Genomic DNA, 72089 nt, shown 5'->3' with positions numbered 1-72089 from the left:
AGCATATTCAGATCCTGTACACATTAGTACACGTATATAAAATAAATAAATAAATATTCTGTTTATACTCCGGGACGACCAAACGGTCAGAGGAGTTCACAAGATAGACAGAATACAAGAAACAGCACCGTATTCAGTAGTCACGGGCTTGAACCCCGGTCACTCAAGGCACGTGTACTTATGCACCCGCGCGCCTGACCACTAGGCTACGGCGGCCTCTATATCAAGACCTAACCATAGAAGGGAATTGGGGAAAAGACTATAGAATAATCTTTAGAAATGGCTGTTTCTGTGGCAGAGCATATTTTAATGCAAATAAAATATATTCTAATGCAATCTTAATGCTGACAGGAGAACAGACTTTGCCTTCACAAAGAGTTGCACTGGTATTGCATTACTTTCAAACAAATTAGGTTTGTCTGTCTGAGGTTAGTCTGTCATTTTTTTAAACGTTGAGACAATCCCCATTAAATCTTTTTCTGGAAAACAGTTGTTTTTTTTTTTCTTTCCCAAGCTTTCAAACCATCTGAAATGTGTGTACTCTGAGACCTTTGCAGTATAACACTTGAAAAAAGATTGAGACGTGTATAAGTGTGGGGAGGGGAGTGTATAGCATACTTCCTTGGGCTATCCGAATAGCGATCCAAATGTTGCCACACACACGCGCATATTGAGCCGATTGTCTTCGATTTTAACATACTGTACTTCCAATGGCATTTAGCTGTTTTACTCGTGGCTGTGAATGGTGTTCCATTCAAGTTAGATGTGTCACTAGAGATACGTAGAGAACAAACTGAAAAGCAACAATATGTCAGATATGTACTGTGTGCCTTTTGGACACCCTAAACCCTTAACTTTGCTTTCTTGCATCATGTTGCCAGTTGCGTCTTGTATTTTCCGCAAATATTTTCTCCGTAAGGCAATTTTGTCGTAAAAGATAAAATAACTGGTTGGCAGTTTGGTTTCATTTCTCCATTGACGAAGTTCTCGCAGTACCCTCATCTTATATTGTATAAATCTTAGCCCTCATAATGGTCTATACAGTGACGAGTAGACGTGGTGGTCTTAAAATAATGGATGATAACAACTACGTATATCGACTTGATAGAAAATACGATGATAAAACTTACTGGAAGTGTGAAATAAGTGAGTGTGAAGCCAGATTGCATACTATACTAGAAAATGATAACAAAACAGCTTGCAAATCCTTCGGTGAGCACAGTCATCCCTCCCACCCATCAAAACCAAAACTTTACCGTAGCCGAGTGGTCAGGGGTGGGAATGCAGTAGCACACGCTCTTTGAGTAGACCGGGGTTCAAGCCCCTGACTGCTAAATACGGCGATCTGTCAACTCGCACTGGACCAGCGTGGCAGATTATGGTCCATTTCCCTCAGCATGAATCGTTGAGGAGGCTTCCATCTTGCAGTGGGTTGATAATGGCTGCAGTTTACCTTTTTTTTTTTTTTTTCAGTGGAGAATGTGATCGTGATGTAGGCAGAAGTTTGGTTTTTTGGCACAGAATCTGGCTTAGATGATTTGGTGAAATAATATAAGGAATGGGCATGTGATGGAACATTTAAATGTAGTCCAGATGTTTACTACCAGTTATATATGTTACATATAATGATAAGAAATAGCAGCACCCCTCGTCTGTTCGTTTTACTTCCAGGGAAATCTGAAGAGACTTACAGCAGATTTTTTTATATCGTAAAGAACTTACGTCCGACTTTAAATCCTGAATCTTTAATGATTGACTTTGAGAAAGGAAGTATCGTCGCTTTCTCTGATATATACCCGAATACAACTATAACCGGCTGTTTGTTTCATATGGCAAAAAACATTTACCGCAAAATCATTGATATCGGACAAAAGATGCGCTATCAAACAAGATGCGCAAAAATTAAATGCAATTACAGCGTTAGTATTTCTTCCAGTTAGCGACGCTATTGATGGCTTTATAGAGCTGACAGATAACGATGATTTGCCCCAAGAGTTGGTTCCTTATTTTGAAACACACTACATTGGAGGAGAAAGAGGCCGAGGGCCTCGAAGGCGCAGAGTTGAACCCACATTTCCCATAGAACTTTGGAACGTCTATCAACGGACATGTGACAATATGGCAAGAACGAACAACAGTGTTAGAAGGCTTTCACAATGCAATACAAGGCTCAGTTACAAACATGCATTCTAGTATTTGGAAACTGATACCCCTCTTAATGAAGGAAGAAATTTTAGCGAAAAAGAAAAAGTGCGATGCCGAACGAGGAGACGAATCAACAAGCAAAAAAAAAATGTATAATACTGTGAACGAAAGACTTCGAAGGCAAGTGCTTAGGTACGATCCACAAAATAAAATCAGTTATTTGCGCAGTATTGCCAGGAATCTACACACATTTTAAATGTATTCAAGTATTATGTCTTTTCATTTTTCGCAATAAAGTCTTTTTAATTTTGTTATTAATTTTTCATGTTTCGTTATGTACTTTTTAAATGTCCCTTTTTTATTTTTCGTTATTTTATCTTTTACGGCAAAATTGCCTTACGGCGAAAATACCTAGAATCTTTGCCAATATTAATACTAACTTATTTTTGTCCTAAGATTGTATATAATTAATGATGCTCACGTATGCCTATTGTAATGTTAGGGATTAAATTTTAAATATCACGTTTAATTTACATGTATCTTTAGAGGAACGTGAGAAATGTGAATTAAGAAGGGTTAAAACCGGTGTAATTAATTAAACGACAGTGGTTTATAACTTTTAATATACCTACCTGTATGTTTATATTTTTAAGTTACTGGACAAGGTTAAATAAATGAAAATTAGCAAGAGCAAGTTTTCCTTGCTCTTATTCAAAATATTTGAAAATTATGTTTAATATTCAAATATTCGACTCAGAAGCCTATGGCAGATATAAGCTAGTCTGTAATCAGGTCACAAAGGAGGTTAGGCAGGCGAAGGCAGATTACGAGAAATCGTTGGCAAAAGATGCTAAGAAAAACAGCAAGGATTTCTTTACTTATATGAACTCTAAAAGGAAGGGGATGAATCTGATTGGTCCACTTGATATCGATGGTTCGACTGTTGATGATCCTGCTCAGATAGCAAACAAATTGAATGAGTATTTTGCATCTACATTCACACATGAGGAGTTATTAAGGTTTGAAAATGGCAGGAGGTTATCAAATTGTAGCAGGGTGCTTAATGATTTTGTAATAACTGAGAGCAAAGTGGAGAAGAAATTGTTGAAGTTAAACATAAGAAAGGCACCTGTGGTGATCTATCCAGTTATATTAAACCTTAGCCATAATTATGAGAGCATCCTTGGACTCAGGGGAGGTCCCCACGGACTGGAGATGTGCAAATGTATCCCCAATTCACAAAGGGGATCGAAGGGTAGTAATTACAGACCAGTTAGTTTAACTTCTGTTCCGGGTAAAATAATGGAGTCATTGGTTAAAGGTGCATTGCAGGATCATCTAGACAAGACTGCAGCAATCATTCAGACACAGCATGGGTTTGTTAAGGGAAAGTCTTGTCTGACAAATTTGATAGGATATTATGATGTGGTTACAAAGGAACTGGATGCAATAAATAATTTTGATATCATATATTTGGATTTCAGGAAAGCTTTTGACACTGTTGCGCATGGAAGACTATTGTACAAATTGGAGCAGAATGGTATTAAGGGTAAGTTGCTAAAATGGATAAAAGGATGGTTAAGTGCGAGAAGACAGAGGGTGGTAATCAATGGGTGCTGCTCTTCGTGGACTAATGTTATTAGTGGAGTCCCACAGGGTTCGGTGTTGGGTCCACTGTTGTTTTGTATATTTATCAATGATATTGATGAAGGTATATCAGGCTTAGTGTCGAAGTTTGCAGATGATACAAAGGTTGGCAGGGTTGTTAATGATAGTAATGGCAGTGTGCTACTGCAACAGGATCTAGATAATTTGGGCAGATGGGCTAAGAAGTGGCAACTGAAGTTTAACCTTGAAAAATGTAAAGTACTGCATATGGGTAGAAGTAACCCCAGAGAAACGTACCAACTGTGTGGTACTACACTTAAGGTGGTAGAAAATGAAAAAGACCTGGGAGTAATTGTGCAGTCAGATATGAAGTTTTCTGAGCAATGCAGACAGGCTTGCCAGGGCAGGTCATGGGGTTTTGTCAATGATATATAGGAATTTTTCTAGCAGGGAAAAGGAGGTGATTGTCCCTCTGTATAAGGCAATGGTCAGGCCACGCCTTGAGTACTGCGTATAGGTCTGCAGGCCTCATTTTAGGAAGGATGTAGATTTGCTTGAGCGTGTACAGAGAAGGGCAACAAGATTGGTGAGGGGAACGAAGGGATCCTTTTACCAAGAGAGGCTTAAGTTCTGCAAATTGCAGAGGCTGGAGACTAACACCTGCGCGGTGATCTGATTGAGGAGTATAAGGCCTTGAATGGGTTGAGCAGGCTGAATTCTGATGGGATCCTTCCACTTGTTCAGATTACGAACCTAAGGGGGCATAAATTCAAATTCAGAAAAGACAGATGTAGAACAGATGTGCGGAAATTTGTCTTTAGCCAGCGGGTGGTTAATTGCTGGAACAAACTTCCATTTGTCGCTGTGGAAGTTGATAGGTTAAATAAATTTAAGGAGGAACTGGACAGGCGTTTGGAGGGAATGGTGTGTTTTTTTGTTTTTTTTTTTTGGCTGATGCTGCATAAGCTCATACACTTGCTTTCTTGCATCACATGCCACTATTACTACTATTAATATTTTTCAGAATCAAAGGTACTGAAAACTAAATCGGCTGTTTAGAGAAACGTGTTTCCCCTTATCTTCACTAAACTGCTGTCGCAGTCCAGTATGTCAGGAATATCAATTAATTAGGATCAAATTATTTACAATAATTGACTTCTTAAAGCATTGCAATTCATTATGATTAAAAATACTTTCGAGTAAATGGACTATTTATTAATGCTTTTTCCGGGGGGTTAAAACTTATTTCGTACACGAGCACTTACTGTCTTGAGAATTTCTGCTTCATTTTTCGTTTCTCGCGAATGTGATTTATGTGAGGTACGAGCTTACTTGGATTCGTTCTTCGAAGTGCTTGCTTAATATTCATTATTCTGCCTCACTATATGTCGGATATTTGTGTGCACTTCCTGATCGACGTTGTCATGCAGTGGAAAATATCTCTCCTGGGCTGTTAACAGTTGAACTGTTCCGGGTGATTCGCGATAAAAATGTAAAATTTAAAATTCATACTATTCTGCTTTATGGCATTTTGAATGGCATAAATAAAACGAATTCCTTTGCGAGCAGAGCAAAGGCCCAAATTCGCTTGGTAGTTTTAGGAACAGAAGGCTAACTTTCGATACCAAGAAGGCTGCATAAAGTATTAGTCGACGATTTTAGTACGTTTGACCTGTCGTTTGTCTTATACGCAGAGTGGGAATCGAATCACGAATGTCAGCGCTTAAATTTATAAGGTGTTTCCAACCCAGCAGACTTTGAGACAATAAACTATGTGTAATATTTTAATGAAGTTTAGCCGTGCTTCTTTTAGGAAATTTAGTCTGTTAGTATCACAAGCGCCTACTCCTGCGTAGAAATAAGCCCTTATTTCTACGCAGGAGTAGCTGCATGGCGAGCTCGGGGATAAAACGTGCATACGGTTGAATGACCATGGTTCAAGTTCGCGTGGCCACTAAATACCTTGGTATGAACAGAAAATTTATTTTTCTGGCTAGGGTTAGCAGATGTCCGGAAAAAGGAGGAGAGGTCCTCTCCTTTTTTCCACCATCCTCTCTGTGGCGCCTCCGTAGCCAGGTGGGAAGGAGCAGCAGTGCGTAGCACACGCTTCTTGATTAGACCGGGGTTCGAGCCCGTCACCACCAAATACGGAGGATGCGGAAAGGTCATTCAGGGAATGACCACCGCATATCCCGGAGCAATATGGCCTTAGTTGCTAATGCTCCTAAAAAAAAACCAAACCAAACCATCCTCTCTGTCCGGTAGTTTTTCAAGTAAATTTGATATTGCCTAGCTTTTCATTCTCCAAACGTATAAATTTTCTCTGTAGTACTGTTCTTTCAATAATCGACTCTGTGCATTGGTGTGGTTGTATTGCTGTAGTCAGGACTGGATTATCCATTGGGGAGAGTTCCAAGGGCCTACGAAAACGTTTTAGCCCCTTCCCCAAAAAAAAGTTAGCCAATGATTATGAGAATGCTCGGGGCGTATGAAAATTTAAATTCGGCCATGACTGCAGTTCCCCAAAAGTATAAATATTTACTTTTCGTTATTGTCGCAGTAACTATGAGTACTGTGTGAAAATTGTGATGTTATTCTGATGTTCTCAAGACTGGAGAGAGAGAGAGAGAGAGAGAGAGAGAGAGAGAGAGAGTGAGGCGATGTGACTGGCTCTGGACATCGCTTGAGGAGGTCACAGAGAGTTTAATATACAGTATATATATTTAATAGGCGACATGTACATATATTTTCCCTCAGGCAGGAAAATATCGGCTCAGCGCCTGGTGTTACCATATTTAATATGATTTTATAAAGAAATAACCAATATCTAACTTTTAATATACTGTAATAGTCTTTTATATTTACTAACTATAGATAAAAAAAAAAAAAGTTATTGTTCATCTGAACGACATTAAAAAGGTTGGGGGGGGGGGGAGTTAGACGTCGAGCGAGCTGATTGGCTAACTATTGTTGCCAACAGTTTTTTCATGCGCTTCTTAAATTATGCTGCAACTTTGCAGTCAGATAAATCTAGGTTTATACTCAGTTATAGAACACCTGCCATAACCGAGATCACATAAGTTGTATAAAATACATTAATATAGTACTAAAATGCATTTTATACATCTCGAGTGCCAAAAAAAAAAAAACCCTTTCCCTATATAGACTTAACTTCTATGCTTGCGGATTTGCAGTTTGTGGATATCTAATAATACAAGTAGAATATTATTCTAATTTATCCAGGTTCTTAATTTAGAAAACTGTATAAACTTCTTATTAGAATGAAACTTTATATGCCGTTGTCCAGCTGCAAATGAGGGTGGCTTTATTAGTTGAAGGTTTAGTAAGTTTGTTATGTGTTTACATCGAGGCCTGCAACTCTTGTAGACCACGTGTTTCGCAATTATTATTATTATTATTAGCCATATGGTACAAGAAAGCCTGAGGCTTATGCTGCACCAGGAAAAAAAAAGTTTCCGAGTTACCCTGAGAGAGAGAGAGAGAGAGAGAGAGAGAGAGAGAGAGAGAGAGAGAGAGAGAGAGAGAGAGAGAGAGAGAGAGAGAGTCAAAAGAAGAAGGGAATCACCAAGAAAGAGAAGAATGATGATATCCAGCTCAGGACCCTGGGTGTGTGCCAAGCCCATACTCACCAGATGTGAGCCCCCTGCAGATTCATTTGATTTTAAGTTACACAATATGGTTGGAATTGCCTTTTAAAAGCTGATTTTGAAAACTACTTTACATGCAAAGGCTTCAGCAGAAAGCCATTTCTGCATTATGTTCAATAAATAAATGGAAAAAAGAAAACAACTAAATTCTGTTTTTTTGCTTAATAAAATGTTTTATGCACTCGAAAAGGTAACTGCTCTTAAAATCTTTTAATATAAAATCAGCGTTATTTAAAATTTATAATGCTGGGTTTTTATAAAAATGCAGTTTAAGAGCATTTATTTTCATGCAGATATTGTTAGAGTAAAAATCCTGACTTGGTGCAGTGAAACGTGGATACCAATTGAATTTTCTTGCAGGTAGTTGGTATAAATGTATTTTTACAAAGGGTGGGCACTGAAAGTGCCAAATCGCTACCATTGTGAATAATGTAAAGTACCGTATAGTCGACCTTTTGAAAATTTACTAAAAAAATTAAAATTCATTTATTAAAAAATTAATTAAAATTAATTAATTAAAAATAATTAATTAAAATTACTAAAAAATAAATTAAGGCCGACTTCTACTCTGAATATAAAATCCTACGCTTGAATTAAAGGTACGTGCTTAATATTAGACAAGAATTAATAACAGTGTATTTACAATTTATTGCATGTATCTTTTTACACAAATGTACATTGAGATCGCTTTGCGTTAGCAACACCCACCACCTCGTGGGGCGGAGCCACCTTTCGCCCATAGTACAGTCCGTACGCGTTTCGGTATGGACTGACTGCCGACCGGGCTACCCGGGTGGGTAAAGTGCCTGCCTGGCAACCCAAAGGTCGCGGGTTCGAATCCCGCCTCGGGCTTGGATCAGAGTACAAAATGTAAAAACTTTGGGAGGTGCAATATGGCCACAGAAGCCGATGCGCCAACAACTAACAAAAAAAAAAAAAAAAAAAAAAAAAGGATTCCAGAAGGGGTTGCAGCGTGTCCTGTGGTAGTGCTACCCGTGTGTTGCCACAATGTGTCTAGTAATGCCCGCCCACGCATTGTCAGGTGGATGGCGTATCATCGAATGTTCATTTCCAATAGGTTCCAGACATGCTCAATTGAGTTGAGATCATGACCATGAATTCGCCGTTCTCTCAAAGTGAGGCCATGGGAGGATGGCGACGGTGCATGCATTCCCAAAGATTGGGTCGATGTTCAGATTTATAATAATAATAAAAAAAAAAAAAAAAAAAAAAATTAACAGTTCAGATTTAATAGCTGAGAAAATATATACCCAGATTGGCCAGTTGCGTAATGCTGTGTACACCTTCTATAATGTTTTGGTTCTTAACCATTTATTTTACGTTTGCATCGCCCGAAGTCAAATTATCCAGCAATTATGAAATTTATTGGAGAACAAAGACATAAAGGCGTTTGATTTCGCACGAAATGAAAGCAATGCTTTGTCGATAAAAGTCTTGTTTTCATAAATAAACAAAAGTCAGTTCTAGGAGGGTGGCGCACCTAGGATTTTTCTTTGGGAGGTGCTTGTGATCAGAGAAAGATTCCGCGTCTCTTTGGGAGGGACTAAACCCTAGCAGCTACCCCTCCTTGGGTGCGCCTTTGATTTTAAGGAAGTCATCCTGAACTTTGCCTGCGCCCCCCGTCTATATTAAAATGCAGTCGAAAATGCTGTGATACACCTCTTCCCAAAGGGTTGTACCGAACTTTTCTCGAAATTAGAGCTTTAGGCTTCTGAAAAAAAAAAAAAAAAAAAAACTGGGACTAATCATATTCTATGTATATGGGGATTTTATTGATCAAACTCCAAGTACCATTGTGCTCAATAATACAAAAAATTAAATGCCGTTGTAGTTGAAACAGAAGCCTATCAATCTCATTACGAACTCATTACGAATGCTACAAAAAGACGGGTTCCGTCTTTTTGTAGCATTTTTAATTGCCATATTTTTCTAAATATAGTGAATATATATTTCTGATGTAAGGAGGGGTGCGATCGGATACAGGAATGAAAGGGGGGCGTGACCGAATATAGCAGAATAAATTCATTTTGTTAATCCTAAACAAACTCAGCCACCAAGGTAAGCCTTGTTGGAAATTTCCTTTCCAGAGGTGGCAGTCGTTGAAGTTTTTTTTTTTTTTTTTTCCAACATTCATGTAGACTACCATAACGTCAGAAACAAACTCCAAATAGTTCTTTCTGTCCTGTTTGAGGTCGACACATCCCCGATTATTTCCTCCCATATGAATATTATCTTGTTAGAAGACAACATTCTCCCAGCTGTGTTCTGGTTGCTGAATGCGTCATATGAAGTTTCAAGTTAACTTTGTGTAATGTTACACCACTTTGTTTTGTGTGTGATTAATTCGCAGGAGGTTTATCAACTCGAAGGTCTCTTATGTAAAAGGAATGTCACATAAATTCAGCTGTAATTTGTCCTAAGCAAACCTCGATGGCAAAATGAGATTGCGAACACATAATTCAATGCGCAGCTGCTTGACTGAAGAGCGAGTATCCACTTGCTGAGCATTGTCTGTAATCTGCCGTTGCGACCTGTGAAAAGCGCGAAAGCTAACAGCAGGGAAGCGAACTATGCAAAAAGAATTCTTTTGCAGTTCCTTGTGGAGGAATGCCCACTGGCAGACGCCGTCTATACCTGGGATTCCCCCCCCCCTTTCGTTCCATGATCACAAAAGACACAACAGTCCCGAAGCATGTGAGTGAGAACTGAATTCGACCCTTCCTTACAATACGAGAGACTTCCCTTATAATCACACGCAGCCCGAAATCGAAGTACCAGGTGAAAGGGCGGATCAGTCAGACCTTCACTTGTGCCCACTTTCGGTATGACCGTATCGGAGTGACTTGGAAACATGTCATCATAGTCCTATTTGCGGGCGTGCGAGAAACGCTGGTTTCTGTCAGCCTTTCTAATTGTCTATTGATAACATGTAGCGGATCAACGCCATGCTATTTGAGACGTGAAGAAATGGAGAGTGAAAAAGTGAACTGGGCCATTATTAATGTGGTCGTGTTCGTTTTCATGTGCGAGTTAAGATGAGGTTGTTGGGGCGTTGAAAGTGGTGATTTTTGTGTCAGTAGCTTTGCCCCATAATTATATTTCCAGGGCAGATTTATAAATTTGTGGTCATTATACAAATTATCCATACAGGGACCTTTACAGAGGGGATTCTAGGGGACAGTTTTCAAATAATGACGCCCAAAACATTAATTTACGGATCCTATACAAAATACTTATTTTTATATTAACGACACCAGAGCTTTTTGCTCACATCAGTATGCGTAGTTGTCTGTATAAGTGTGTGTGCGCATTGCTGCATGTTGTGCGGTAGCACGGTTGGTATAATCACCTTTCTCCGCACATCAGGTGAAAAAGACCTGAATTTGAATGCCGTCAGTGACGCGAGGAATTTTTATGGGTATTTTTTCACAACGTGGCCGAGTTAGTCGTTCTTAAGTGAGAGTTGCATGGCTTTTTCTACGTAAAAGTTGGGGTTTTCTTCCAACAAACAGGAATTGGACCACAGAACACACGAATCTACAGGCGCTGTATATACGGCGCAATGTGGCCTAAGTTGCTGTTCCTCTAACGGGATAAACCCTCTCCTACCACATGAGATCGGCCAGCTACAGCCTAGAATGAAGAGGACTTTAAAAATTCTTCCCTCATTGACGGTAGTTGAATTTAGACCTCTCCAGACGGGTGGCAAACGAGGATATATCGTGCCGACAAAGCTGCTTTTGAGAAATATGGGTCCTAGACAGTTATCTTATTTGTTTTAGCATAAGCCTGCTCTTTCCCTTCCATAACTACCTTAAGGTTGCTGTAAAAGCGAATCACGTGATCGCCGATTTTTCTAAGTACCTAAAATAGAAGTAAATAAAATGAATGAATATGAAATGTATGATCTCATGAATTCAGATGTACCGCTCTGTGTTACATCTAATTCCGCTACTCTTTATGAACGGTAGAACTTTTTTGTGGGGGGGGGGGAAGTTTCAAACTCGCCGGATTTCTAAAGTCCTTCATGACATTTCCCCGCATACTACACTGGTGTTCAAAGAAAGTGCATCAACCCTTAAAATTGTAATTGTCATTCGAATAACGTAAGTGTATGGCAATATTTCTTACAGATTTCATCAGATAAGATTGACGCGCGTAGGTGATGACGTAATATTGCATCAGCTGTTACTTTCAGCTGTATAAGCACGCTCTGCAAGAGTTGCAGTCATTCCTTGCTTGTGTCAGGATGGTGAGTTACGTACAGCTGACGCCACGAAGAACGAATGCTATTGTTGCTTCACATGAGGAAGGATGTTCTTCCCGTCATATTACTTATAGAGTGTCTTGTAATCAATTGACTGACTAGATTTCTTTCCAAACTCAAGAATACTGGTTCTACTGATAGGGAAAAAGGAACCGGACGCAAACGAGTCTCTACGCCTAAACAGGACCGCGTTTTGGAGTGCTTATGCCTTAAAAACCGTAAACTTCTTCGTCTGAGCTACAAAGAGAATGGGAAGAACACACAGGAGTAGTAGCAAGTGCAGTAACAGTCAGAAGACGCCTCTTCAAAAATGGACTTGTAGCCCGTCGTCCTAAGAAGAAGCCCCTCATCACACAAAATATGAAAAAGGCCCGATTAATTTGGGTTATGGAGCATGTCAAATGGACCCCCGAGCAGTGGAAATCAGTTATTTTCTCGGATGAGAAGAAATTCAACCTGCATGCTCTGATGGGAGACAAACGATTCGCCGTAGACGTGGTGAAGAATACCATCCAGACTGTATGGTGTTTACAGTGAAATTCCCTACCAGCCAAATGAAATCGGGGTGCATTTCGTATCGCTGAGTAGGTCACCTGCAGTTTATAAAAGGTTCCGTAAATGCCAATGGATACCTGGCTATATTGGAAGGCAAATTGCTGTCAACCATTAGAGACCATTTCAACCTGCCAAACGCTTCTTGTTTAGACCGGGGTTCGAGCCCGTCACCACCAAATACGGAGGATGCGGAAAGGTCAAGGAATGACCACCGCATATCCCGGAACAATATGGCCTTAGTTGCTAATGTTCCTAAAAACCAAATAACAAACAACCTGCCAAGTAACTGCATCTTTCAGGACGACTCTGCTCCTTGTCATCTGGCGAAAAGTGTAAGTAGGCACTTATGTAGTTACTTTCGCTTCATTTCTGCGTTAAAGTTCCGACAGTAATGTGTTTACATTTGTTACAGGTAAAAAAAATGGTTGGAAGAACAGTCCATTACAACTGTTAGCTGGCCAGGAAACAGCCCGGACCTGAATCTTATAGAGAACTGTTGGCATCGTGTGGAATTTGCAGTTGCCAGAAAGAAACCAAAGACCCTTCATGAACTTCTGGAAGCCATAATTCGTTTTTGAAGTACGAACGAACTATCAGTTGATTGATTACCTTGAGAAATTGATCTTTTCAATGCCTCGACGGTGTGCTGCTGTCGTCAGGGCCAGAGGTGGTTCAACTAAATATTAATTTGTACCTGGTGAACTTTTCATTTTGTTTTCCATTTAAAATGATAAACTGAAGCAAATTGAGGGCTTCTGATAACATTTCAGCCATAATTATCGTGTTTACCAAATCTGTTATATAAAGGTTGCAAATGCTCATTTTAGAATATTTTGAGAGCACCTGTCAAATATTACTTAGCTTTGCCTTAACTATTAATAAATATCATTTGTTTATATTTCTATTTGTGATGCTAGTCATTAATGTAACATAACATCACGAAAAAGGGTTAGAAATGTGAAATTCCTAGGTGATGCACTTTCTTTGAACACCAGTGTATATGCACACTATGAATCGGAGAATGCTTTCTGTAGATTTGATGGAGTTCCTGCTGACGTTCTCCGCATCTCCTGTAACCTAACTGCTGATATCAAAAACGAGCAGAGAATTTTTAATATCAAAAACGAACAGAGAATTTGAAATGAACTTACCAATGTGTGGTAGTCACGATGAGATATCAGTACCACTGGTCAAGTCGCCTGTTCTTTTGTAACTGTAGGTACCTTCGCTCTCAACAAGAACGTTTGAAAATTGCTTTCTCTTAGCTTAACAACGTCATATATACTTACTGAGCATGGCTCTATTAACTCCAAACTATTTTAGTTTGGCTCGTCTGACACTAATCTCTGCTTGTGGAGATTAGTGTCAGACAAGGATGCACACTATATCGCTGCAACCCATACCACGACGACAGATCTCAACTACAAACCGCTGTTAGCAATTTTTGTGGAGGAAATGAAGTGACTCTGACTGAAAATTCTCTATCGTTCTCAGCTGTACATGCTGTTTTCACCAAAAGAAATCAACTTTTCTCAAGTTTATCATCATCTCAACAACAGCAATATGGAACCAACCCACCTCCTGCCATTGCCTCTAGACACTGACGTTTCCTGTCATCTTATCTTCTACTTTACAGTGTCCTTGATGTTTTAAATCTAAACCATTTCAAAATGGACTTCTATGTTTCATATTGGACTTAATCCGAAGGGATTACATCTGACACGGACCTTCTAGTCACCTGCTTTTTTTAACATTATTTTTATTTTTTATATATAGTGTACTATCCCTTTTTTAATATTTCTCTTTTACATTATTTTTATTTTACTATTTATTTTTTAATTCTTTTTTTTATATATACTATCTTTTTTTTTATTTGCTAGCACCGATTGGCAGACAAAGATTATAGTGACCTACCTTGTTTAAGACTGACAGTGGCTTAATTGTTCAATATAGCTACTGTCAGTGGCGCAAATCCAGAATAATTGAGAAATACTTGCTATTTTCGACGTTACCTAATATTACTTTCCTTATTTTGTCAACAATTAAAGAAATAATTTCATTCTGTAATTTACATGCCAGATAATGTGGCATAGACTTTACGTAAGTTTTTTCCGGTCGGTGCAAACATGAAAAATCGTGGAAACGCATTTTGCGTCCCGTAGGAATAAATGGAGGTATCGTGAAAATATCGTAATGTGAACCCAATAACAAGTTTTTTTTTTTTTGTAATTCGTTCGAAATTTTCAACTTCCAAGTCCTTGGAAGTTGAAAATTTCGCCATATTACTAAGCTATTTATCTCTATAAAAGGTCATATTTATAATGGAAATTGCACTATACTTTCATGGTTATCATATGTTCCTGTTATAAGAATCAATTTTGAACACCTTTGTGATATTTTTCTAAAGCACGTTTCTGGAGGTTACTACCAAAAAACCATAAAAACAATTTGCATTTTCCGGTTTATTGGGCCTTTCTGTTAGTGCATCTAATTTTTAATGGATAGTAAACTCGATCTTATTCCATTTCCGATAATACCAATAACTGCAATTGTATGGGTTTTTACGCTACTGTTTCATGGTGAAATGAGTTCTCCCTTCACTGAAACAAATTTTCAGAAACTTCTCTTCATTCCTATTTGCGTATTACAATGATGAATGGAAAGGCGACCAACGAAAAGTGAAAGTGATGGTAGTGTCAGGAAACGAAACAAAATTGATTTAGAAATGAAGATGAAAATGATTAAGAAGTACGAAGCAGGACAAAGTTTGTCATCATGCAAGGGAATTAGGCCTCGCTGCTTCAAAATTGAATACTATTTTAAAGGACAGTGCGCGTATAAAATAATATGTCAAAGGATCAACGCACTTAAGATCAATTGTGATCACAAAACAGCGTTCAGGTGCTATATCGAAGATGGAACAGTTTTTAATAATATGGATGGAAAATAAAATCAGATTCAGAAGCGAGTACCGCTGAGTCTAATGACCATTCAAGCAAAAGCAAATATTTATAAAGATATTAAGGATAAGTACGGCGACCCCCCCAACCCAAGTTCGTGGCAAACAACGGGTGGGTTAATAGGTTCAAGCTTCGCGCTGGTTTCCACAACGTTAAAGTATGCGGTGAAGTCGCCAGTGCCGATTCTGCAGCTGCATAGAAATTTTGTGTGTGTTGGAAAAAAATATTGATGAAGGCGGATATTCAACGCAGCAAATTTTTAACGTTGACGAGACAGCTCTGTATTGTAAAAAAATGCCGCATCGAAAATACAATGCCAGGTTTCAAGGCGTCAAAAGTTAGGGCCACGCTCTTGCTTGGGGCTAATGCAGCGGGAGATTACAGATTAATACCACTGCTTGTGTACCATTCTGGAAATCCTCGTGCATTTAAGGGCATCAATAAAGCCACCCTACCCGTGCATTTCAGATTGAACCAGAGAGCATGGATAACAATATCTCTCTTTGAGGATTGGTCTAAATGCTGCTTCATTCCCGAGATTGAAAAATATTGTAAAGACAACGTTCCTTTCAAGATTTTGCTTCTATTAGATAATGCTCCTGGACATACTACGCATCTAGATGATTTCAATTCGAACGTGAGAGTCATATTTCTACCGCCAGTCACGACTTCACTCATCCAACCTATGGATCAGGGTGTTATTTCGAATTTAAAAAGCATACTATTTATGCACAACATTTGCTCAGGCATTGTCTGTAGTAGACGTTGAGAAAAATCTTACGTTAAGAGACGTTTAGAAATCTTACATTTACCACGCCATCTTAAACATTAATAAGGCCTAGGCGGAAATTACTAAAAGTTGTTTAAATGGCGCATGGAAGAAAATATGCCCACGACACGTAAAAGGCTTCGAAGGATTTGAAAAAGACGAATCATATGGAGAGGTTACAGATAAGATTGTAAAGGTTGCAGAGCTACTTCAGTTGGAGGTTGATGCCAAAGACGTGGAGGAGTTAGAGGAAGAAGACAAGGAATTATCAAACGAAGAACTTATTGACTTGCAGGCAGCGATAGTGAAAGAAGAAAATGCTGACGAAGCTCAAGATAACCAAATGAGGAGCCGAGACGCTTCATCAACAGAGAGTTGGCAATGGCGAAGTTTGAGAAGATGGATCCTGACAGCGAACGATTCTTAAAAGTTAACAGAGGGGTGGATGATATGCTTGCTTGCTACAAAGAAATCTACGATGAAAAGAAAAAAGCTACCGTCCAGTGATCCATTAATATGTTCTTTCGTAAGGTTGAGTGGCTGACCCCTTCTAAATCTCCACAACCCTCAACCTCCGCAGCGGCGTACTTATCTGTTGAAAACGTCGATTCTGGCAACGATGCTCGTGAGGTAAAACTTACTGACGTTATGCCTGTCTCTTTTTTTTTTTTTTGAAATTTTTTTTAAATTGCACGATTTTGTAATTTTTCCTGCGCATGAGATAAAAAATTTAATAAATACAATAAATAATTCTATTTATATGTTCGTCGATCATTTCTTTTTTTGATTCAATCAATAGGTTCAAGCCTATTGATTGAATCAAAAAGCGGCGCCTCCGTAGCCAGGTGGGAAGGAGCAGCAGTGCGTAGCACACGCTTCTTGATTAGACCGGGGTTCGAGCCCGTCACCACCAAATACGGAGGATGCGGAAAGGTTAGGGAATGACCACCGCATATTCCCGGAGCAATATGGCCATAGTTGCTAATGCTCCTAAAAACCAAACAACGAATCAAAAAGCGAGCACGGTTGTGAGTGCTGCACAAGCATGGGGAAAATTCCGACTTACGTAGCGTTCAGCGGAACGCAACCCTTACGTAAGTCAGGGAGTTCCTGTATATATATTTTAATATTAGAAAGGTGATCCATTATGTACAGATCAAATTTAGTTAACATTTCAATTGTTTTCAAAAAAAGGTCTTATTAAGAACGTACAATTCACTTGAGGAACCGCGATATTGAACAACAGCAAAAATCCGTTTCAAAATTTCAATCCACCGATTTTTCTCTAGTTCATACAATCGACATTGTTCTTTATCAACGGTGATTTGTTATGTTTACATGGACGTCAATTGTAAAGTATTTATTGTAATTAGAACATGAGTAGAAGATATTTCATGTCGTTGCAAATTGATACCGGCATGCTTCTAATCGGAAAAGTTGAATGTAATTGAATATTTGCCATTCCAAATATTTTACATCAAAAACAGTACCTACTATTTGTTGAAAGTGAACATATTAACCAGTCACGATTTACCTTTTCGTTGTTTCCTAATGTCTTTGTATAATATAGACTTGGAAATTGTCCTTTTTCATTTGAAGGAAATGAAACATTATTCATTTGTTTAGGTCCAATTTCCACCAACATGTCTATGACCAGGATCCTAGATAGCTTCTATGGAAATGTTTTCATCCACAGCGTCTGATTTTTGACCTCCTACGGAAGCATAATTTTCTTGCTCCACTATAGGTTTTCGTATTACTTTATCATCAGAAGTTTTCTCCGATTCGTCATCTTTTTCTGTATAATCAATAGTTGTAGTACTTTTGCAATACTTTAATATACTTCCGTATTCTTGTTTTTCTGTTCTTTTTTTTTTATATTCTGCTCCACTTACGTAATTTTTTCTTCGGAAACATCTTACCTGGGTAATTAATCCAATAATTTTTTTAATGATTTTAGAAATTAATATTTAGTGTATTTTTCTCTAAGATATTTGAGTAATTTTAACTGACTTTTTTATTTAATGAATTAAAAACACTTACCTTTATTATTTGCGTTAATTATAAAATTTTACTACTATTAAATTAATAAAAAGGTTAGCGATAGAAACGCTTATCTAAATGATAATATTTTGATAATAAAATGATTCTGTCTTTTCATACGCTGTCTATTCGTCTTTTACTTTAGTCCCAATTGAATTTCTCCTCTTGCACAAACATTGTCTGCAACTTGGCGCCACTATCAGTTAATACAAATTCCGCACAAAGTATACACGTAACAATCGACACAATCACATGAAAAACAATGTAATTAGGGCTCCTATTGATATTAAATGTATTCACTGAGGCTAGTGAATACATTTAATATCAATTGAAAACCTAGTGCAGGTTTTCAATTTTTACGGTATTTGCCGCCTTTGTGTTAATCATGCATTCCCCGCGCTTTTGAGCTGCTCTGGGCAGAGCAGTACCCTATTGTCATTATTAGCTATATGGTGCAAGGAAGCCTGAGGCTTTTGCTGCACCAGCCAAAACAAAAATTCCCAAGTTACCCAGAGAGAGAGAGAGAGAGGGGGGGGGGAGAATCACCAAGAAAGAGAAGAATGATGATATCCAGCTCAGGACCCTGGGTGTGCCAAGCCCATACTCACCAGATGTGAGCCCCTGGGGTTTGAAGAGTTGTGTTACTTATAAATGGCAAGAAGACGGGTCTGAGTACAGTTTCTGCGTAACGTCGACCTGTTAGAGATCGTCTTGAAAATCACTATAAAATTCAGTGAACGGCTGACGTAACAAATGGTACTCCATACCCGTGGCGGATCCAGACAAAAATGACAGGAGGAACACCATTTTGTGCACAAACAAGGCACAAAATAATGCACAGAACAAAACAAATATGACAGTCAAACCTAATGTGACTGGCGGACACAGGCACACATCTAAAGTCTGAATTAAGTAAACATTACGCACGGCACGGCCAAACTGCTTGATGCCTCGAACTAGAATGGCGATGACATCAGCACCAGTGTTGCGAACTGTAGTCAGTTGAAAATAGCTGAGCCACAATGCAAAAATAGATAAAATCGTATGTTAACAATGAAATTTTTTTTTTTTTTTTTTTTTTTTTGCAGCTAAAGGGAATTTAAACGATTAGTGTGTATTCTCCGGAAAATGACAGCAGGGGGACGTGACCCTAGCCTGAATCCATCACTACTCCATACTCTGTCGGTCGTCTGTTAATGTTACTACTTGATATTGTGCATCTCAAACACGAATTAACGTTACTTCTATTCAAAGCTGCAGCTTGCAAGCGAGTTAGCCAGTCCTTGCGCTCTAATGTTTGTTTATTTGGGTGTTCCAGAAACTAGATGACGTCTATGGGTGTATGTGCCGAGGCCGTCTGCTGGTGCCAACATCCACTATCATTCCTACGATCTCGCTCAATAATTTGTCGGGTGGCCCATCTAGCATAACTGTGGCAAATTGAATTTGAATTTTCTGTTTATACTCCGGGACGACCAAACGGTCAGAGGAGTTCACAAGATAGACTGAATACAAGAAACAGCACCATATTCAGCAGTCACGGGCTTGAACCCCGGTCACTCAAGGCACGTGTACTTATGCACCCGCGCGCCTGACCACTAGGCTACGGCGGCCTTCATTTCATGTATAAATTATGTACAACGTAACCTGATCTGCTCTGCCCGTACACGTGTTCTTAAGCATCTCACCAATATTCGGTCTTCTTCTGCGACTAATAACAGCATGAATCGCATTATCCACTACGGTGACTCTGCCTATTTTTTGGTTCTAAGTTAGTCTTGTTGTAGTCGAGAGGTAAACTTGAGACTGCATCAGTACACGCGTTCCAGTTGACCGTGGTTCATGTCCATGTGATTGTTAAGTACGACCATGAGAATATTATTTTCATATACTGTAATTAGCTGTAAACGTCTCTGATTTAAATGATCGTTCCAGAGTATAAACAACGTATCACACACACTGCACTTTACATCGCTTGAATTTTCGCCATCAAACTTATTTTCCAGTACTTTCCCTTCATACTTGTCAATCGAGTCGTTAATTCTCTGTTCAGTTTCCTTGGTCAATACCTGCCATCAGATTGATTATATTCTTGTTTAAGATTATGTTTACCTCATGTTTAAGAGATTACTGTTTTATTAGGCCTGTCAAGTTATTTGGATAAATTTAATTGTATTCTTTCAACGTTCTCACCTGAGATTGAGCCTCCATGCTGAATGGGTAAAACATTACGCGCGCACACATTTAGAAGCTAGAAATTAACATCAGATTGACTGATAAGTCAGTCGTTCTGACTTATCAGTCAATTTATTCCAAATATTCATCTCGGAATAGTGACCCACTTTACTCACCATTAGGATATACGTTTCTGCACATATGACAGAGCAGATCATTTTCATTATATTATATATTCAGAGTTTCATTAGTCTAATTATTAACTATTTCTGTAATTGAGTAAACTGTTAAAGGGCTACTGAGTTGTGAATATCAGTTCCAGTTTTACACAACAGTTTTTTATCTATTAAAATTTTTCAGATAAACTTGAGTGATGCGCCAAAGGTTGCGGACCCCTTGTAATCATTGGCAATCTCGCAGCACCAAATCATCGATTTGATGCTGCGATACTCTTAAAATCACTATGTGATGTGGAGTAACCAATTCACGAATAATTGGACCAATTTTCTTTGAAAACACAATTCTGAAAGTCACTTTCGAATTTCAAAGCCATGTTTTTAACGATAAACTGGATGACAGACTGCTAGGAAGGTTACTTTCAATAAAGGTGCTGTGCCACATCCTTGTCGAAAGAAATTAAAATGCCAAAAGTGATTCAAGTGACAAAACTATTGATGTCATCATTAGCTCTCAGAAAAAGTACATCAGATCTCAAATTTACACATGCAAAGTACTTCTGAAACTCATGCGTCGTTCTGCAGAATCGTAATGTCCTCCGGAACACTAAGGGATGTGGAAACCCCTAGATGGTCCCTATTTTTATCCCCACGCCAATGTCGCAGTGGTTGCGATTGCTTCAATGTTTGAGATAACACGATCTCTTTCAAGATCGGAGGGTTATCTCCAAATTCGCAGGGTTATTCCTGTTGGTCAAGGAACATCTTTGAAAATAGTTCATTGCTGTAAGCAACTTAAAGAGAACATTGCCAACCTTATTGTGAGATTATTTATTTTATTTTAGCTGAGTGAATATGTGTTTACAGTGACCATTTGCGAGATCTACTGCGACTAGGATCGTGCAAAACGCTAGGGGGCCGAAACGTTTTTCAAGTGGTATAGTTATAAAAGGCTTTCGAAAAACAGCCATTCAACAGGGTACCATTGCACGGTCCGGTGAGGATGTTTGTCTTGTGCGGCTTTCGATGCTTCTTCTTTTTTTTTTTTTTTTATCTTACCTTATCTTTAGTTGTTTTAAATTTTACATTTCTTATTCCAATAAAATATTCTACATCTTACTTGTCATAAGCAGTATAAAAAGTTTGCATTCCTGACTTTTGGATCACCTTGTATATTCTATTATTAACCGACCCTGCTGTGTGAGCATACTGTACATCGGAAGTGAGTGTGAGAGTATTCGTGGACGAGATCGCAGAAGACAAAATGTCCATTTCACAGGGCCGTCTGTTCGCACAGTTTCTATTATAGCATAATCGCAAAGAAAATATCTCTCTGGAGATAACATAGCTCCCGCTGAAACCATACAAGTAGCCTTTAAAAGGCGCAGCTGCAAAGTCCTTGACACCTGTGCGGGACACTCCTCCCCCTTTCCCCTCCAGAGTCACGGTGGAAACAAGGGAAGGATGCGTTAAACCTTGAACGCAACATCCACCACGTTCGTCAAACAGGTTTAGGCTTAGCTAGCCCTGACAACAAACACAACGGTACGGCAAATAGAACTAAAACGTAAGGCTTCCACAACCGGAGGGAATAACAAACAGTGACGCGGACAGCCCAGAACACAAGCGAGTCACCAGGGCCTCCAGCATAAATATCTACTTCCTTTCATTTTGTGTGGGTCAGCTCTCAAGAACGATAACACTCAATCACAATCACCTATGTCTCCGTGAAAGCGCCCACAGTCGGTAGTTGCTACAGCGACGTGGGAGCCTCTTGGGATGGCCGCCAGAGGCGCTTCAGGCAACATCAGCAAAAGGCCACGCCAATGGGAGGGGACTCTCTGGAGAAAAGAGTAGTACGCGGTCATTGAAAGTCTGTTAACGGGATTTCTCTGGTGGCGGTGGCCTTCGGAGCGTTTGTTTCCCGTTTGTTTGCCCGTGAACCCTCGAGTACAAAGGGAAAGGCCGAGAGAATGCAAGGTTATCCAAGTGTGAGAGCCCCCGGCCAAGTGCAGTTGTCGTGAACGGCTAACCGTGGCACGACTACGCCTGAAAAAGTCCGGTGCTGGATACACTGTAGTTCGAACCGAACAGCAGGGGTTTGCTGATATTTGAGAAACCTGTAAGGCATGTAGCAGCAACTACGGCCACATTAAACCCCGAGCAGCAATTTGTTGGCGTCGGTTTGGTGTGCCGGATAAGCCTTTTATGGCGTTCCCTGGTAAATAGGCTTAGGGTATAGGACACGGCTGACGTTTCTTATGAGGAAAAGCGCACTGGCCAAAATTATTCCGCTCTTAAATGTGTTTTATCGCCTTCTTTATAATCGTTTAATTTTGTAATAAATAAAGAAATCAAATGAATATTTAGTTTTCATTTGCTTATATATAGCATTATGCTTTGTATAAAGAATGTAGTTGCTTCCTGCAGGTGTGCGTTAAAAATTGGTCTTAATTAAGCATGCCATGTTTGATTTTGGGCTCTGTTGTCATTTCCACGGGTAATAGAATGGTAGAGAAAAAATAAAATTTGTTATTCCAAAGTCGAATATGATATTATTATATGCCGTATTATGTACATTCTTAGAATGCATGTAACTTAGGCAAACTATATAATATTTAATTATACTGTATAGTTCAAAAACATTAAAACTATCGCGCTGATAAACACCCTAAACCGGAAATTAAAAATTTACACAAGTAAATATTTATAAGAAAATAAGTCACTGCAGCAATCCCCTCCATCAACCTCGGTCATCGATTCGAAAAGGTGGCAGCTGTGTGCAATATATACCGTATACAGTGCTGTAGTCGTAAAATTAGCAGAAGATATACTGTATGAACGTTATGTATACAAATTCGTCTATACACACACACACACACACACACACACACAAGTCAAAAACCAGAAGGTATATGCTATTCACCTAAAAAAAAATCCAGACGGTATACCTTCCATTACAGCCCTGTATACGTATAAAATCTACATATTTTTTCATCTTCTTCGTTTATTCATTCAACTGCTGTTTTCTGGAACAACCTTCCTTCGTACGTATTTCCGGAAAATTAGAGTCTACAGAAGTCCAATGGCAACAAATATCTTTAGCATAGGCATATGATGCAAGAAAGCAAGCTTATTCAGCATCAGCCAAAAAAAAAAAAAAAAAACCACCACTCCCATTTCACCCCTCCGTTCGTTCGAAATACCTGTCCAGCTGAGCCTTAAATTTGTTTAGGCTATCAACTTCAACAACAAGTGATGGAAGTCTATTCAACAAACCAACTGCCCGCTGGCTAAAGACAAATTTCCGCACATCTATCCGACATCCGTCCTTCCTCAATTAGAATTTATGCCCTCTCAGGTGATTATTCTGAACAGGAGGAAGAATCCCATCGGCATTCAGCATGCTCAAGCCATTCAAAGCCTTATACACCTCTATCAGATCAACTCGCCGATGCCTAGTCTCCAGACTCTGTAATTTGCAAAACTTAAGCCTTTCTTCGTAAGAGAAACCCTTTGTTCCATTCACTGATCTTGTTGCCCTTCTCTGTACTCGTTCCAGCAGCTCTACATCCTTCTTGAAATGAGGCCTCCAGACCTGTATACAGTACTCAAGGTGTGGCCAGACCAATGCCTTATACAAGGGAATAATCACATCCCTATCCCTGCTAGAAAAATTCCTGTATATCATTGACAAGACACCATGAGCTACTCTTGCAGCTCGTCTGCACTGCTCAGAGAACTTCATATCTGCCTGCACAATTACCCCCAGGTCCTTTTCATTCTCTACCACTGTCAGCGTAGTACCACAGAGTTGATACGTTGATCTGGGGTTACTGTTTCCCATATGTAGTATTTTTTTTACATTTGTCAATGTTAAACTTCATTTGCCACCTCTCAGCCCATCTGCTCAACCTTTCCAGATCCTGTTGCAGCAGCATAGCATCAATAGTGTCCTTAACAACCCTGCCAACCTTTGTATCGTCTGCAAACGTGGACATTAAGCTTGATATACCATCATCAATATCATTTATAAATACAGAAAACAACAATGGACCCAACAGTAAACCCTGAGGAACTCCACTAATAACATTAGTCCACGTTGAGCAGTGTCCATTGATTACCACTCTCTGTCTTCTGCCACTCAACCATCCCTTTATCCATACAGCAATTTGCCTCCAATGCCACACTGCTCCAATTTGTGCAGCAGTCTTCCATGCGCAACAGTATCAAAAGCCTTTCTAAGATCCAAATATATAATATCAAAGTTATTCCCTGCATCCAGATCTATTGTAACTACATCATAGTATCCAATCAAATTGGTCAGACAAGACCTGCCCTTAACAAAACCATGCTGTGTCTGAGCTATAACTGAATTCTTGTGTAGATGATCCTGCAGTGCTTCTTTGACCAGTGCCTCCATTAATTTTCCTGGAACCGAAGTTAAACTAACAGGTCTATAATTACTTGTGTCAGCCTTTGATCCTCCTTTGTGAATTGGGGTTACATTTGCACATGTCCAGACTATGGGTACCTCCCCTGAGTCCAAAGAAGCTCTCATAATTATGGCTAGGGGTTTGCTTACTTCCTTTGCTGCCTCCTTTAATATAACTGGATAGATCCCATCCACCCCGGGTGCCTCTTTTATGTTTATCATAAACAGTTTCTCCTCCACTTTCCTCTCAGTTATTAGAAAATCATCTAGCTCACTGCCATTTTTACTTCACCTACGACATTCCCCTTCCTGAATAACTCCTCATGTGTGAATATAGATGCAAAATACTCGTTTAGATTGTTAGCCACTGAGCAGGATCCTCAACTGTTCAACCATCAACATCCAGTGGACCAATCTGATTCATCCATTTCCTTCTTGAGTTTAAATAGGTAAAGAACTGTTTTCTGTTTTTCTTTGCATCCTTTGCCAAGGATTTCTCATAATCTGCCTTTGCCTGCCTAATCTTCTTTGGGACTTGGTTACAGACCAACATATCTATCATAGGCTTCCATGTCACCCATTAATTTGTATGTATCCCATGCATTTTTCTTCTCTGCCATATGTCTCATTAGTTCATCTGACAACCATTTAGGCCTGAACCTTGAACAATATTTCTTGGTTGGTATGTACAGCCTGGTAGCTTCCAAGATTAGTTCCTTGAATGCTTCCCATTTTGAATTTGCTGTTGGTAACATCATCAGTTGGTCCCACTGTATAGAATTTAAATACTGTCTCAGACCATCATAGTCGTATTTACGAAAGCAAAAACCCTTCCCTTTACCTCTGATGGTAGTTACCTCCTTGAGTAAATCCCACTGCAGCACACTGTGATCACTGCCACCTAGTGGTTCCTTTATCTGCAGATTCTTAATGCATGAAGAATCACTACTGATAATCAGATCAAGAGTATTACTCCCTCTAGTTGCCTCCCGAACATGCTGGTGTAGAAAACAATCATCCAATAAATCCACAAAAGCCTTGCTAGTGTGTGAGTGACCAACCCACAAATTCTAGTCAATATCTGGGAAATTAGAATCCCCCATTATAAGATTCTCTGATTTACTGGCCCACTCTATTTCCCCGTACAGTTTCTTATTATACTCATCAGAGTCATTAGGCCTATAGCACACCCCTGCACTCAATTTTGATCTCCAAATGCTTATGTCACACCAAACTGACTCGACACTGCACTGTCCAGCAATGTCGACTGGCTTCACTTCCTTGGATTTTATGTGTTTCTTAACTAATAGCATAACCCCTCCTCCCTTCCTATCCTTTCTGTAGACGTTGAACTCCCCAAATTCCAGTTCTGCATTCCTTATATCTGTGTGACACCACGTCTCTGATATCCCAAAAATATCTGCCTTTGATGTTTTGAGCAATACCTCAAATTCATCAAATTTATTTACTAAACAGCTAGCATTGGTGTACACGCAAGTATACATGCACCTGTTTCTATTCTTAGCTACCCTAACACAACCCATGTGTTTACTTGTACCGCAATGACTTCCAGCGGTCTCTGAAATATCCTGCATCTTGTTTTTCAGGCTTCTGCTCATTTCAATAGAAGAAGTGCAAGACTCTCTTTCACCTCTGCCAGTGGCTACTGTTAATCTATTAGTCTTTTACCCCCCCAAGCTAGCAGTTTTCCGACCCACCTAACACTGCCTCGATAGCATCAGCAAATATTCTTGCACCGTTTCTGCAAAGTATTTAAGTGTATCCCATCCCTGTAGAAGCAGTCTCTCCTGTTAACAAGTACAGTCCAGGCTGAAAAATATTCTACCCCTTGAGCCTTGCACAACCTTTCCAGGGCCGGTCGAATTGATCGACAAGGCTCTCATCATATACACCCTCCTATCGTGTCTGGGCAGAATTGCAGACACTTTCAAATTCAACCCTACTTCACGGCTTTTTTTCAACAGTGACCTGTACTTGTTAAGTAATTCCGCTGGTCTCCTACTCTTAATATCATTAGTGTCAACGTGTTCAACTATATCACCTTTTGTGCCCTTAAAAGATGATATCCGCTCTACAACGTCATCAACCTTTGCCCCTGGCAGACATACCCAACTTCAACAACAAGTGATGGAAGTCTGTTCCACCAACCAACTACCCGCTGGCTAAAGGCAAATTTCCGCACATCTGTCTTTCCTCAATTTGAATTTATGCTTCTCTCAAGTGATTATTCTGAGCAAGAGGAAGAATCCCATCGGCATTGATCATGCTCAAACCATTCAAGGCCTTATACACCTCTATCCGATCACCTCGCCGGTGCCTAGTCTCCAGACTCTGTAATTTGGAAACCTTAAGCCTTTCTTCGTAAGAGCAACCCTTTGCTCCATTCACTAATCTTGTTGCCCTTCTCTGTACTCGTTCCAGCAGCTCTACATCCTTCTTGAAATGAGGCCTCCAGACCTGTATACAGTACTCAAGGTGTGGCCTGACCATTGCCTTATACAAGGGAATAATCACCTCCCTATCCCTGCTAGAAAAATTCCTGTATATCATTAACAAGACACCATGAGCTACTCTTGCAGCTCGTCTGCACCGCTCAGAGAACTTCATATCTGCTTGCACAATTACCCCCAGGTCCTTTCCATTCTCTACCACTGTCGGTGTAGTACCGCAGAGTTGATACGTTGCTCTAGGGTTGCTGTTTCCCCATATGTATTACTTTACATTTGTCAATGTTGCCACCTCTCAACCTTTCCAGATCTCATTTGCCACCTCTCAACCTTTCCAGATCTCATTTGCCACCTCTCAACCTTTCCAGATCCTGGTGCAGCAGCATAGCATCAGTAGTGTCCTTAACAACCCTGCCAACCTTTGTATCGTCTGCAAACGTGGACATTAAGCTTGATATACCATCATCAATATCATTTATAAATACAGAAAACAACAATGGACCCAAAACTGAACCTTGAGGAACTCCACTAATAACATTAGTCCCCGTTGAGCAGTGTCCATTGATTACCACTCTCTGTCTTCTGCCACTCAACCATCCCAAATACGGAGGATGCGGAAAGGTCAGGGAATGACCACCGCATATCCCAGAGCAATATGGCCTTAGTTGCTAATGCTCCTAAAAACCAAAAACAAAAAAACAAACAAACTCAACCATCACTTTATCCATAGCACAATTTGCCTCCAATGCCACACTGCTCCAACTGGTTCAGCAGTCTTCCATGTGCAACAGTATCAAAAGCCTTTCTAAGATTCAAATATATAATATCAAAGTTATTCCCTGCATCCAGTTCTTTTGTAACTACATCATAGTAGCCAATCAAATTGGTCAGACAAGACCTGCCCTTAACAAAACCATGCTGTGTCTGAGCTATAACTGAATTCTTGTGTAGATGATCCTGCAGTGCTTCTTTAACCAGTGCCTCCATTAATTTTCCTGGAAAAGAAGTTAAACTAACAGGTCTGTAATTACTTGTGTCAGCCTCTGATCCTTCTTTGTGAATTGGGGTGACATTTGCATATCTCTAGTCTATGGGTACTTCCCCTGAGTCCAAAGAAGCTCTCATAATTATGGCTATGGGTTTGCTTACTTCCATTGCTGCCTCCTTTAATATAAATGGATAGATCCCATCCACCCCATGTGCCTTTTTTATGTTTATCCTCAACAATTTCTGCCCCACTTTCCTCTCAGTTATTACAAAATCATCTAGCTCACTGCCAATGTTTACTTCACTTCACCTACGACATTCCCCTTCCTGATTAACTCCTCATGTGTGAATGTAGATTCAAAATGCTCGTTTAGATTGTTAGCCACCTAAGCAGGATCCTCAACTGTTGAACCATCAATATCCACTGGACCAATCTGATTCATCTCTTTCCTTCTTGAGTTTAAATAGGTAAAGAACTCTTTTCTGTTTTTTTTTTTTTTTTTGCATCCTTTTCCAAGGATTTCTCATAATCTGCCTTTGCCTGCCTAATTTCCTTTGTGACTTGGTTACAGACCAACTTATATCTATCATAGGCTTCCATGTCAACCATTAATTTGTATGAATCCCATGCATTTTTCTTCTCTGCCTCATAGGTTCATCTGACGACCATTTAGTCCTAAACCTTGAACAATATTTCTTGGTTGGTATGTAAAGCCTGGTAGCTTCCAAGATTAGTTCCTTGAATGCTTCCCATTTTGAATTTACTGTTGGTAACATCATCAGTTGGTCCCACTGTACAGAATTTAAATACTGTCTCAGACCATCATAGTCGCCTTTACAAAAGCAAAAACCCTTCCCTTTACCTCTGAGGGTAGTTACCACCTTGAGTAAATCCCACTTCAGCACACTGCCACCTAGTGGTTACTTTATCTGCAGATTCTTAATGCATGAAGAATCACTACTGATAATCAGATCAAGAGTATTGTTCCTTCAAGTTGCCTCCCGAACATGCTGGTGTAGAAAACAATCATCCAATAAATCCACAAAAGCCTTGCTAGTGTGTGAATGACCAACCCACAAATTCCAGTCAATATCTGGGAAATTAAAATCCCCCATTATAAGACTCTCTGATTTACTGGCCCACTCTATTTTCCCGTATAGTATCTTATTATATTCATCAGAGTCATTAGGCCTATAGCACACTCCTACTCTCAATTTTGATTTCCCTATGCTTATGTCACACCAAACTGACTCGACACCGCCCCGTCCATCGATGTCGACTGGCTTCACTTCCTTGGATTTTGTGTTTCTTAATTTCGTTATCTCCCACACTGCCTTATAACCTTTCCCCCCTCTCTCAATCGACAAGTTCTGTAGCCGACGTATTCAAAGTCTCTCCTCATGTTGGTGTACCCTTTTTGACAATCTCGCCAGCGAATTGCTCGTCTTTCGATCCTTTCAAAAAGCTGGATATATTTTTAGGTGCGGTCTCCATACTCTGAACGCAGTTTTCCAAGTGTGGTCTTGAAGTTGCCTTATATAGTGGCCCTCCAAATGTCTAAAGCAAATGTTCGATTAATCGTATACAGGCTCACTATGGAGCTCTCCTTTCAAGCTGTCTACATGGAGAACCACACATCTGCCCGAATCATTAACCCTGAGATCCTCATTATTTCTCCACTTTTTTGGATGGGGGGCTTAACATACATGCATAATACGGCCGTTGTCTTCACCATGTCCGTCCACATGTAATAAACTCGCCTTGTAACAGACGAACTTTCATGAAATTTTATATTTTGGCCTATTAGTAAAATTTGTAATGTATTTCCAAGAGTCAATAGCCACAGCCCTCCTTATTGAAAATGCTAAGCTCAAGGCTGCTAATGAGGAACTTTCCTCATTGGAGTACGGTGCTGGCATTGAAGGTGAGCGGACGCGCTTAGTCAGGGCTCCTCAGTTAAGTGGTTTACTTATGGATAGTGCTTTTAAATATTTGATTTATTTAGATATTGTTGGATTATTTTGTTATAGGTTTTCCTGTAACAGTTTGATTTTAATAATATTAAAGATATAATTTTTTAAAGTTAACTTTCATTGATATTTATTTAATTTTATAATGGTAGTTACAAGATCTGCCTTAAACACGTCACAAGATATGGTGACTCACACGGAAATAGCCGATGGTGATTTACGGGTGAGTCATGATTTAATCCGTTGTGGAACCTGTGAAATGTTTTCCAAGGTCGACCTGGTGACTAATCCTAGGTCACCTGGGGATTCTATTCTTTGTGATCGTTATAAGGAGTGCACCGATCTTAAATTACAATTTGGTGCACTGATGGAACAATTTGAGTCCCTGAAAAAACGGGTACTTGCCCTCGAGAATAATGCATCTAGGAGCTCGTCAGGGACTCAAGACCCCAGCAATCTACCAAATGATGCACACCCGATTCGAGCCTCAAAAGAGAAAAATCAAGTGCAAACTACTCTGGTTAAAAAGGACATTGTTTTATTAGGAGACTCCATTGTCAGGGAAACGGGGAATATTTTTTGTAATAAGGATAGGTGGAGTAGAACCAGGGTATGTCTGCTGGGAGCAACTATTGATGATGTCACCAACAGATTGTCAGATTTTAAAGGGGGTAAAGAGAATATTATAATTCATGTGGGGACTAATGATATTAAACGTACACGATCTGACGATTTGTTGGAAAAATATAGGAGCATGCTGAGGAAATGCCACGAGCTAGGCCATAATGTCTATGTGTCTGCAATTCTGCCCAGACACGATAGGAGGAATTATATGTTAAAAGCCTTGTGGATTAACTCAAGTCTTCAAGGACTATATAAGGCTTTAAAGAGGAAATTTCTTTCAGCATGGCCCACACTTGTAGGTAGAAGGAATTTGTTTTTTTGAGATGGGATACACTTAAACAAAGGTGGTGCAAACGTTTTTCCCAGTATTATTGAGGATACCTTAAAGGTTCAGGGAAACTGCTAGCTAGGGGGGATGTGGGTAATACTGATACGCGTTTATCTGATAATATTGGTCAAAGTAACTCTTGCACATACTTTAAGAGTTCTTATCTGCTATCCCAACTGGACGTATTATCTAGATGTTCTGAGGGCAGAAACGTTTCACGTGAGGGGATAGTTAATGCCAGGGAAGAGAGCCTAAAAAACTTCAAGGGTTGTGTTAGGGTTGATAATTATACAAGAACAGTAAGTCTTAATTGTTTATATAGAGTAATGTTAGAAGTGTCGTCAATAAAATGAGCGAATTCGAACTGCTGGTTAAAACAAGTAACGCGGACATAATAGGGCTTACGGAGACGTGGTGCCACTCGGAAATTGGGGATGATGAGTTTCAGTACGGCTTGTATAATGTATTTAGGAAGGATAGGGTAGATACAAGGGGTGGGTGGAGAGGTAATGCTTCTTATCAGAAGCAGCCTCAGTGCGACGATAGCCTTCCCGGATTCAGACGTATCACATGTTAGTATAGAGTCTGTATGGTGTGAGATAGTTGGAAACAAGGTATAATGCGAGTAGGAGTAATCTACAGTCCAGGTGATTGTGAAGATTATGACAAAAGCCTCTACATGCAAATGGATGGGCAAGTAAGCGTCAATGTCTTATTATGGGTGATTTCAATTTGCCTCTAATTGATTGGAGTAAATGGGAAGGAAACTCGACATGGCGAACAAAATTTTTAAATCAACTAGATGACTGTTATTTGTATCAACATGTCAGGGAAAGTACTAGAGAAAAGAATATCGTAGACCTCATCATCACCCTCCCTAGTGGAAACTGTGCCCCTACGGTCGAGTAAATTAGTGCTCCGTTATTTGAGTTAAATTGAGTTAATTATTTTGCATTTCTCTGATTAAATTCTGGTATACTACAATCCTTATGAGAAGGTGAGTCTTTTGGTTTCTTTTTCATGCTGAACTTCTAAGGCGTTGAACAGAAATGGCGATTTTAAAATTTTCGCATCATGTCGTTTTTCTCTACGACGTGCAGTATGGCGACGCCCTATAGGTTCGGCCGTTGCTCTTCAGATTCTAATTAAGTATAAATTAGAGGTGCTTCAGAGGAAATAACTATAACCATTTAAATCTTCTAAAAGAACTGCAATGCCTTTTTAAATTATGTATCCTGTGAGTTTATCATTGTGTACTCGTCCAGTTTTTTTTTTTTTCCCGGAGCTGCTAACTGCTTAGAAAATACAACCACGTGGAGGTAGCCATTCCTTCTTCCCTAGTTGAAGAACAAAGGGGTTAGTCTACGGTGCTTCTGTCACATGACTCAGTTCCCATTGGCTGACAGTTCCTAGGTTGAAGTAGCGTTTGATAAATTATTTAATAATCAAACTGAACCCAATCTAATGATGATATCACGATATGGAATTAATAGTTGATTTTTATTAATATTGTATTATTGGCATCTATTAATAATGATTTTTGATCTTTAATCGGGTGCTAATTAGTGCTAGTTGGTACTGACGCCATACTCCACTGACGTCGTATTACAGTGACGTGTCTTCTAACAGAATACTGAATTAATTATGGTAGATTATGACGCCCCCTTCTGAAAATAATTGCAACTAATAAAAACCAGAAGTAAATCTTTAGCCTAAAATAACTATCTGGAAACCGACACTAAAATTGGTAGACTGCGCTACGTTATCGGATTTTCATCCAAACCAGCACAAACATAAAGTATGAGTTCTCTAGAAGAGTCCAGCTCCTCAGCTCCAGAGGATGTTCCTCAGGATGCGGGGGATGAGGCTTCGGGTCCCCTCCTCCCTAGGGCGCCAGTAAGAACTGCTTCCAGGAAGAAGAAAAAGAAAACTAAAAAGAAATCCAAGTACCGGGAGCCTCGCTCTCCCCCTCTGCTTCCCTTTGATGATAACAGTAAGTCTCCTTGTGCCGAGCCCCCGGATTCCGACCCAGACCCGCTGGTGTCATCAAAATTAGAATTTAGCATGTCGACACCAGTTGTCAATTCAACTACTAAAAATCCAGCTTCAGATTTTTCACATCCACCTGCCTCCCCACCATTTCTGAAACTGACCACTAAGGCTTCTTCTGCATCTCCAGCAGCCTTCCAACTTGCTGCAGTTCAACCGATATTGCCAACCCCAAAAGCAGCTTCCGCATTACTCTTAGCTAGCGATGCTACCCCAGTTCCTGCAGTAACTAGCAATACAGCCTCTACTGCCCAACCAAGCTCTTCAGCTGCAGCCACTCCTGCTACTCTAACTGCTGCTTCTCTAACTGCTGCTTCTCTGACACAATCGGCCCTTGATCAAACTATAGCGGCTGGAATTCAAACCTCCAGCAAGCTGGCAATTCCATCTGCATTAGTCCCAACTCTGACTGTCAACACTGATAATACTTCATCTCTATCCCTGCATCAGGTAGTAGCAATGCTACACAAAAAACTGGTTGCGTTCCTTAACCAAGATTCAAATAGGATTACAAAGTCAGCTAGCAATACGGTACAAGAGCTTTGGAATAATTTGGAGACTATCTCCACAGATCTCCTAATAGACAATGAGAAACTAAAAGCAGTTAATGCTGAACTCACGTCCAAAATCCAGCTATTAGAAAAAGTGGTTGATACAGTCTCCAAGTTCTCACCAAATCTCTCAGAGAGTTCTGAACAAGACATTAGCCATCCTTTGGAAATTCCACTGGCACGTACCTATGCTGCTGCAGTGAAAACACAGCCCTCCGGAACCAGCCCAGAACTAACCCCCAACCTACGGATAAATAGATCAGAAATGCAGGGCCCACAACATGTCCTACTACTGAGAGCCATTGAAGATTCTAAGTTAAAAACAAGTAGCGCGGTAAAAGACCTTGTTCAAAACACCCTGAAGAATGAGTTTAAATCGATCAAAGTCAAGTCACTGCGCCCTATAAGAAACAGAGGAGTTATTATTGAAATTGCCTCAAAACAGGATCTGGAAAACATCTCTACAGCGAGTTCATTTCAAACTGCTGGGGTTACAGCTGCTCCTCCAAAGATGAGTAACCCATCAGTGATCATCTATACTATCCCCAATTCAATGACCAACGACGAGTTGGCAGAAGACATGTACCACAAAAACCTGGTGGACTATGGAGTCACTTTGGATGAAATAAAGAAAGGAGTAACATTCAAATTCTCCACAAGTGCGAAAGGCAGCTCTACTGCCCACAGAGTCATAACACTAGACCCCTATCTTTACAAAAAAGTTATATCGCTCAACAGAATTTTTCTGGGCTGTAGTTCCCACAAGTTCAGGCCATTCACTGTGGTAACCAAGTGCTTCCTTTGCCTGGGCTATGGGCACACTTCTGTCCACTGCACCCACACTTCTCCAACGTGCGGATACTGTGCCCGAAGCGGACACGTTCATGCTGAATGTCCGTACCGAGACGAACTTCCAAGCTGCATCAACTGCAAACGGAGAAAGAAAGACCATCAACACTCAGTTAGAGAGGTAAATTGCCCAGGGTATCAACGAGCTCTAGAAACGGCACGGCAAAGGACCACTAATGGATAAGAACATAAATTCTCAACAACAGCTCACCAGACCGGCCCCGGCAGCATCATCCTCAGCAGCCAGTAATAGCCAGAACTCCAGCCAAATTAAATTACGCATCATGCAGATAAACGCTCATCGTTCCCGCACAGTTGCGGATGAAATAAGACAGGCAGCCGAGACTCACCAAATCGACATAATTGCAATACAGGAGCCATACACCATCAAAGTCCCAGCAGAAAACACACACACAAGATAGTGGGCTATTCAATGCAGACAAGACTTATACAGCCAACTAGCACTGACCCTAATACCTGCATAGTTGTACTCAACAAGCAAATTGATGTCCTTATAATTCACGGGCTCTGCACAAAGTTTGCTACTTGCATCCAGGTTAGGTTCTTTTCAATCACACTATATATCATCTCCCTCTACTGTCCGCCTTCCAGGGATATAGATGACTTCCTAAGATATATTGAGTTTGCCATTGACCTTCTTAACTCTAACAGTATACTAATAACAGCAGACGTTAATGCGAAATCCCCATTATGGTTCTCAACTTCCTTGGATGCACGTGGGCGACTTCCAGAGGAATTAATTCTGAACAGAAATTTAACCATCCATAACCTACCCAACAATCTTCCGACATATTGTAGCACCACTGGACAATCTAATATTGATGTCGCACTAACCACCAACGACTTACGGACATGCATCTGGGATTGGGTCACAATACTGGACTGGACGATAGGTGACCATCGGGTCATCTATTTTCACATTGGGACCAGGCGCCTGCCGACAACTACTAAGGAAAGAATGACAGAATTAGTAAGGTTTTCCCTAAGAACTGTCGACTGGGATGCCTTCGACTTCTCCATCAATAGAGACTTTCCAACCCATGACCCCCTCCAATATGAAGAAGCAACACCAGAAGAATACAGTGAAGTAATACAAACAGCAATTACCAGAGCCTCGTATAGAGCAACAAGGAAGAAAGTCCCATGCAACAGACCTTGTGCATGGTGGAACACGGAACTTATGATACTAAGGAGGGAAGTCCACCGCGCACGAAAGCAGTATCAGAACCGACGAAACTGGCCAGCAGCAGACGTCGAAAGGCTACACAGGGAATACTTGAATAAAAAGAATACATACACCAAGGCAATAGCAACTAGAAAGCGAGAAACCTGGGCTACATTCGTCCTAGAATCTGGAAATTCAAACCCCTGGGGGTTACTGTGTCAAATCACAAGGGTGAAAAACCTTCACAACAGATATCTCTGGCACTGTCCTGGCTGATCAAAATGAAACCACCAACAGGACTGACTCTGTCAGTGCCATCATAAATAAGCTCTTCCCGGATGACAACCCTCAGAATGACTTGCCGGAACACAAAAGTATCCGGAAGAAGAATGCCGAATATATAACACAGACCCAAGCTGAACACTTCACCAGTCTGGAATTGAATCAGGTCCTCAAAAAAGGAAATACCAAAAAGTGCCCGGAACTGGATTTAATTGAATATGCCTTCATCATTAGATTCCACAAATTAAAGCCAGAACATCTTCTATTATTGTACAATAAATGCCTCCAAAAATCAAAGTTCCCCCAGCCCTGGAAGGTTGCACTTCTCCGCCTAATACCAAAACCAAATAAACCAATAACAAACCCTCATTCGTACAGACCAATTGCCCTGCTGGCAAACCTGGGCAAGACCTTGGAAAGACTAATGGCCATCCGAATCACGAATCCTTTCTCTCCAAAGGTATGATTTCGCCAGCCCAATATGGATTCACCCAGGGCGGATCATGTGAAGATGCCCTCTCTGATTTGATCCTGCATCTGGAAACTTCGCAATCCAAATATGAACTCGCTCTGTTTATTGACTTCGAGGAGGCCTTCGATAATGTATGGTGGCAAAGTGCACTGGAACGTCTTCGCACAGCAGAATGTCCAAACAATCTTTACTGGCTCTTCAGAAGCTACTTCTCACAACGCACAATAGTAGTTAAGTCAAAATATCGCCAAGCCCTTAAACCCATCCACCGTGGGTGTTCCCAGGGCTCTTGCCTGGGGCCCTTGGTGTGGAATATGGTGCTCCAGAGCTGGCTCAGTAACAGTTTTGAAAAAACGAAAATCATAGCATTCGCCGACGACCTCACCATCGTGGTCGCTGGTCATTCCAGAGCAGCCCTCGAATCCACACGAGTACTCAACCATCTTTCTACCTGGACAACAACCAACAAATTGCAAATCAACCCTGCCAAAACTAAGATGATGGTGTTTAAAAACCGACTCGACTTACGAAGGCCCCTCCAGGTCAAAATCAACGGAACCCAGCTAACCTTCGTAGAACAGACAAAAGTCCTGGGAGTAGTAATAGACAACCGCCTGTCTTTCTTCCCCCATCTACAGCATCTGAGTTCCAAGACGAAAAGGTTCTCCGCTGCAATTATACGGTTCTCAAGAAGTGAGTGGGGACTATCAAAACGAACCCTTCTTCTTTATTATAAAGCTGTCTTTCTCTCAATAGTAACCTATGCTGCCAGGGTCTGGTTTCACAGAGTTCCCATCATTAAGATCAAAGAAAAGCTAAACTCTATACAAAGAGCTATGTTACTGGCGACCCATCGAATCTGCCGTACAGTCTCTACAGCAGTTCTCCAAGTTATAGCAGGCACCCTCCCTCTCGACCTTTACACAATCTACAAGGGGCTCTGCTATAGAATTAAAAAAGGTATTCCGGCAACGATCCTGGATATAGAACTCTCACTTAACTACGGATATAAAGCAGAAGAAATCTCGATGTCTCAGTGAACTCTTCAATGTATGGCAGACCAGATGGGATTCTTCTACTGTAGGGGTTGTAACTCGGAGTTTTCTTCCGGAGGTAACCTTTGCAACCACTAAAAATAACGCCCGATGGTTCTCCCTCAGCCTCGAATCTTCCTTTCTCATTACCGGACACAGTTCTCTAAATGAGAAACTGCATATACTGGGACTCATCGACACTCCCTACTGCTTTTGCGGACAAAGTGAAAGTTGGAAACACTTGCTTCTGGTGTACATTACAACGATATCAGAAACCGTCTCCAGAATAAGATCCAGGATTCCCACCAGCAGATCTGCATCAACTGATATGTACCCAAAACAACCTCGAAGCCTTCCAGACCTTTGCAGCTGAGGTAATTGCCTGGAGGAGGACACTGATCGCCAATCACCGTGGAAATGCCGATCATTAACAATTCCACTGCCAATAGGAGCAGATTTGGCTCACCTTTTCTTCTTTCTCACCCTGTGCAGGATAGATAACCACTCTCCCATTTTTTTTCTTTTTCTTTTTCTTTTTTTTTTTTTCATCACAGGGAATTTATTTTATTTTATTTTTCTTATTTTATTTATCTATTTATTTAATATATTTTTTTTTCACCACGGGGAATTATTATAATTATTTATTTGTTTATTATTATAATTTTATTGTATTTTATTTATTTTTTTTGCACCACGGGAAATATATTTTGTTTTTGTTTTTAGTTTATTTAATTTTTATTTATTATTATTTTATTTATTTATTTTTTTTCCCCTCTCTGGAGTGGGCCCCCAGAGAAATCTGGCCCACCTTTTGGCAACATCAGGTGGTTCAGAGTCTCGTATCGAGACAGAACGTGCTCCATTATGACTGGCCCACCTTCCCGTGGTGTGGACGAGTACCCAGAATCATCTGTCCAGGTGACTGATGCTTCTGGGTAGCCAAGAGGCCAGAACAGAACACACACACACAATACACACAAACCGACGTCACACACATCTGGCCCATTTGTAGTGATACTGTTCTTCACAGAGATACGAGGCGGAGTTGAACTCACGTTCTAGGAGCCACCCTTTACAAAAACACATGTCCACATGTGAAGAGTGCCCCAGAAGTGATAGTAAGCCTGTCAGCCTCGAAAGAAAGCCGGAGTGCCCCCAGCAGTCTCGAAGGAAAACCAGAGTGCCCAAGGATCTGAAGTAAGCCTGTCTGCCGCGAAGGAAAACCGGAGAGCCCAAGAAACTGAAGCAAGCCTGTCAGCCGCGTGGGACACCTAAACGCGACGACACTGGAAGTGAATTCAGAAAGTAAGTCTGTTCCTTGTTTCTTTATTTAATCCTGAACTCAAGGACTCATAAACCTATCTCTGTAAGCCATTGAGTGAGTGATAGTCCTTGTAAAAGAAAGGAACATTCCTGTTGTTAATGATTACGAATAAATGTAAGGGTGGTTCAGGAGTAGTAAAATCAAAGTAATAATGTAAAGGAATTAGCAAAGAAATATTATTTATAAGGGTAGTACTGTAAGGAGAGGTTAACCTATGTCATTAAATTAGGCCAAGTGCCAAACAAGGTAACATATCAGATGAGGTGCAAAGAGAAATAAATTTTATTAATAGATAAACCTCATGAGTAAAGAGGGATGACCCAGGGTGGCTAGGATATTAATTAAGGCAGAATGGGTGACCTATAAGAAATGTTATTGAGATAAGAGGGTACCAGACGTAATACGTTTTATGTGTTGTGTGAGAGGTTAGAAACAAAGTTTCTAAAGGAGTAAAAACAGCTGAAGTAAATATTATTGATGTAAGAGAAAGACAGAAAAACAAATTGGTAAGGTAAGAGAATGATTGAGTAATCATTCTGGAGTCAATTTTATGTAAAATACAACTGATACAAACTGATGTTAATAATTCTCATTGTTAAGAGAAGAGAGAGTGTAGTGTATTGTAGCATGGTTTAAATATGTATATGAAATTAGGAAGCTTGTATGTAATTATTTGTTTCATTAAATAAATACCTAAAAAATGTCTGGTAGTAAACATAAAAGCGGAGCTGAAAAACGAAAAATACAATTAAATAGAGAAAAAGAAGGAAGTAAATGTGCCAAAATTTCAATTTTTTTTTTGTATTGGAAAATAAAACTGAGAATCTAAACGATATAGGTCCAGTAATAAGCGAAAGAGAGAATAACTTAACCGAAGAGAAACATAAAAAACGAAATGTATATAACAATAACGAAGAATTACTAGAACTAGAATCGTAACCGAGAACCTCTAAAAAACAATGTTGACGATGGCGGACATTCAGTACCAGATGTGTGTGTGTGGGGGGGGGGAGGATGGTCTAGCTGATTTTTATATTTTTTAACTTATATTATTATTTTTACCCCTTACCTTGATGGCGGTGAACAGTGAGTTATTGAATTCAGTGCTCCGTTAAAATATTCAAATATCAAAGTAAACCTAAAAGGATTATACACGAATTACATATTGACAGAGAGCTTATGATGACCGGAATCTGGATATAGAGTCGGCTAAAGGAATCCTGGACAGGTAATATGTTAATATTTAATTTTTAGGCATGTGTGCTTTGGTGTTTTGTTGAAATGAACAGTCAGTCTATTGTTGACTCAGCAGCGGAATGCAGCAATAGTCGCTTGTAAGACAATACGGTGCTTACAAGGTCAAGGACTACGTCACGTGGCGACAAAGTTAGGGATTAAACCCTCCCCACCCCGACTGAACTTTGCTTCTATTATTCTCACAGGTTTGTTTGTTTGTTGTTTGTTTGTTTAGATTTTATTGGCGCATTAGCATCTAAGGCTATTCTCACAGGCATAAGTTGCTTTGCTGTGAGATATTTTAGGAATCTGTGGCCTTTTGTGTGCCTTAAGGGACAGACTTTAGTTGGAAGACATCTGAAGCGGATATAATTAAACTGCATTTAGTTTGTGTGTTTTCTTTAACCCACTTAAACCTACGCATGGATGACAAACAACTTCCTAATACTGAGGAGTTTCTTCCGCCAGTATCTACGGCTGAAAGTTCTGGGTTATTAAATCCACAAGTTGCCCTCGAGGGATCGGATGATTCTGAGTCTTCGCAAGATGAAACTTTTCGTCGGAAATCTCTTTCCACTGAGCAGATGGAATTGGATGGCTCATTGCAGGACTCTGCAACGCAAAAAACACTGGCTAAAATTATACAGTCAGAGTTGGATAGTGATATCGCAAAGGGGGAGCCAACGAATTACAAGTTGGATACAGGCTCCGAAGATGAATTGAACTTACAAACAAAGCTAAATGAAATGGACGCACCTGTCATTCTGGGTACCATATCGAAACTGCATAATGATTTTTCTGGGTTTCTCTCCCAAGAGGGAAACAAGATTACTAAAACAGCTGGTAACATCCTAAGAGAAAAGTGGCATAATTTGGAAACCGTGACAATGTCACTTCTCATTGAAAACGAAAAACTAAAGGCGCTTAATCAGGAGGTACAAAACAGAACAGATCTCCTTGATAGAATTATAAATACCTGCCCGGCATTCGTGATGAATTCAGATACGGCCAGACAAGAGAAATCAAAGGATCTGATGGGATCCGAGGTTATTGATTCTCAGCTGATAAGGGAGCCACACTTGTCATGTCCAGAACCTAATCATTCTGAGTTACTACCTGCTTCTCCTGTTCCTAGATCTTATGCAGACACTGTTCGAATATCGGTACAAAAGACTGGACAACCGAAAGTTAAAACTGATAATGTTATTATTCTTCGAGCTTCAGACACCAGTGGGTGCAAAACAAGTGGCGATGTTAAAAATCTCGTTACTAAAACCCTCAAGTCTGATCTTAAGACTGTTAAAATTAAGTCCCTACGCATGATACGAAATAAAGGAGTTATTGTAGAAACTGCTACCAAGACAGACTTAGAAAATTTATCTGCTTCTGAGTCTCTTACTTCGGCTGGCGTCTCTCTCGGTCGCCCTCGCATGGGAAACCCGTCTTTGCTTCTTTACGACATTCCAAAAGATTTAACTAAAGAAGATATAATCGAAAATCTTCATGTGAAAAACTTGGCTGACTATGGATTTTCCTTAGAGGAATGTAAACAGGAAATTGCTCTCAGATTTACTACACGTGCAAGATCGTCGTCACTTGTGAATTGGGTAATAAGCTTCCCGCCAAGAATGTACAAACACCTTCTGTCCCAAGAAAGGATTTTCTTATCTTGCAGTTCTCACAAATTCCGTCGGTTTACAATTGTAACCAAGTGTTACCTCTGCTTAGGATATGGGCACACTACACAGTTTTGTTCCCACGAATCCCCTTCGTGCGGTCACTGTGCCCGCAGTGGTCATGTTTTCTCTGAGTGCCCTCATAAGGAAGAGGCGGCTTGCTGCGTAAACTGCAAGCGACGTAAACGGGAGTACAGCCATTCTGTAAAGGACAGTGAATGTCCTGAATATAAAAGAGCATTAGAAACCGCAAGAATAAGGACCGCTTATGAGTAATTTGACTCATTACTCTGTACATAATGTAAACAACACCACCTCTCTAAAGGGTTCTACGCCAGTTTCGTCTGTGAGGGAGAAAGACCGTCTGAGGATTATGCAGATAAATTGGCAGCGATCTCGGGCAGTAGCTGACGAGATTAGGCTTTCTGCCGAGACAAATTGTATCGACATTGTCGCTATACAAGAGCCTTATTTTGCACGCGTCCAGTCTGGACCACAGTCTAAAATCCTGGGTTACTCGTTAAAAATGAGAATAATACAACCCGTTGACCAGAATCCCAAATCTTGTATATTAATTCTTAATGACTCTTTAGACATCACGGTTCTTCATGGATTTTGCACTCAGTTCTCTACCTGCATTCTTGTCACACACTCCGTAATGAATTTTTACTTAATTTCTCTCTACTGCCCTCCATCGGAGGACTTTAATCACTCTCTTGCTTACCCAGAGACTGTCATAAATACTTTGGGACCGAACAGCAATATATTGATCTCATCGGACGTCAACGCAAAATCAAACTTTTGGCACAGCTCTTCTACAGATGCACGTGGCCTTCTCTTGGAGGAGTTCATAATTAATCATTGTGTTTCAATTCACAACAAGCCTAATCACCCTCATACTTTCTCAAGTTATGCAGGAGAATCTAATATAGATATAACGATGACAAACTCTCACTTCGATTTGCGGCTTACTGACTGGACCGTGTATACGGACTGGTGCACCAGTGACCATAGAGTCATCTATTATATGCTTTCCCCTGATTCTACCGTTCCATCTTCACACACTTTCTCACAGCCAGAATTAATAAGATTTTCCATCAGAAACATTGACTGGAATGCTTTTGACTCTTCCATTCTTCTGGACCTTGACGAACAGAAACTTGCTTCTTTTGAAACCTCACCTATTTCTCATCAAGTGAACTATATTCAAAATGCTATAATAAAAGCGTCATATAAGTCTTCTAGGAAAAAGAGGGTTAACCAGAAGACGTGCTCATGGTGGACGCAGGAGTTATCGCAGTTAAGAAGGGAAGTTCATCGAGCCCGTAGGTACTACCAAAGGCATAGAGACTGGCCCCAAGCCGACGTTAATCGTTTTTACCAGCAGTATTCTTCTTTGAGGAAAAGCTACGTGAAGGCCATTGCCTCTCGAAAGCGTGAAACGTGGATGAATTTCGTTCACACCTCTGGAAATGCTAACCCTTGGGGTCTTCTATACAAGATTGTAAGAGGAAAAACCTCTAGTTCTAACATATTTGGCTCAATTGTGGCAGACTCCGTGGAAACACTGAACTGGCATGATTCTACAAATGCAATCTTAGATGCTCTTTTTCCGTTGGATGATCCTACCTCAGACTTACCTATTCACTCTAAAATCCGATCAGACAATGAATTTTATGTGTCCTCAACAACCACCGAACCTTTTACGTTGGATGAACTGCAGGCTGTCTCCCATAAAGTTAATGTTCAGAAGTGCCCAGGACTAGATCTTATAGAAAACATTTTTATCATCAGAGTCTTGAAATTAAAACCTTACGTTCTTCTAAACTTATTCAACAGATGCCTTCAGGAAGAAACTTTTCCGGAAATTTGGAAGGTCGCTCTAGTTAAGTTGATCAGAAAGCCGGATAAGCCTCCTGGAGCGGCTAGATCGTACAGGCCGATCGCTCTGCTGGCTAACTTGGGTAAATTGCTAGAGCGACTAATGGCCATTAGATTGAATACCCTACTGGTTGAACAGGATCTGCTTTCAAGAAGTCAATATGGGTTCTGTCCCGGACGTTCCTGCGAGGATGCTCTTGTGGACTTTGTTTCTTCAGTTCAAAACTCGGTACATAAATATACCCTGGCCGTTTTCATCGACTTCGAGGGTGCCTTCGACTCCCTTTGGTGGGAGAGCGTCCTGGAGCGTCTGCGATCGGCTAGGTGCTCCAACCACCTTTACCTTTTAATCCGCAATTACTTTGCCAATAGAACCATAATAGTCAAGGCTAAACATAGCCAAGTATCAAGATCAGTAACTAGAGGGTGCCCACAAGGCTCTGTATTGGGTCCTTTTACATGGAACATGGTGCTGCAGCAGTGGCTCTCCCGATCTTTCGGTAACGTCAAAATAATAGCGTATGCAGACGATCTCACCATCTTGGTAAATGGTAACTCTAGGGCCGATCTGGAAAATACCGCAAATTTTGTTCTCCGGGATCTCTACGATTGGACTGTGGCCAATAAGCTTAAAATCAGCTTGTCAAAAACAAAGATGATGATTCTTGGATCAAAGTTGGATATCACTCGTCCTCCGTTGGTCAAGATCAACAACATTGGTCTCCCCATAGTTAAAGAGTACAAGGTTCTAGGAGTGGTAATTGATTCCAGTCTCAATTTTATTCCTCATTTGACAAACTTATCATCTAAAATACGTAGATTTACTGGTGCAATTGTTAGGGTGTCCCGTGTTGAATGGGGGCTCTCCAGAAAAACTTTAAGGATTTATTACAATGCAGTTTTCCTCCCTCTAATCACGTATGCTGCCGTTGCATGGTTTCACAGGGCACGGCTCAAACACTTCATTACAAAACTCGCCTCATTGCAGAGAACCATTTTGCGGTGTTTAGTTAAGGCATGCAGGACAGTCTCGACGCAAGCTCTGCAAGTACTAGCCGGAACATTACCTTTAGACTTGCAAGTTACTTATAGAGGCTTTTTATACAGACTGAAAAGGCAGATTGAGACCGAATTTCTTGGAATAACCATCAACCTTCAAGAAGATGCTAAAAGAGAAAGAAGGAGACTGTGGAACGAGTTAGTAAACATTTGGCAGTCTCGATGGGATACAGCTCCCGTTGGTGCAACAACGAGAAAATTTATACCACAAGTTTCATTTCTCCTTGATAAACGTGTTCGATTGTGGTTCTGCATGGACATATTCACGTCGTACCTGTTGACAGGACATGGATCGATGAACCAGAGTCTTCTTAGGTTCAATTTATCACAAACAGACCTCTGTTCGTGTGGATCACCAGAGAGTTGGGATCACATCTTGTTTCATTGCTCCCTGTATGACGATCTCAGACTTCCTCTTCAAGCACTTACTAATTTTCAATCAGGACAGGAGTCGTCTCTGCTTCAAAGCTCGGAGTCATTTCAGATTCTTCAGGCTTTCGCTCAAGGCGTATTTCTTCGAAGGCGTTCAGTGTCGACAGATCTCAACAGGATGCAGCACAACGGTCATGCTGATGCATAGCTGGTTAGATCTCCTTTAATAATACATAAACTCAAATCCTCAAGAAATGAAATTTTCCTCGGCCTGCAGACAAAAATTAAGTGCTTTCTTCCTTTTTTTTTTTTTTTTTTAAATTTTATTTATTTTTATTTTTTTAATTTTATTTATTTTATTATTTAGTTACATAAATGTTTTATTTTAATAATTTTGGTTCCAAATCCAGCACCACGGGTGATCCTTTTTTTTTTTTTTTTTTTTCCCCTCTGGAATGGGCCCCCAGAGGATCCTGGCCTACCTTCTGACAACATTAGGTGGGTCAGAGTCTCTCTTGAGACAGTACGTGCTTTACATGGACTGGCCCACCTTCCCGTGGTGTGGACGAGTACCCAGAATCATCTGTCCAGGTGACTGATGCTTCTGGGTAGCCAAGCGGCCAGAACAGAACAACAAAACACACACATAATACACACAAACCGACGTCACACACATATCTGGCCCATTTGTAGTGCTACTGTTCTTCACAGAGATACGAGGCGGAGTTGAACAAACATTCTAGGAGCCGCCCTTTACATATACACATGTCCACATGTCCACCCCTTACCTTGATATTCCCTTTTTCTACAATACCTATTTATTCTATTTATCTCTTCACTATATCCCACTTTGCAATCTGACTCGTATATCTATGAATGTTCAGCCAAACCGAAGGAGGAACACATTAATATAGAACCTGAAAGCTCCTCATAGATATACGAGAACACATTAATATAGGACCTAATAATAATTCTTAACCGTGGACCCCAGTACACCAGGCCCTTTCGTGATAACTCTTTGTCTTAGTTGCCGCGGCGAAAATTCAAATCAGCCACCTAACCAACTAACGTTGCCTTGTCCATTGCGTTGCAGAAATGGCTAGGAAACGTTAATGTGTAGTGCCGTCCCTCAGTGACAAACCCGCAAAATTGAATAAAACTGTCAGTGAGAACTAATTTTAAAAGTTTGCTTCTGAACAAATTATCTATTTATTTATCCACGAAATGCCGATCACCTCGCCACGGCTGTGTGCCAGGGGGATGTGTTATTTACAATCTGAGGTAGGAGATACAACATCTATATGTAGAGCACATGCGGGCTCGACCCCTGAAATGTACACAGAAGGCCGAAGTTGCAAACAAAATTTGGAATTATATACATACTCTGAAGTTGTACAAATTTTTGTAGATGCATAGTAACTAACAATCAGATATTTTGAATGTACGTTGTTTAATATTATTGAAAACGTTTATTTTCCCCCTTGACGGCTCTTCGCTTAGGAGGGGGTGAACATTCATTGAATAAGTTCTTCACAGACCCATCAGCTGTTACGATTTTTCTAGGGTTTGCTTTCTGTGAAGCTTATCTTCGCAGAATTTATCCGGATGTATGCTTAAACTTGTTGAAGATTTCTAGGATATTGGGTGAGAATATATCTTTCAGAAAATTCAGATTTGTAAGGGTTAGTGGAAATGGGAGGCAAGAGTTTTGGGTGATTTCTTTTCGCTTTCTTTGAACCAGATATTAAAGCTGATAGAGTTGGAGCTTCTATTCAGCCGTGCTAGAGTGAAGTTCTTGCTATCATCAGATGTCTTGTTTCTAGGGTGTGGTGCCCATATTTGGAAGATGGAAATGGTAAGGGAGTTGCCCACCACCCTGTTCATTCATTATATCTGTTTAGGTAGGAATCTTTTGCACAGGAACACTCCCAGAAGCTCCTACAGCTACAAGTTCGTGTAAGTCTTTTTTCTTTTTATCCTGTCGAAGTGACATTGGGAAGTGAGCCCTTCATCCAACACAGGTCTAGCTCTGTGTGCGAAGTCGCACCGTGCACATGTTCGCCTCTTACAAAGATTTGAATATCATTTTTAACTGTTTTTGGTTATCATGATCTGAACTGATTTTGAAGGGTTCAAGTGAAACTCAATTGTTTCCGTATCTTATTGGAAGCTTGGAGGTTTTTATCAAGATTCTGGTGAGGATTATTTGGGTTTGCATAGAACTTCGGGTCGTTGGAATACGTAACAAAATGTGTGCTAGATACAAGAATGGCTCCAGAACTGCTGCAAAGGATCGTTGATAGCACACTCCCCTGTGTGATTCCTCTCGTGATGTTGAAGGTTACCTAGAAGTTGTTAAGGGGGACTAACAGATGTCTTGAATGTATGGGTGACACCAAAATATGCAGTAGGGTATCTGACAAACTGAAGTAGTATTTGAATGCCTGAAAAGAGCTGGCAGGTATATTCTGCCATATGACGATTTTATGTCTATGAAGATAATATCAGTCTGTGATCAGTTATTAATAGCCTGTTATATTCTTAAGCGGTATCTAGAAGGTTGGTAATTATTGATCTTTTGTGTATGACTGTATGTAGATATTCTGGTCTGTGACCAAAGCAGTGCTGGGCTATTGCTAGCTGAATCACTGTTTCAAACATTGAGTAGAGAACAGCTGGTGGAGCACAGTCGCAGTTTTTAGGATATTTTGGCTTCTTGATCTTTGGGATACGTTTAATGTGATAGGATCTCCAAATTGCTGGGACGATTTCTTTTTGTAGTACTTGTTGGAAGATATGCAGAAGTTCTACTATATTTTAATTATGAAATGCATCTTTGAATTATGACAAATGAGAATCAATTGGACCTGCCATAGCTTTATTTGATAATTTGTTTATGATGTCAGTATGGTTATCTCTCTCTAGACATTTCGAAAATCCCCACTGTTCTTAGGTACCCAGCCCTCCGGTGGGGAAAAAGGTACCTGATTAGGTAGGCAAGCCTACTAAAAGTTAGTTTGCGCCGATTCCTGGACTGGATTTCGGTCTATATCAGTGTGATAAGGCTGGTGAAAAAGAATTCTTCTAGACCTCATCAGTCGACAACAGCTTGGTTATGAACCTGCGTTTTCTTTTTCAAGAAGCATGCTTTTTCTCTCATGTAGTTCTTAAGGTCTGAAGAAGGTTGAGATTTCTGCCATTTTCGGTAGGCCTTTGCTTCTTGATGAAGGCGAGTTTAGGCTCCTTGTTAAAACCCTGATTTGACATATTACAAAGCCTGTCTTCTTTGGCTGCTCCACGGGCAGCAATCAACTTCAGCTGTTCTGACAAGTCAACGATGGCATGTTCAATAGACTTTGAATAAAGACATTGCCATTCAAAGCTGTTTAAGCTTGAAAAATGATATCTAGCTTCAGATATTTAATGGAAAAGAAAACATCGTTGATTCTGTGCCCAAGTATGCATTAGGCATTAGCGCCAGGGAATTTGCGCTGTAGTGATAGCTGAGATATAATTTGTAAGTCATCCGATTGGAATTGGAAGGTGTTAGGTAGGAGTTTGTCTTTCAAATTCCCAGGTTATGGAAAATTAGGTGTAGAGCCATCTCTAATTGGTGGTGTTAAAAGCATGACCTCAAGTCCCACCAGGGCATCGTCATGCTTAGGCAGTGGCAAGCTAGTCACCCCCTCCACAGCCGGAATTTTTGGTACTACGTTTGGTGTAGTGGGCTCTTCAGCGTCGTATAGGTTGCTTCAAAGTTGCTCGTTTGCTTCGCTCGTATCCTGGTCGGCTACAAGGCATCCGATCATTAAAAAGGATAGGCCCACTTGCCTTGTTAAGACAACCCAAACATCTGGAGCTGGTATCATAGTACGGGGAATATATTTTGTTGGCATGGACTGGGTCCATCGATATTGGTGGAAGGTCGAATGTCATTCAAGGGAGCACCTGAGTTTTGTATCATATCTACTGAACCCTGTAATGTTACACGTTTATCCGGAAGGTGATGGCCACTTTATGGATGAAAATGCAACAGCGAATCGTGAAGGAATGGGTCGGCGAACATGATACCGATTTCTACCATCTTCCCTGGCCCCCACGTTCACCTGATCTCAATCCTATTGAGATCAGGTGAATGTGGGAGCCAAGGAAGATGGTATTGAGATCGTGTGGGATATGCTAGAATTGAGAATGTGTGGTATATGCTGGAGAGAGCTATTCGGCAACGAAATCCTCTTTTTTCAGATTTGTTGCAGCTACGCGATATTTTTCTCGCAGAATGATTACAATTAGAACAAAACGCACTGAAAAGTCTTATAGAATCCATGCTTATAGAACACTTTCTCTTTTTTGAAACAAAGGGAACCTGATTCGATACTGTATAAAGGTTCGTTAAAATTTCCTACTCTAAAAGTGCAGTAAACGAAGTAGGGTACCGATATTGCGATTACTGAAGATGAACAAAGATGAACTTGAGTAACGAGATGATAGAAAAATAGGTCAACCTTTCATGTGATGCAACTCCCGGAACCCACTTACAGCATTCTGTCCTATTCATTTCCGTTGTCTACCTTTTTATGGCTTTCTGCTGTGAACGGATTGTCCGCCCTTGAACTGCATGAACTCAGACCGAAAATATTGCCTCTCAGCAGAGGATCACTAGAGTACGGTAAACGTAGCTCTAACTAAAGGCGACAATAGGCTAAGAAAACACTCGGAATAATTAAATTTATAATTTTAAAAATGTCATTTTTAAAATTAAATATCATATCATAATAAATTGCTATATAAGGCGCACGCTTTTCTTATTTTATTTTGTAATTTAATTATAAACGTGAGCAACTGTGATCATTTTGTTATAGGAGATTCAAACTGCCCCTTATTTTTTTATTTTTAAATCAATGTGAATTATGCACTACTCCCGAAAACAGGAATATATGCTAGGAGATAATATGATATATAATAGAAGAGGAAGTTACATATATTGTAAACTTACAATTATTATAAGCCGTATGTACGATAAAGAAGTGATATTATCACCGAAATGAATGACCTAGCGACACAGCTAGGATTCATAAGTAAATGAAATCGTGGACGTATAAGTAATGTATATTAATAATAAATAAATTTTCTGTTTACACTCCTCCGGCACGACAACCAAGTCAGTAGAGTTTACAATAAATCGTCAATACAAATACTTATCGTATTTAGCAGTAACGGGCTTGAACCCCGATCCACTCAAGGAGCGCGTGCTATGCACTCTCGCTCCTGACCACTGGGCTACGTCAGGCCTTCATTACTTATATGTCCACGGACTTGATACATTTGATTGTTGTACACGTTGGCACTAATAATATTAAGAGTAGGAGACCGGCAGAATTACTTAACAAGTACAGGTCACTGTTGAACAAAAGCTGAGAATTAGGGTTGAATTTGAAAGTGTCTGCAATTCTGCCCAGACACGATAGGAGGGAGTACATGATGAGAGCCTTGTCGATCAATTCGGCCCTGGAAAGATTGTGCAAGGCTCAAGGGGTAAAATGTTTTTCAGCCTGGACTGTACTTGTTAACAGGAGAGAATGCTTCTACAGGGATGGGATACACTTAAATAGAAAGGGTGCAAGAATATTTGCTGATGCTATCGAGGCAGTGTTAGGTGGGTCGGAAAACTGCTAGCTTGGGGGGAGACAAAGACCAACAGATTGACAGTAGCCACTGGCAGAGGTGAAAGAGATTCTTGCACTGCTTCTATTAGAATGAGCAGAATCCTGGAAAACAAGATGCATGGTATTTCAGAGACTGCTGGGAGCCATTGCGGTACAAGTAAACACATGGGTTTTGTTAGGGTAGCTAAGAATAGAAACAGGTGCAGGTATACTTGCGTGTACACCAATGCTAGGAGTTTAGTAAATAAATTTGATGAATTTGAGGTATTGCTCAAAACATCAAAGGCAGATATTGTTGGGATATCAGAGACGTGGTGTCACACAGATATAAGGGATGCAGAACTGGAATTTGGGGAGTACAACGTCTACAGAAAGGATAGGAAGGGGGGAGGGTTTATGCTATTAGTTAAGAAACACATAAAAACCAAGGAAGTGAAGCCAGTCGACATCGCTGGACAGTGCAGTGTTGAGTCAGTTTGGTGTGACATAAGCATTGGGAAATCAAAATTGAGAGTAGGAGTGTGCTATAGGCCTAATGACTCTGAGGAGTATAATAAGGAACTGTACAGGGAAATAGAGTGGGCCAGTAAATCAGAGAGTCTTATAATGGGAGATTTTAATATCCCAGATATTGACTGGAATTTGGGGGCTGGTTACTCACACACTAGCAGGGCTTTTGTGGATTTATTGGATGATTGTTTTCTACATCAGCATGTTCGGGAGGCAACTAGAGGGAGTAATACTCTTGATTTGATTATCAGCAGTGATTCTTCATGCATTAAGAATCTGCAGATAAATGAACCACTAGGTGGCAGTGATCAGAGTGTGCTGAAGTGGGATTTACTCAAAGATGTAACTACCATTAGGGGTAAAGGGAAGGGTTATTGCTTCCGTAAAGGCGATTACGATGGACTGAGACAGTATTTAAATTCTATACAGTGGGACCAACTGATGATGTTACCAAGAGCAAATTCAAAATGGGAAGCATTCAAAGAACTTATCTTGGAAGCTACTAGGCTTTACATACCAACTAAGAAATATTGTTCAAGCAAAATGGATGTCAGATGAACTAATGAGGCATATGGCAGAAAAGAAAAATGCATGGGATACATACAAATTAACACATGACACAGAAGCCTATGATAGATACAAGTTGATATGCAACCAAGTTACAAAGGAGGTTAGGCAGGCGAAGGCAGATTACGAGAAATCCTTGGCAAGGGATGCAAAGAAAAACAGCAAAGAGTTCTTTACTTATGTGAACTCTAGAAGGAAGGGGATGAATCAGATTGGTCCACTTGATATTGATGGATCAACTGTTGATGATCCTGCTCAGGTAGCTAACAAACTTAATGAATATTTTGCATCGACATTCACACATGAGGAGTTATTCAGCAAGGGGAATGCCAGAGGTTTGTTCACCTCTAGCAGTAAGCTACAGAATCTTGAAATAACTGTGAGTAAAGTGGAGGAGAAACTGTTGAAGATAAACACAAGAAAGGCACCCGTGGTGGATGGGATCTATCCAGTTATATTAAAGGAGGCAGCAAATGAAGTAAGCAAACCCTTAGCCATAATTATGAGAGCTTCCTTGGACTCAGGGGAGGTACCCATAGACTGGAAATGTGCAAATGTGACCCCAATTCACAAAGGAGGATCAAAGGCTGACACAAGTAATTATAGACCTGGGAGCTTAACTTCTGTTCCAGGAAAATTAATGGAGGCACTGGTTAAGGAAGCACTGCAGGATCATTTACACAAGACTTCAGTTATAGCTCAGACACAGCATGGTTTTGTTAAGGGGAAGTCTTGGCTGACCAACTTGATTGGATACTATGATGCAGTCACAAAAGAACTGGATGCAGGGAATAACTTTGATATTATATACTTGGATCTTAGAAAGGCTTTTGATACTGTTGCACATGGAAGACTGCTACACAAATTGGAGCAGTGTGACATTGGAGGCAAATTGCTGCTATGGATAAAGGGGTGGTTGAGGGGGAGAAGACAGAGAGTGGTAATCAATGGACACTGCTCATCTTGGACTAATGTTATTAGTGGAGTCCCTCAGGGCTCAGTGTTGGGTCCATTATTGTTTTCTGTATTTATAAATGATATTGGTGATGGTATATCAAGCTTAATGTCCAAGTTTGCAGACGATACAAAGGTTGGCAGGGTTGACAAGGACACTACTGACACTATGCTGCTGCAACAGGATCTGGAAAGGTTGAGCAGATGGGCTGAGAGGTGGCAAATGAAGTTTAACATTGACAAATGTAAAGTACTACACATGGGAAACAGCAACCCCAGAGCAACGTATCAACTCTGTGGTACTACACTGACAGTGGAAAGAATGAAAGGGACCTGGGGGTGGTTGTGCAGGCAGATATGAAGTTCTCTGAGCAGTGCAGACGGGCTGCAAGAGTAGCTCATGGTGTATTGTCAATGATATATAGGAATTTTTCTAGCAGGGATAAGGAGGCGATTATTCCCTTGTATAAGGCAATGGTCAGGCCACAGCTAGAATACTGTATACAGGTCTGGAGGCCTCATTTCAAGAAGGATGTAGAGCTGCTGGAACGAGTACAGAGAAGGGCAACAAGATTAGTGAATGGGACAAAGGGGTGCTCTTACAAAGAAAGGCTTAAGTTTTGCAAATTACAGTGTCTGGAGACTAGGCACCAGCGAGGTGATCTGATAGAGGTGTATAAAGCCTTGAATGGTTTAAGCATGCTCAATGCTGATGGGATTCTTCCTCTAGCTCAGAATAATCACCTGAGAGGGCATAAATTCAAATTGAGGAAAGACAGATGTAGGATAGACGTGCGGAAATTTGCCTTTAGCCAGCGGGTGGTTGGTTGGTGGAACAGACTTCCATCCCTTGTGGTGGAGGTTGATAGCCTAAATAAGTTTAAGGCTCAGCTGGACAGGTATTTTGAACGAACAGAGGGGTGAAGTGGAAGTGGGGTTTTTTTTTTTTTTTTTTGGCTGATGCTGCATAAGCTTGCTTTCTTGCATCAAATGCCTCTACTAATGCTAATGCTAATTATTAGGCGGGGAGCCCTGGCTTGTTCATAGAATGGACAGCTGGGAGCCTCGGGGGTGAAAGCGAATCAACTTAGAAGGATCTTTGTACGAACTATATGTATGGTGAACAACTATTTCTGTAGTCCTTGCCTTCGCACATCCGCTTGTACTCTGTGTGCAGTCTGCGCGGTAGCACAGTGGTGTCGTCATCGTCCTCCCCACACCGGGTGGAAAAGGCCTGGGTTCGAATGCCGTAGATGACGCGAGGAACTTTAATGGGCTTTTTTCACTCCGTGGCTGAGTTAGGCGGTCTCAGGCGTAGATAGCAAGGTTTTTCGCCCCAGTAACTGGGTTTTTTCTTCCAGCAAAACAGGCAAATCGACCATAGAACATACGCAATTCACAGACTCAAACACGGGTTAATGTATTTAATTACGGGCAACCCTAAAATAATAATAATAAATTTAGTGTGTGTGCAGCTTGTCGATGAAATTTTCTAGTAGCAGAAACATCCTTTCAAGGCCCTCCAGTCTAGTTATTTAGGACCGGAAAGGAGAGTCATTACTTAATTTGCTCTGAGGCTTACTTCGCATGATGGCATCTCTGTCATGCTATGGATTGCGATCCTATGCAAGAGCAGCCTAGAATGCGGCTGAGATAGCTTAGCCACGTTACAGGAAGATTCAAAATTGACTGCTGCAAGGGCTTAACTCATTTATGCATAGAAGGCCACTGGGGAGACTCCATATTAGCCCATCGATATCAGCTGACCAGTCAGTTTTGGATAATAGCCTCTTGAGCCCTCCACAGAGTAGCGAGGGTTTTCCTCTTAAAATTGGCAAAGTGCTGGATGAATGTAAGATGATCATAACAAGCTCTTCGTACTGCTTTTGTTGATTGGATAAACATCTGGATGGTAGTGTTGTTGACCTAGGGCCCTTCTTTAGTGAAGTACGTGTACGCAGACTGGATGAGTTATGTTCCAAGATGATGGTTTTGACTGCGATATTTTCAGGGAAGCATTCTTGAAACACTCAGATCTATTCGAATAGCTTGTGTGATGATTAATACCTTGAGGTCATCTGCATAAGAAATGAAGGTGTTATACAGAGACAGTAAGGATTTAGGATGACCCAATGGCAGGACAACTAACTCCTCCCCTCTCTCCAAGGTATACCTCTATTCAAGATTGAATTTGCAGAAGGCTCTGTCATAAGCCACGTGAATTGGTCCACTTAGTTTGACTTTTGCTGAGGGAGCCTCCGTAGCCAGGTGGGCAGGAGCAGCAGTGCGTAGCACACGCTTCTTGATTAGACCGGGGTTCGAGCCCGTGACCACCAAATACGGAGGATTCGGAAGGTCAGGGAATGACCACCGCATACCCCCAGCCCGGATACAGGGTGAGGGTTGGCGTCAGGAAGGGAATCCGGCCGTAAAAAAATTGCATGCCAAAACAATAAAAACGCTGACCCCATATATAATGGGAAAAAGCGAGGACAAAAAAAAAAAAGAAAAAAAAAAGTTTGACTTTTACTTAGCTCAGGTAGATGATAAACTGAATGAATATTTTGCATCCATATTCACAAATGAGAAATTCTCTAAAAAGGCCAGAAGTTTATCAAATTCTAACAGGGAGCTAAATGATTTTGCAATAACTGAGAGGAAACTGGAAGAGAAATTGTTAAAATTATATATAAAAAAGGCACCTGGGATGGATAGGATATATCCAGTTATATTAAGGGAGGCAGCGAAGGAAGTAAGCAAACCCTTAGCCATAATTATGAGAGCATCCTTGTATTCAGGAGAGGCCACCACGAACTGGCCTCTCCTGAATGTATCCCCAATTCACAAAGGGAGATCAAAGGATGACACCAGTAAATACAGACCTGTTGGGATAATAGATACTTCTGTTCCAGGAAAAGTAACGGAGTCACTGCTTAAAGAAGTAATGCAGGATCATCTAGATAACACTGTTGTACTTCAGTTATAGCTCAGACACAGCATGGGTTTGTTAAGGGGAAATCCTGTCTAACCAATTTAAAATGTGGTTACGAAGGAACTGGATGCAAAATATAATTTTGGTATCATATACTTCAATTTCAGGGAATCTTTTGATACTGTTCCACATAAGACTGCTGTGGAAATCGGAGCAGTGTGGCATTAAGGGAAAGTTGCTGCTACGGGAAAAGGGATGCATGAGTGGGAGAAGACAGAGTGGTAATCAATGGACACTGCTCTTTGTGGACCAGTGTTATTAGTGGATTAACTCCATGGTCTGGGGTTGACCCCAATGTTTTCTGTATTTATCAATGGTATTGATGAAGGTAAAAAGGTAAAGAGGCCTATGTCCAAGTTTGCAAAGCTACAAAGGTTTGCAGAGATGTTAATGACAGTATGCTACTGCAACAGGATCTAGAAAATTGAGAGAGATCGGCTGAGAAGTGGCAACTGAATTTTAACATTGACAAATGCAAAGTGATGCCTAGGGCAACTCCAGAGTAAAGTACCAACTGTGTGAACCTATATTGGACTGTGAAGAATTTAAAAGAGCTCGGAGTAAGTGTGCAGTGAGATATGAATTTCGCTGAGCAGTGCAGACAGGTCGTCAGAACAGCTCGTGGAATGTTGTCAATGATATACAGGAATTTTGCTAATACAGTGGTCAGGAAAGGATAAGGCCACAGCTTGAGTATGGCATACAGGTCTGGAGGCCTCATTTTAGGAAGGATATAGAGCTTCTGGAACAAGTACAGAGAAGGGGAATAAAGGTGTGCTCTTACCAAGAAAGGCTTCATTTCTGCATATCGCAGCATCTTGAAACATCACGAATATTAGTGTTGGCATTCGAGGTGAGCGGACGCGCTTCATCAGGGCTCCTCAGTTAGGTGGTTTACTTTTGGACAGTGCTTTTAAATATTTGATTTTTTTATATATTGTTGGATTATTTTGTTATAGGTTTTCCTGTAACAGTTTGATTTTAATAATATTATAGATAAAATTTTTTAAAGTTAACTTTCATTGATATTTATTTAATTTTTTAATGGTAGTGACGAGATCTGCCTTAAACACGTCACAGGGTATCATGACTCAAACGGAAATAGCCGATGGTGATTTACGGGTGAGTAATGATTTAATCCGTTGTGGAACATGTGGAATGTTTTCCAAGGTCGACCTGGTGACTGATCCTAGCTCACCTGGGGATTCTTTTCTTCGTGATCGATGTACGGAGTGCACCGATCTGAAATTACAATTTGGTGCACTGATGGAACAATTTGAGTCCCTGAAAAAACGGGTGCTTGCCCTCGAGAATAATGCATCTGGGAGATCGTCAGGGACTCAAGACTCCAGCAATCTACCAAGTGATGCACAACCGATTCGAGCCTCAAAACAGAAAAACCAAGTGCAAACTACTCTGGTTAAAAAGGACATTGTTTTATTAGGAGACTCCATTGTCAGGGAAACGGGGTTATTTTTTTGTAATAAGGATAGGTGGAGTAGAACCAGGGTATGTCTGCCGGGAGCAACTATTGATGATGTCACCAACAGATTGTCAGATTTTAAAGGGGGTAAAGAGAATATTATAATTCATGTGGGGACTAATGATATTCAACGTACACGTTCTGACGATTTGTTGGGAAAATTCAGGACCATGCTGAGGAAATGTCGCGAGCTAGGCAACAATGTCTACGTGTCTGCAATTCTGCCCAGACACGATAGGAGGGATTATATATTAAAAGCGTTGTGGATTAACTCAAGACTTGAAGGACTCTGCAAGGTTTTAGGGGGGAAATTTCTATCAGCATGGCCCACACTTGTAGGTAGAAGGAATTTGTTTTGTAGAGATAGGATACACTTAAACAAAGGTGGTGCAAACGATTTTGCCAGTATTATTGAGGATACCTTAAAGGTTCCGAGAAACTGCTAGTTAGGGGGGGATGTGGGTAATACTGACACGCGTTTATCTGATAGTATTGGTCAAAGTAACGCTTGCACATACCTCTGCTACCCCAACTGAACGTATTATCTAGATGTTCTGAGGGCAGAAACTTTTCGCGCGAGTGGGTAGCTAATGCCAGGGAAGAGGGCCTAAAAACTTCAAGGGTTGTTAAATATTCAAGAACAGTAAGTCTTAACTGTTTATACAGTAATGTTAGAAAGTGTGGTCAATAAAATGAGCGAATTCGAACTGCTGGTTAAAACAAGTAACGCAGACATAATAGGGCTTACGGAGACGTGGTGCCACTCGGAAATTGGGGATTATGAGTTTCAATATGGCTTGTATAATGTATTTAGGAAGGATAGGGTAGATAGAAGGGGTGGTGGGGTAATGCTTCTTATCAGAAGCGGCCTGAGTGCGACGGTGGCTTTCCCGGATTCAGACGTTTCGCATGCTAGTGCAGAATCTGCATGGTGTGAGATAGTTGCAAACAAAGGTATAATGCGAGTAGGAGTAATCTACAGACCAGGTGATTGCGAAGATTATGACGAAAGCCTCTACATGCAAATGGAATGGGCAAGTAAGCGTCAATGTCTTATTATGGTTGATTTCAATTTGCCTCTAATTGATTGGAGTAAATGGGAAGGAAACTCGACATGGGGAACAACATTTTTAAATCAACTAGATGACTGTTATTTGTATCAACATGTCAAGGAAAGTACCAGAGAAAAGAATATCCTAGACCTCATCATCACCCATGAATCAGATGACATAACAGGGCTGACAGTAGAGGAACCAGTAGCAGGAAGTGATCACGGAGTTCTACGGTGGATGATGAAGAAAGACGTAGCAGTAGTAAAAGGCAAAGGAATGGGTTTTAATTTGAGAAAAGGAAATTACGATGCCTTAAGGTGCTACGTGGCCTCTATTAACTGGGTAGATATCGCACAGAGAATGAATACATTTGAACTGTGGTACGCTTTTAAAACATTAATCACAGATGCCTTGAATGCGTATATACCATTAAAAAAATACTCCACGAGGAGGGTTCCAAGTTGGATGAATAGTGAAGTTGCCACATTACTTGAGCAGAAAAAGGTGGATGGAAAGGTTACAGAGCAATAACAAGTACTGAAGCCTATAACAGCAACAAGGTGATCTGTAATAGAGCCACAGAAAAGGTTCGACAGGCAAAGGCAGTTTATGAGAAATCACTAGCAAACAGAGCAAAGAGGTGGGAATAAAGAATTCTTCACATATATAAATGCCAAGAAGAGCACGACAAACAGATCGGACCTTTATGTAAGGGAAAGAGGTTATTATTAAATACATCAGCTGCCGTTGCAGATGAACTCAACAGTTATTTTGCATCGATATTTACAAATGAAAAAGCTTTTGTGGCAGTCGGAAATTGTGGCAGCGAAGTTGAAAAATATGTATTTAATCATATTGAAATTTCGCAAGATTATTTAATGAAAAAACTTTCGAGCCTACAGACCAGTAAGGCTCCTGGAGTTCATGGAATATACCCTATAACCTTGAGGGAGGCGGCAAGTGAGTCCATTGAACCATTGAGGCTAATTATGCGAGCACCACTAGACTCTGGCGAGATTCCTTTCGATTGGAAAAGTGCCAATGTATCTCCCATACATAAGGGTGACTCTAAAAGTGAAGTGGAAAATTATCGACCTGTCAGTCTGACTTCAGTGGTAGGGAAAATCATGGAGGCAATAATCAAGGGTGGAATTCAGGATCATTTGGATCGAATTGAAATTCTCAAGGATACTCAGCATGGTTTTGTAAAGGGAAAATCATGTTTAACAAATCTGGTTCGCTATTTCGAAAGGGTTACTCACGAGCTGGATTTAGGGAATAATTTCGACATTGTTTATTTAGATTTCAGCAAAGCTTTTGACTCAGTCCCACACGAGCGGTTGCTTTATAAGCTGGAACAGGTTGGAATCATTGGGAAAATCCTTAGTTGCATAGAAGGATGGCTTCAGGGCAGGAGGCAGAGGGTTGTGATAAATGGCTATAACTCAGATTGGGTTGATGTAAAAAGTGGGGTTCCCCAAGGATCAGTATTAGGACCACTGTTGTTTTTAATTTTCTTAAACGGCATCGATGAAGGGATAGAGGGCGTGATGTCTAAATTTGCAGATGATGTTAAAATTGGTAGAGTGTTTAATGATCACTGTCAAGCTGAGCTTCTTCAGAGAGACCTAGATAGACTTCAGGAATGGTCAGAAAAATGGCAGCTATGCTTTAATCCAACAAAGTGTAAGGTATTACGCCTGGGAAACAGTAATCCCAAAATAACTTATTCACTTGGTGGAGTTCAACGGAACCCAGTACTGGTGGAAAGGGACTTGGGTGTTACGATCCGGTCAGACATGAAATTCTCTGAGCATTGTAAACAGGACGCAAGGAAGGCCCATGGTGTCCTATCTATGATCTGTCGAACTTTTGCAAGTAGAGATAGGGACGTGATAATCCCATTATATAAGGCTTTTGTTAGACCACACTTGGAATACTGTGTTCAAGTATGGAGACCGCACCTAAAGAAAGACATCGAGCTTCTTGAAAGGGTGCAAAGACGGGTAACTCGCCTTGTGAGATCGGCAAAAGGGCGTCCTTATGAAGAAAGACTTCGAATATGTGGGTTGCAGAGTTTGGAAACTAGACACCTTAGAGGAGATTTGATTGAGGTGTTTAAGGCTCTGAGAGGCATCAGTAAAATGAATGAGGACGAAATTTTCAAGATTATAAATGATGCTAGAATAAGGGACGTAAATTCAAGTTACGTGGGAAAAGGTTTAGATTGCACTGCAGGAAGTTTTATTTTAGCCAGCGAGTTATAAATTACTGGAATAAGTTGCCTACATGGGTGGTAGAGGCTGACAGTTTGGGGAAATTCAAAGGTCATCTGGATAATACCATTGGGGCAGGGAAGCGAATAGGACGATAGGTTTCATTTCCATTTTTTATTAATTATTATTATTTATTTATTTTTGTTTTTATCATTGTTTTGTTCGGTAGTTTTTTTTTTTTTTTTTTTTTTTTTGCAGCCATAGGCTTTCTTGCACCATGCGGCCATTACTATTACTAATACTAATACGGCTATCCTGGAGCAAGTCCTTGGTACCATCTCCAAGCTACCCTTGCCCTCAATTGAGGGCCCAGAGCCTATCAAGATGATCAAGGAGAAACAAAGTGGACTTCCACCAAAATCCTATTCTGCTGTCCTGGAGTCAGCACAACCATCCCCATTAGTCAGCAGTCCTCCAGCGGACACAAGCCACTAAAAAAGGACCAGCACATCCTCCTGGTGCGTGCATCTGAATGCTCCCAACTTAAGACAAGCGAGTAGGTCAAAGAATTTCTCCAATCCACCCTAAAGAAAGATTTTAAATCATTAAAATAAAATCGCTACGAGTCATTCGTAACCGAGAAGTCCTCCTGGAAGCCACCAGCAAGGAACATCTGACCTCAGCCTCCATGGCACCTGCACTGCAGGCAGTTGGCCTACCCAGCAACCCGCCTAAACGCGCTGATCCATCGGTCCTTGTTTATGATGTGCCCAATACCACCACTGATACAGAACTCCTGGAGGACTAAGCTTCTAAGTGTTTATGTACGTTATTGGAGGCATCCAGGGTTTCCCCTATATCCTCCCTATGTAAGGCATAGCGCCAACTGCCGGAATATATAAAAAAACTAATAAATTCATCTAAAAGTTAAAGAAAGAATAAAGACTTGTACTACGTGTGTGTAATGTTTGGTTATGTTGTGTGTGTGTGCCGGCACCTGGCATTTAGCAGTGAGAGGCTGAGGATAAAATACGGCACAGCCTCTCACTCCCGTCTCTAGCCACGAGGAGGCAGCCAGGAACAATTTAGCGAATTTTAACAATCGAGGAATCGGAAAACCGAGTTTCCCAAGGAAGAACGAACAGTTAAAAGGTACTGATGAATTTAGAATTTTGAATATGAAGAAGTAAGGTAATTGATATATCTTTGGATATATCAAATAATAAAAACAGGGAGTATAAAAGAAATGTGCCACAGTGGACACTAAACTAACACTCAGTTAAGCTGCGGATTGAAGTTAAAATCATTATGACAAAATCTCAACAGTCGGTGAGCATGAATATGGTTAGCTAGACCAGCGACAACAGTTCATTATAACTATTCATTTATATTAACAGAGACAGGAAAATATCCTGATATTAATCTATTAAGCGACAATTTAGAGCTTCCGAAACAAATTAGCGATAAATCCGAGCCTAAAACAGAATATGATCAGCAGATCAGCCACACCATTTCATTAAAATTATCTTAGCTTCTGATAAAGGAATTCTCCTAATATCAAAGCAAACTACCATCAGAATTAGAGCTTTCATTGGCAATCTACATCTCAAGCCCAGATAAACAATTGGTCAGCAAGACAAGCCACATAAGATTGAACAGAATTACACCGAAAATAAATTGTTTTAGTAAAATCAACTTTAAATATCTGAAAAACTGATTCAGTTTAAAGTTTAGTTTTAAGTAAAGGGAATTAAAATTAAAGGGAAAAGGTACAGTACCAAACAATTATTTACATTTTAGTTTAATCTGGTAGACCCAGAACACGTTTGTGTCTGCAGAAAATATCGTCTGCAAAACGGGAAAAAATCTTAGAAAGGTCTGGAGATTCCAACAAAATAGGAAGATCTTCAACTTTATAAACAACAGTTTGTAATTGAAAAGGCATTCTAATATCTACATAATATGTACAATCAAAATTTCAATGTTCGACAGTCCCCAAAGGACCACATTTACAATTTGGAGACGCAGTCGAACCCAGAACAAAAGGCTTTGAATTTAGACTGCCGTGTCCGGAAAGCAAAAATGTAGTATACAAACCTGGGTGCAGCCAGGGTTTATTATTAATTTCCTGAACACTGGAAAAAAAAACAAGGTCATAATTCTACCAGTCGATCCATGTCACCATATTCGGTCTGCCAAGAAGAGACATATAAAGTTCTGAGGCGCTTGTAATCCTCTTTATCACTAATATTATAGTCAATACTAAACTGGTCAAAGTAAGCAGGTATTCCAAGACGTCTGCGATGTCTCAGGAAAGAATGTTCGATTTCATATTTAATGGGCAACTTGCCACAGACAGTAAAGAGGGTTGCTGTAGAAATCGTCCGGCAGGCCCTGGACGAAGCAAGTAAATAGATTCTTTGCGCTTGTTGAAAAAGTCTGCTAACAACTCGATGACGAATGCAAGGAGCCGAAGCCCCAGCAGCATAACATACTCTGGGGAGAAAAAAGGCATTTATAATAAATTAATAGAGTAGAAGATTTAATACTCCAATGTTTCCTTACAACAATTTGGAGTTTACCTCTTAGCACTCTAATTTTGTCCCTGACGTATCTGGCGCCTCCGTAGCCAGGTGGGCAGGAGCAGCAGTGGTAGCACACGCTTCTTGATTAGACTGGGGTTCGAGCCCGTGAGTCACCAAATGGGGAGGATGCGGAAAGGTCAGGGAATGACCACTGCATATCCCCGGAGCAATATGGCCTTAGTTGCTAATGCTCCTAAAAACCAAAGAACAACATCTGACGTATTTGGCGTGTTGAATGAAAATTAGTTTTTCATCCAAGACAACACCCACGTATTTATGATTTTACAAAGTTAACATTCGCTGCTCCAGAAGGAGAGATTATATTGACTCGCAATATGACACTTCACAGGGGGAAAGGCTTTTGTGCAACGCTCTTCAATCTATTAAAGATCCAATGTTTTATGTCCACGGATACGTTGTGGCCAGTGCCAAGGATTGCTCGTGTTCTGTTAGGCTCAATATTTCAACTTATGATCAAATTTTGGAGAAAAGTAAACAAAAGATGTGACTTACAATGAGAATCTGTTGCCTTTAAACAATAATAAGTGATTTGGTTGAATTGTTTAGTTAACAATGGAATGTATAACTGACGTGATACGTACGTCACTGCTCAAATGTATATATACTGTGGGTGTAGGGTGTATCCTTTACTCGATATTCTGATTAGAATATCGAGGCTGCAAGCGATATCCAGCGGAGTGAAAGAGGAACTTTAATGGGCTTTTTTCACAGACATAAGACACACAGCACGGTGGATGAATTTAATTATTTCGGTTGGCCTAAAAATAATAGTATCTTTTTTTTTTTTGGAGTTAAATATTATTTTTAAAGGTTACAACCACAAAATCTTTACTTAAAGTACTCTTTGCTGATAAGAGTAGATTGAGTCTCAGCAACAATTCTGGACGTCAGCTAATCTGGAGAGAGGTTGGCACACGGTAAAAACGGCCTCCGTAGCCGAGTGGTCAGGAGCGGGAGTGCAGTAGCACACGCTCTTTGAGTAGACCGGGGTTTTCCTGACTGCTGAATACGGTCGATCTGCCAACCCGCACTGGACCAGCGTGGCAGATTATGGTCCATTTCCCTCAGCATGAATTGTTGAGGAGGTTTCCATCCTGCAGTGGGTTGATAATGATAAAGAGTAGATTCAGTCTCAGCAGCAATTCTGGACGTCAGCTAATCTGGAGAGAGGTTGGCACACGGTGTCACCTCGCAAACATCACTGAAAGGGGTGGATATGGCGAGAATCGCCATATCCACCCCTTTCAGTGATACTGGAAGGCGGTACTGTAACTGATGCACGCTACTGTACTGAGGTAAGCCTTCCCCGACGTGCATCTGTTCCGAGGTGCCACGGTAATCTAACCGGTGCTTAAGATTTGTATATCGCTGTATTTGTAAGCGTACATTCAAAATTCGAAGTTTTATGAGTGGTATCACCTTCTAATCTTAGTACGTTTCAGGTGAAATTATTATAGCAATATCTTGTGGGGAGGGTGGAGCAGAACTCCGTTGTGGATACTCATTAGGGCGACAAAACTCCGCAGTCTGGTAGCGTCGATGAAGTTTGGCTTCAGCTGTTTAATTTTGTCGTCAGAGGTTGAGGTGAGGGCAGTTTCGGAGAAGGAGGAGAGGCGAGGGTTTTCTGCATGTGGTAATTAGTGGCGAGGAAGTGGTGGGTTGTTATTGCGTACATTTTGAATTTCACAACTCTTTGTTCGTTTTTTAACTGCAGGATATTTGTGTAGGGCGAAGATGTATTTGGATCTGTACTTGCGAATAAGCATTTCTTCGAAATCACCCGTGTTGTGCATGTTTGTTAGCAACCATCACGATTCTTGAATAAAGGAGTGATGCGTTTCTCAACACAATATAGTATAATCCATTTACATTACAGTGGAATGTCGTTAATACAAAGTTCACGCAGGGGCGGATTTAGGCATGGTCTTTATGGGCTGCAGCCCAGGACCCCGTTCAATCACAAGGCTCCCTTCGCGGTAAAAAAAAAAAAAAAAAAAAAAAAAAAAAACCAATTTAAATTAAAAATTTAAGAAAAAATAAATTATACAAAATTTTTTCGTACCTAGATAAAGTTTAAATCGTTGGTTTGCAACACTATTGGTTTTGAATAAAATATCAATGTTTTAAATGACAGTAAATAGTAAACACGGCTCTGTCTTCTATCGCCTCTGTCTGCAGTCGGTAAAATCAAAATATACTTTGTCATTTGTCAATTATGCAAACAATGTGGCAAAGTCGGAATGGGGGGAGTGCAAGTCTAGCCCTCTGAAGCGTGTTAGCTTAGCGTAACTCTCACCGTTTGACATTTGAGGCTATGTATAGTACAGTATAGTTGAATATTAAATAGTCATTCGTTCGGTGAAGTGTACTTTCACGTGCTTCGTTTCTTCACTGGTAAGTATCGGCAAATTTACTAAATAAATATAAGTTAAATCACTCTCCGAAAATCTTTTGTCGGCACGTAAATTCAATCGTTTTTTGCATTTCGTCGAAATGAGCCGTAATAAAAATAGCTGGACACCGTTTATTTGAAGTAAGCGGTAGGCACTAGTAAGCAGCGTAAGCTATAAGCTTGCCTACTTGACAATGACAATGTAAGATGAAATTTAAAATAAAAATTGTTTTGCTAGAAGTAATGTTAAAGTTTGAAGAACGCTAGATTTAGTGATGGGACAGTTTAAGCGTAAGAATTGAGAATAGTAGATAAATTAATAGAGAAATTAAAAACGGCGTCAGGCTGACTGATTTTTGGGTGTTCGGATACTTTTAGAGAGAAAGGTGTGAAACGAAAATGAGTGTTTTTGGAAGTTGAAGTTGCCGTGGACATGAAAAGGCCATACTGCTTGTGAAAAAAAAAAAAGAAATTTTGAGAAAAGGGTTGGTTTGCACGCTAGGGAGAATTGTGTTGGCAAATGGAAAGGAACGTAAATTTAAGCAGAGGGGAAGGATTGGTTGGAGGAGACGTGCTAAACTTAAGGGGAAGAGTGAAGTTCGGGGAAAGAAAAATTGAGAGAAAAGAGCATTCTGTGTGGTGTGGTCAAAGGGGAGAAAGAAGGTCATGAGTGCGGATTGAAGTAGAGGTAGGCGAGTTTGGTAATGTAGGCCCTTGTAAAGAGAATGAGCCAGGTATGTACACCTGTGAATATATCGTCTACACCAGAAGGTGCGTCATGTCAAGAGTGCCCCAGAAGTGATAGTAAGCCTGTCAGCCTCGAAAGAAAGCCTGAGTGCCCCCAGCAGTCTCGAAGGAAAACCAGAGTGCCCAAGGATCTGAAGTAAGCCTGTCTGCCTCGAAGGAAAACCGGAGAGCCCAAGAAACTGAAGTAAGCCTGTCAGCCGCGTGGGAAACCTAAACGCGAGGACACTGGAAGCGAATTCAGAAAGTAAGTCTGTTCCTTGTTTCTTTATTTAATCCTGAACTCAAGGACTTATAACCTAGCTCTGTAAGCCATTGAGTTGAGTGATAGTCCTTGTAAAAGAAAGGAACATTCCTGTTGTTAATGATTACGAATAAATGTAAGGGTGGTTCAGGTGTAGTAAAATCAAAGTAATAATGTAAAGGAATTAGCAAAGAAATATTATTTATAAGGGTAGTACTGTAAGGAGAGGTTAACCTATGTCATTAAATTAGGCCAAGTGCCAAACAAGGTAACATATCAGATGAGGTGCAAAGAGAAATAAATTTTATTAATAGATAAACCTCATGAGTAAAGAGGGATGACCAGGGTGGCTAGGATATTAATTAAGGCAGAATGGGTGACCTATAAGAAAGAGGGTACCAGACGTAATACGTTTTATGTGTTGTGTGAGAGGCTAGAAACAAAGTTTCTAAAGGAGTAAAAAGAGCTGAAGTAAATGTTATTGATGTAAGAGAAAGACAGAAAAACAAATTGGTAAGGTAAGAGAATGATTGAGTAATCATTGTGGAGTCAATTTTATGTAAAATATAACTGATGTTAATAATTCTCATATTGAGAATAACTGAGAAGAGAGAGTGTAGTGTATTGTAGCATGGTTTATATATGTATATGAAATTAGAAAGCTTGTATGTAATTATTTGTTTCATTAAATAAATACCTAAAAAATGTCTGGTAGAAAATATAAAAGCGGAGCTGAAAAACGAAAAATACAATTAAATAGGGAAAAAGAAGGAAGTAAATGTGCCATAATTTCAATTTTTTTTTGTATTGGAAAATAAAACTGAGAATCTAAACGATATAGGTGCAGTAATAAGCGAAAGAGAGAATAACTTAACCGAAGAGAAACATAAAAAACGAAATGTATATAACAATAACGAAGAATTACTAGAACTAGAATCGTAACCGAGAACCTCTAAAAAACAATGTTAACGATGGCGGACATTCAGTACCAGATGTGTGTGTGGGAGGGGGGGGGGATGGTCTAGCTGATTTTTAATATTTTTTAACTTATATTATTATTTTTACCCCTTACCTTGATATTACTTTTTTCTACAATACCTATTTATTCTATTTACCTCTTCACTATATCCCACTTTGCAATCTGACTCGTATATCTATCAGGAGCTTTCAGGTTCTATATTAATGTGTTCCTCCTTCGGTTTGGCTGAATGTTCAGAATGACTAAACACATTTCGTTTAAAATCTATACAAAATTTTATTACATATATTTACATGAAGGAAATTGTTCAATAATTAAGTACATGTAACAGTTGATAGTATTCTCTTTACAGTACAAAGTATGAAAGGATATTCTAGATTAAGCTATACTCTTTTACCTTATACCGCTCCACAACACATGATTAATAATACTTCCATACCTTACTTAAGTTCAGTCTTAAGAGGTAGAGGTGATGTAGGAAAAGAAAGGAAAAACCTGACTCGAGTAAATAATACGAAGGTTTTTGTGATAACGGAAGAGGAGAAAAAGCAGTATGTACTGGAACTTAAGAACAATTTTGAGCTTCTGCAGACTGCTCCGGACCAAGGTATCGACAAGGAATATTACAACTTTCTGAAAGTGATAAAGCCCAAGAAAACTATAGGTAAAAAGAAATCCAAAGAAGAAAAAATTAGTCAAGAAACACTTGTTATGATGAACCAAAGGCAACAAACGAAGAACAAGATAAACATGACAAGGAGAAAATTGAATATACTGAGTTATGCACAGCCATTAGAAAGAGACTCAGAGAGGACACAAGAAGATTTAACACAAGAAAAGTAGAACAAGCATTAAGGGAAAACAAAGGATTTAAATCAGCAGCCATGCGCAGTAATACAGAAAGACAAATGATACTGAAACTGAAGAATAGCGATGGTGTACTTATGAATAGTAGAGAAGGCATAATTCAAATAGCAGAAGACTACTATAGAGAATTATTCAAGGAGTGAGGGAATGATGCCAGCAATGGGGAAGATGGATCGCAAATTAGTAGCACATACGACATACCAGATTTTCTTCCTGATGAGGTTGAAGAAAATGAAGAATCAGAAAGCCCCGAGGGAAGATGAAGTTACTGTAGAGTTGTTAAAATTGGGAGGAAGAGGTATAACACAAAAACTGGCAAGACTCTTCACAAAATACATTAGGAAAGGTTTGACGTCTAATTCGGTTTTGCTGGCGAGGCTAGTGGGAGCCAGACGTGTTCAAAGCCGTTAAGTGGATTTTCTTATTTATTGATTTGAAATTATTGTTTTTCTAAAACTTTTGATTTAAATTTAGTAGTATAGCTTTATTTTGTGATTTTCTGATTAATCTGGTGTATTTATTCTTTACTCGGCCTTGTAATTGCATAAAAGTATCAGTAAGGGTATCAAATCCACGTGTTACAAGCTGCAGCTCCGCTGAACGAGAAGTTTTTTAGACATATTTAGCCGCTTTATTGACCAATTGTTACATCAAATTATTTACTATAAGTAGCTTATAGACCTAGTCAGGATCGTTTTATTCTGAATTGAGACAGCGAGATTTGGAAGTTAATTAATACTTAAGTGTCCGTAGATTTACCGTTCGTAACTTGCCGCGGACACTTAAGTGTTAATTAACTTCCAAATCTCGCTGTCTCAATTAAGAATAAACTAAGCGAGCACACGTTCAAATGACACAACTTCCTTCGTCTTGAACCTAAGCAGCAAACAACTATCCTCTGAACAGCTCAATGTCTTATCCAACGGCATGAAGTTCGCCGTCGTACCAACTAAACCTCCAGTCACACAGCTCGCTATGGGTATAGAAGCCAGTATTACCAACCTTCCCGAAGAAACTGCCAACGAGATCCGTTTCAGGACTGTCGCAATCCTCCGCAGCACTGGGCAAACTTACTCAAACCTTAACCATCGTCAACATGCCGCCGCCCTATCATCTATAAGAAAAGACAACACCATCGTCGTGTACTTCCTGCTGATAAAGGGCGCCGGACCGTTGTATTAGACCAGTCAGCCTACCGAGAGAAAGCTCTGGCCCTACTACTAGACCCAAATGTATATGAACCTCTGTCTGATCCACCCATTAAGATCTTGAAACGTCTAGAGACACATGACAATAAACTCGTCAACACTTGATTCAAAGATAAGAAAATCTCGACTACAACTCAGCGTCTTCTACGTGCCACCGGCTGCCAATTGCCGCAATTCCATGGATTGCCAAAGATACACAAACCGAGTATTCCCCTCAAATCAATGGGGTTATGGTAGACAGTAAGCTAAACTACATACACCATGCAAGATACATACTACAGAAGGTTAAGAATATAACTGGCAAGTTAAAAAGAATAACTAGATCTACATGGGAAGTGAGACCCCGAACACTACTGCTGTACTATAATTGCATCCTTCTTCCAATTGTAACATATGCAGCAGGGGCTTGGGCCAGCAGCATTAAGAGGCAAACAGTAAACATTCTCTTCACCAGAGCCCAAAGATTCTTCCTCCTAGCATCCACCAGAGTTTGCCGAACAACATCGACCATGGCACTGCAAACATTGAGTGGAAAACTGCCAATCAAATATGATATAATCCACACATACCTGCAGTACTGTAGAAGCAGGAATATCCAGTCTTGCTTTGAGAGATACCACACTGACCACAACCTCACGGCTAAACAAGATAACGAGAGGCTGAGACAATTATACACCACAGACTGGCAAGCTGAATGGGAAGCAGACACAAAAGGAAGAACAACATACTTATTCATGCCAACAGTGGAGGAAATTACACTGCAAAACAAGAACTGGTTCTCCCCAGGTCTATACCTTTCCTTCCTGCTGACAGGACACGGCAGCATCAACTCGAGACTCTTTGCTTTTGGATTAACGGAATCCCCAAACTGTAAATGCGGGGCCCTGGAAACTATTGAGCACATCATACTGGACTGTCCATACTACGCTGACTACAGACTACAACTGCAACTTGAAACAAGAGTTTACCATCAAAATAACTTCCCACTACTACTGACACAAGCAAATTATAAGGCAATATGCACATATGCAGAGAGAGTTTTCAAAAGGCGGAAAGCTCACAACCAAATCCGGACTGAGGAATGAACTTCAGGTGGAACGAAAGTAATGAAACAGTGTGAAACTTAGCACGGAACTGCACAAAGTAACTGGAAGCAGAATCCAACTGTATGCTCCCCCCCAGCGGAATCATACAAAGGCGAACTGGACATTGCTAACTTGCCAATCAACTATGACCAAAAGACAACTTACAAACCTAGAGTTGGACATACATAGGTAGATTACTAAGCACAAATTGGTAGGTTGGACTTAGCCCTTCCCAACACCAAGCCAGGTGGAGCCCTGCGGGTTGGGTGTATACACCACTACAGGAGTTCTACAAACCCAGGAACCATGATGACATCATCAGTAAACTTGCACCGGATAAATTGAGCCGGCAAGAGTTCTTGGCCCTCATCACAAGGAGATCACAAAGGACCAAGAATGGTAGAGACCCCAATACCATTAAAGGTCAGGACTGTTAGTGCGAACAAAACTGGACATAAAGGGTTAAAAGGATATTAGTATCCCAAGCCAAGAACAAGCCTAGATACCAAGTGAAATTCCACTGTAGCTATAGTAAACTGAAAAATAGCAACTGATACAAATATACAAATGCATATCCTCACCCCCCCCCAACCCAGGTTGGTGACGGGCTGAGGAATAATGGAGACTCTACCTTCTGGAGTAGCCTAGCTCAAGGCACAGCGACATCTTGCCAGCCCCACACTTGGACAGGATTGAGCCCTGCAAGTGGGTCAGGGCCACCATACCAGCAGATACCTGAGGACCAAGTTTGCACGGGACGAGGCAAGCCACACTAGGCCAGGACCAGGCCCTGCGAGTGTGGACTGGGCCACCATACCAAAGGACCAGGGACCTTGTTCCGATTATTAGTATTCTAAATATTAAGTATAATAAATTGTATCTCCTAATTACGCCATCTAAACTCTTCCTCCTCTAATTAACAAGCGTAACTGTAAACCCCCATTAAATTCGAAGTAGAAACTGGCTGCCTCCTCGTGGCTAGGGACGGGAGCGGGGGGTCGGGGCAATAATTCGCCCTCGGCCCCCTGCTGCTAAATGCCAGATGCCAGCCACACACAACATAACAAGACACAACACACACTTAATGATCACCGGAAACCCCAATTTTACATAATTATCCTCCCCCCCGTTATTGTGAATACGGCCTTATACTGTACTCTTTCCTTATCTTCCCTCTACTTCTCATCACTCTACCTGAATCTAGTTTAAATAAACTAACTTAAATTAAACTTAAAGTAATTCAACTTACCTTAACCTAAACTTAACCTAACTTAATTTAAGTTAACTGAAACTAAACTTAATCTAAACTAAATCTAAATAAAATTAACTTAGAATAAGCCTTAGAGGAACTCG

Source organism: Mastigoproctus giganteus, chromosome 4 (assembly GCF_048544385.1).
Source record: "Mastigoproctus giganteus isolate SK-2022 chromosome 4, ASM4854438v1, whole genome shotgun sequence".
NCBI classification, from domain to species: Eukaryota; Metazoa; Arthropoda; class Arachnida; order Uropygi; family Thelyphonidae; genus Mastigoproctus; species Mastigoproctus giganteus.
The sequence above is the reverse complement of the archived record's forward strand: the minus strand, read 5'-3'. Positions refer to the sequence as shown.